This window comes from Heterocephalus glaber, unplaced genomic scaffold (genome assembly GCF_053883595.1).
Source record: "Heterocephalus glaber isolate CG9 unplaced genomic scaffold, H.glaber_assembly_v1.0 deba00001572, whole genome shotgun sequence".
NCBI lineage: Eukaryota > Metazoa > Chordata > Mammalia > Rodentia > Bathyergidae > Heterocephalus > Heterocephalus glaber.
The window spans coordinates 9,233,973-9,306,061 of NW_028258357.1; the positions used below are offsets into that span (position 1 = coordinate 9,233,973).

General features: G+C 34.7%; 2 long non-coding RNA genes across 2 annotated transcripts; one reads left to right on the plus strand and one right to left on the minus strand.

Annotated features, from left to right (window-relative positions):
* Nucleotides 1-15,518: 15,518 nt before the first annotated feature.
* Nucleotides 15,519-48,252, minus strand: LOC110349135 (uncharacterized). Its single transcript, XR_002394888.2, has 4 exons — nt 47,935-48,252; nt 23,394-23,583; nt 21,473-21,647; nt 15,519-20,091 (listed from the first exon to the last, which is right to left on the minus strand). It is a non-coding gene; the product is annotated as an uncharacterized LOC110349135 (long non-coding RNA).
* On the plus strand, nt 23,552-35,883 carry LOC147823566 (uncharacterized). The gene is made up of 3 exons (XR_015443522.1): nt 23,552-29,031; nt 30,489-30,593; nt 35,798-35,883. It is a non-coding gene; the product is annotated as an uncharacterized LOC147823566 (long non-coding RNA).
* Nucleotides 48,253-72,089: the final 23,837 nt, after the last annotated feature.

Below are 72,089 nucleotides of genomic sequence, written 5' to 3' on the forward strand. Positions count from 1 at the left end.
TAAAAATTCAAAAACAATGTTTCTATAAGAACAATAATAGTCTCTAAGAGCCATGGAACATATGAAGCAGAAGTTTATCAAACATAAGGAGCTAACCCAATGAATAGGTAATAATTTTCTTAAACTATAGGTTATTGAAATTCAATTCAGTAGGGACACAAAAAAAGCAAGAACATTTATGAGTAATAAATTTTATAGGGCCAGGGATTTAGCTCAGTGGTTCCGGTGCCTGCCTCACAAGTGCAAGGTCCGGAAGTTTGATCACTGGTACCAAAAAAAAATTATAATTCTATGGTAAGCAATTATGATTTATTACTTTACCAATTTTTAAAATGATTTATAAACAATGACACCATATTCTATTATCAATCTGTACTTATTGTATGTGAGTATAAATATCAGTGGGATATTTTAATACATGCATACTGCTTGCATGGAACAAAACCAGTATCCCTTTATCCACTCTTCCCCTCCCTCCCAACCTCTAAAAATCACTGTTCTATATTCAGATTGACTTCTTTCTTAAGCTTCTGCATATTAAAAAATATTGTCTTTCTCTTTCTGGCTTATTTCATTTAACATAATGTCTTCCAGTTCCATTCATTTTGCTGCAAATTACAAGGTTTTGTTCTTTATGGCTGAGCGGGATTCAATTGTGTACACATACTGGACTTTATCTACTCACACACCAATGGCCACCTAAATTAATTTCATTTCATAGCTATTGTGAAGAGTCTCACACAAAAATGGGCAGGCATCATGGTGCCTTCAATCCCTTTGGTTACATACCTAGAAGTGGGATAACTGGATCGTGTAGTAGGCTTATTTTTAGTTTTTTGAGAGACTTCCATATTGTTCTCCATAATGATTATACTAATATATATTTCCCTCAAAAGTGTATCAGAATTCCTTTTTTTCCCCTTATCCTCATCAGTGTTTTTGTAGTTCTTGTTATTATTTTTGTTTTTTATAGTGGTAAGTCTCATCAGAGTAAGATGATATCTTACTGTAATTTTGATTCTTGTTTCCTCTATGGTTAAAGCGTTTGAGCTTTTCCCCCTATATTTGTGGGTAACTTACATTTTTTTCTTTTGAGAAGTGCCTCTTCAGATCATTTGCCCATTTTTGATAGGATTGTGTTTTGGTTGTTGTTTGCTTTGAGTTCCTTATATATTCTAGATATTAATCTTTTTGCTTGATTGATGTTTCCTTTGCTATGCAGAAACTTTTCATTTTGATGTAATCCTATTTGTTGTTTGTTTGTTCGCACACAGGACCTTGCTCTGTAGTCCAGACTGGCCTTGAACACACTATGCAGTCCAGAGTAGGTTGGAACTTGAGATGCTCTTCTTTTAGCCTTCCAGACTATTTGTCCTTTTTTGCTTTTGTTTCCTGGGCTTTGGGGGTCATAAGCAAAAAATCACTGCCTATCCCAATGTCTTGAAGTATTTCCCTTATGAAATGTCTTTCAGGAGTTTCATAGTTTCAGGGCTTACCTTCAGATATGACACTGTTCTATTAAGTTGTATATGTCAGTTCCTCCAATAGGCATAGGCATTTCGAGGATGAAAGACCTCATCTTTTGCTCTTTTCTTCCCAGTGCCTTGCCTAGTGCCTGCCACATTTCACAGATGTTTGTGGTATGAATATTTATTAGACTCATTCGACATTTGTTACATAAATAACTTCAGATTGGAAATAGTAGTGTGAACAAAGGAGATTTTTCTGATTTATCACTGGTTGATTACTTATCCAGGAGATATTAATACTCATATATGATATCATATACATTGGTAGATATGTGCTTTAGTCTTTTCTTTCAATACTATGTCTTCAACCCCACCAGAGTCCTAGGTTCATGATACATCAGGCTTGATACCTCAGAGAAGTGCATTCAGTTTTTTTTCATTAATTTTCAAGATAGCCCTCTGGCTTTTACTCAAATTCAGGTAATTTGGAGGAGGAGAGTTCTGAAAAGCCTGCCAAACATAATTATAGAGTGCAGCAGTCCTCCCAGCAATGGGATTGATTCAGTGGCTATTTTTGAAACATGCTTGCACTAATATACAGTGCTTGATTTCTTCAAGTACTTCAAGATATTTGCCTTTCATGAACATGGATGAAATTTTTCCACTTATGCTTTATATCAGAAAAGTACAAAGTTATTGACTAAAAGTAAGAAAAATGTGAGATTCTAATTGCAATCTAAGACACTCTACATGCATTTAAATTGGTGATATGACTCTTTTGGTAATGCTGACTGCAATTGTTTTCCCAAGCTCCCCCTGAAAAATAGTGGTGCTATCAGAGCTGAGTTTTACCAATTCCTTTGCTTAAATGGGAGAATACTTCAGCTAAAAATTAGGATCATTTCATTATATATCCATGAATATTTTAGTGCTGTATGATGGGGTTTCATGATGTTATATCACTGTTTCCAGTTCCAATGGATTTATTATCTGAAACTTAAATTCCAGGACATTCCATAACATTAATTGCTTTTGTAATAACAACATGGTATACAAAATAATCCATATTGGAAGAGTTTATATACTTGGAATATGGCTTTCCATTTTTTCCCTTTCTAAAATTTCTAACTTTCTACTTTCTTTGTCTGTGTGTTGTGCCTGTTTGCAGAAACTACAGTCATAAAGTTCAAAGGCAGCTCACTCATTGGACCACACCTAAATCACTGAAGAAGACACTGATGCTATGTTTAAATACCTTTAAGATCATCAGGATAGTGTCCATTATTATTTTCTTCAATTATGGAAGCTATTTTACTTTTGCAATATTATGTTTACATGGCTTTCATTTTACACTTCCACACAGACTGGACTACTTTTCATAACCCAAGACCTTTTAGCTAGGCTCAACATGCAGTGCTATTAGAATGCTGCTTTCTGAAAAGCTTTGGATTTAAAATTTCAACCATAACTTTATTTGTACAAATAGCATGTCATTATAATTCAGAAAGCATTAGGAGGAAGCCTTAAATGACTCTTAAAAACAAATGAGTTACTCTATCTTATTTTATATTTAATGTTCTTGTTGAGTTACTAAACATACAGACAGAAGGAAAAAGTTGGAGAATTCTAAAATCAACATTTGTAAGAAAGTTTGGTGATTTGTTTCAAAGATTGGCTGCAGATGCAGTGGGCTGTAGCATAATGAAGTATATGTTTGAAGAGTGGCAAAACATCTGATTGAGAATTGCTTGGAATTCATACTGATACTAGAGTTTCTAACAAGATTCGGTCCTTGTGATTAAGACACTGATGATTTCTGATAAAGCCTACATGAGTCAGGGAAGGGATACATATCAAATAATTACCTATCATTACTATAATTTTCTTTTATTCATCAGATTAAGTAATTCATCTGCAGAGAAAGAACAAAGCAAACAAGCAAGTTTACTTGAAGTGAGAAGACATTTATAACTTAGCTGAGTTCAATTCTTAATCTCTATCCATTGTGACACATTTGATGGATAATGTCCAGAAACAAACCCCTTCTGTGTGTACATCTGTGGTTGTGTGCAGTTCCTTGCACTTTAGAAGAAATTCCTCCTCTTACTTGAAAAAGTAGATAAATGTAGGGTTTCTGATTCAGGCTCTGTGATTAAATTGCTTGGCCTTAAATCCTAGCTATGCCATTTACTAGTTTTGAATCCTTGGGTAAATCAATTAACCTTCCTAAAGTGCAGATTTCTTTTGATAAAATAGATATAGTGATTGCACTTCCCTCATACAAAGTTGGGGAAACAAAATGAGTTAATCCATGCGACACATATAACAAAATCCAGTAAACTCTCTACCACGAGTTTCTGTTATTATTATTATCATCACTTCCATGGAAAAATATAAATTTGAATATAGGTCAGAAGATTAATATTATGTTCATACCGTAGCATTCTAATATAGTGTCAGCTATAAAATGCAACTGCTTTATAAGTAGTAAATGTGATGCCAGCATTTAGCGGAAGGAAAGACTGGTGTAAAAGCATTTTCATCACCCTAAGCATCTCTGGGTTTTGTGTTGGAATTTCTCAATGAGTATATTTTACTCTTAAAATTCTCTTGTTTATTAAATTCTGCTGCTGGATATTATATTTCATTCATGTTATTATATGCATGACATAAAGTCTCTTAAAAAAAGATAAAGTAAAAGGTTTATCTTTCCCTTTCCCAGCCCTCCCCTGACAAGTGTTGCCTCTTTAGCTCAGGGGATAAAGTTCAAAGGAAGAAGAAGTATGATTTATTTTTTGCTTTTCCCTGTTTGATGAGGCCCCTATGTGAATGAGTGGTAGAACTTCAGCTTTTATCACTGCTAATCCCTTAACCTTCGCATCTATAAGGACTCACTCTGAAAATTTCCAAAATAATAACAACATAAAAAAGGAAATCTGTTCACACATTGAATTATCTGTGAGACTCAGCCAAGTTACACCAGCTGCACTGGCTTGGTTCCTACATCTGGGCTCCATGATGGGTAGAAAAAAACCTCCATGAACAGTATTTTAAGAATTTTGGCAACATACAGGACAGGGGAATTAAAAAGAATTCTTTGCTGAAAACAGAACTGATGGAAAACAATTCTGTTTGTTTGCTATAGTTCACCTAGCAGTCTGATGGGCCAGGCCTCAGGATACAGGCCCAGAGTTCAGTCCAGAGCCACCATGGCTGAGTCCTAGGAATAAGGAACTGCAGTGGTCTTAGTAATGACAGGAAGTATAGAATGGTTTCCTCATATTTACTATTTCCTAACCTAAGGAGTAACATTTCCCTAAAGCCAGTGGTAGGTATATGAGTTTTGGGTTCTTTAACTCAATGTTTCCATTTCTTCTTTTAAATCATTAAGTAACACTGAATAGTTTCTTTCTTTGGTTCTCCATGGGGTTTATTTATTCCAAGATTGATACATTCATTTTGTAGAAAGAGGCCAGGTCAGTTTAACAGAACTGTAATCTTATGAAGAAGAGATTTTCTTCAGAAACAGACTGAGACTTATAGTACTCAAAATGGTGAGATTTAAATATTGAAGAGGAAGAAGACTGTGGGCAGAGTGAAGAAGGACTCAGTATTGTACTTAAATTTTTAAGTAAAAAAGACAGATAAGCATACACTTTCTAAAAAAATTGCTATTAAATTCTGATTTTAATAAGAGATTAATCACTTATCTTTCATTACCTATTTGATAGTCCTTGGCCTTGCCATCATCAAGAAGTTTGTAACTCAAAAGATATCAAATACATAAAATGGACAACCAAAGAGACACATTAGATCAATGTTTTGTATACTTGAGACATTTAAAAATATGGAAGAATTAAATTTAGATGCTGAGTGCAGGTCATCTGCAGAGAAAAATAATCATTTGGAATCCATGTAGCTGGATAAGTCCTATAGAGAACATGAGAGAGGAGAGGTCTTTCTGACTCTGGAGGACACATGTGATACAAGGCCTGAAAGTAGAGGCAGAATTAGTTTCCAGTTGAAAAATGTGCTGGAGCCTGGTCTAGGATGAGCATGGTGACTATCAGAAGAGGATGTGACAGCCTGTAGACAGGATGGCTTCCTTAAAGACACTCTGTAGTCAGCCCAATGGTGCAACAGGGAAATTTATAGCTTTTTTACATAAGATGATTTACAAGTCTTATATAATCAAATTATGTATCTGTGGCAAAATCATAAATCATAAATCTGGAATCCAGTGTTTGTTCCAGGTGACATAGCTCAGGTCGAAGTTTGTTAGGATGAGAACGAAGATGCAGGATTGTTAACATTTCTTCACCTACTGCTTTTCAGATGTGAGGGGAATGATGTGGGCAGCAAACCCACAATTCTGGGATCCCGTGAACTGGTGCATTCCTTACTTTCTAAAGGTGGCTTGAAGTAATGAACATGAAGTGTGGGAAGAGGAAGGGAAGTCAGAGAAACTACATCTTCTACACCACTGTGTTTCATGGACCACCAGATAACTTTTGTGCTATGTGTCTGCTGTATCAGCAAAATGAGATGGAAGAACTATTCCTATGGTATGTGGTGGCTGCTTATGCCAGCCTTCCAACAAGGAATTGGCCTTTGAAATCTGGCCTGTCTCAAAATATTACAGTGTCTTCTAGTTAGGTCAGAATTTTCTTTTGTTTTGTTTATTTATCATAAAAAGTAATGGGCCATTTAAGCAACTATTCTTTTTATTATAATTTTGTTATTTTAATGTAAAACTAGTAGATATTACTAAAGAAAATATAAAAACACTCATTCTATAAAAAATAAAATTTCATACATAGCAAAATAATTAGAGAGTAACAATGGTCAGTATATTGTCCATCATGATCTTAAAAGAATGGCCAAAGAGAGTACAAATCAAAGAAAAAAAAGAAGATTTCATCTTACAAAGAAGAAACAAGAGAACAAAGCTTTATTTTCAACAAACAAACAAAAAAAATAGTAACACTTCTAATCCTATCTATTCCATAAACATATTTTAGACCACTTACAAAGTGACTTCCACTGTTTGATCCAGTTTCTTTCCTGACAGGATAAATGCACTGTTGTCTGTTTCATTATTTGTTGCTGTGTAATAAACCAACCGCAATGGCATTATATTCATTGATAGTTTCAGGATTTGACTAGATTCTGCCAGGTAGTTCTCCCCAGAACCTCTCATAAGGTTATGGTCAGGTAGTAGCTGGGACTAGACTCGTTCTGAAGGCTTTGTCTCTCATCTGTCTGGTACACGGACTGGGAAGAGTTGGGGCTGCTTGGTCTCTTTTTCTCTCCTAGGTGCTATCTATGTGGTCTTGCCATCACAACAGCTGTTGGGCAGCCATGAGTGTCATGATCTTATTCCCTCCCACAGATTTTAATGCTACTTATAAGCAAATAACTCCTAAGTCTGTCTTTCTATCTGCCTTGGTCATTTATCCAACCTCCTACTGGATATATAGGCCTGTCTACCTAATAGACTGAATTGAACAGGTATAAAATAGAAATTTTGATTTCCCCAAAGATCAAAATTACTCCTTTCTGGTATTCTACATCTGAATTAAAGATACTGCTATCTACCCTCATGCAAAATGCCTACAAGTCATTTTTGATAATGCTCTGGTTTGAAAGTATCCCTCCAAGGCCTATATGTTGAAGGCTTTGTCACCAAATGTCCAAAGGGAGGTCATGGAACCTTTAGGAGGTGGAGCCTGGTAAGAGGAAGTTAGGTTACTGGGGATGTATTCTTGAAGAAGATATGAGGACTCCATTCCCTTCTAAACTTTGCTTTCTGGCCCCAGTAGGGTAAACAGTCCTCTTTGCCACAGGCCCAAAGCAATAGGTCTAAGTGTTGCTGGATGGAAACCTCTGAAACTCTGAGCCAAAATAGATCTTTCTTCTTTTAAGTCAATTATCCCAGGCATTTTTTAAAAGAGTGATGGAAACCTGATAAAATTATATTTTTTCCTCTTAATCACCATATAAAATTCATTAGCAAATTCTTCTGGTATTAAAAAATTCTTCAGGACATTTTTTTTAACATTTCAGTAGCTACAATCAACATCTACTTACTACATATATCTCCTGGATCACAGAACATGCTTAATAAGACTTTTTCTGTAAATGAATATATTGATGAGGTAGTAGAGTAACATGAGAGTACTGATTGTTCTTATCATTATATGGACATATTTTTAGGAGTAGCAAAAACTATAGGATGAAATCTCTAGGTTAAACAAAATTAGTGAAGGGATCCCATCTACCTGAGACCTTGTAAGGCATTTTGGGAATGGGAATTTACCCAAATACCAGAAGGAAACTCCCTAGATACAAACCTGCACTTTGGAATACTAGAGAAGCAACATTCTGCTATGAAATAAGTCTTTTCAAAAAGGTACAGTAAAGCAGGAAATTTGATGTTAACAGCTGAAGTTCCTTTTTTCCCCTTCTTTGTCTGACAAATTCAAAATGACATGAGGATTTAAACTCTTGCCCCATCTCTTCTCATTGTAAATTTCTTTCTTTCTGTTAAAGTAAAAGTTATTTTCCTTTCTTCTTGAGTGTTTTGGAAGAGCATTATTATTACTTACTTGTCAAAGAAAATATATTTTTTTTTCAAAAACTAAGTGTGGGTTTTTTAAGTTTTAAAGTATCTTTTCAGAAAACTTCGCTGAAAGCACAGTACTCTAATATCAAAAAAGCGAATATCATTTTGTGTCTTGACACTTTCAGAGGAAATAATGAAACTCCTTCATTTCTCAGAAGCATATGACTCAGTGTTCAATATCCAAAATTTTATTTTGAAGGAAATTGTGCATCCTGGTTATTTTTTATTTCCTATATATAGTTCTACATTTAGTTTTCAAGCAGTGCTATAAAGAGTTTGTTTTTTCTCTCTCTTTACTTGTATTTACTTATTAAATTTTTGTCTGAGATATTTTAGCTGTATTTATCTTTGCTTTGATTACCGAGTTGCAGCTTTCAAAAGATGCATCTTTTAATACATCTTTTAGCAAGATGTATTAAAACTAGCTGAAGAGCAAGGTCTGATTTAGACAAAGAGCTCTTTTTAATTTTGCTTCCTCCAATTTATCTACTCAAATTCCTTAAAAAAAAATTCTGGGCAAGCCTGGCAACTATCTGATTGGAAACACTTCTTCCATGGGAGGACCTGTCAGGAAGATTAGTCCTAGGGCAAGTTGCTCAATTTTCTCTGTGCCAAATAGTTGCTTTGCTTCTTACCTGAAGAATCCAAATTCGGGAGGGTGAATTGAGGTAAAGATGGGGGTTTGAGATACCTGAAAGAACATCTTAGAAGCTTCACACAAAACTTTATTCTTTTTTCTCCCCCATATATGGTATAAAAAAGTATTGATAATAACAGTAACAAAAGCTAGCAGCTATTGCTTCTTGATTGGAAAGTACTCTTGGAAGTAGCTACCTCTAAACACACATTCTGCAACTCAAGAACTTGTGGTGATTGGAAATGTGATTAATTTAGTATAAGTACTAGACAGGAGTGCTAGAGTTTCAACACTGGATTATTTGATTCTGAAAGTGGCAGACATAGATAGGATCTCTCTTCCTTCCCCCATCTTCCCTCTTTTGTTTCCTCTCTCCTCATGCTGGGTTCCATACCAACACTTTGCCCCACATGGCTTTTCTTTCAGAAGTCTGTAGGGCATAAGGTAGAGTCCCACTGCTGCCTAACGGCTTAGACAAGTCATCTAAATGCAGAACACGCTAAGCTCAGGCCTGGCCCGTCAATTACAGTCTCTTTTTAGCTTCAGCTACAGAGAAATCCCTAGAGCAAGTGTTAAACTTGGTCATCCACACTACTTCCTTTCTTGGCTGAAGGTCAGAGAGAGTGAATTTCGGATGCAGCATTAAGTCTTATGCAGGAAATAATAACTATCTCAGCCAACATGCTCAGAATCTCAGCTTTGAATCTAAGTTCAGGTCACTGGCCAACTTTACTGGCTTTGATAAGGTGTGGGCCTGGCTTCCACATAAACAAAAATTTTTCCCCTTCACAGTACTTTATGGCAATGTGCCTTTTATGCCTTTTACATTTATAATAGCAAATCTATAAATAAGTAGCTCTTCAATCAAAATATCTTCCAATAACCCCCTTTCTCAAATAGCATAATGAATATGTATTAAATAAGTACATCATTCATAGAATGAGAATTGTGTCATCATTTATATCTAGTATGATCATTTTTTAAAGAGTGGTATTCTTTCCTGGAAAACTTTTAAAGCAGTCAGTTTAAAAGCAATTTGGCTTGATTAATTATGGTAATTCCGACAGAGGGGAGGCTTCTGGGTCAACATGCCACCAGTCCCAGCTCAGAGGAAGAGGCTTCTACAGAGGAGGAGGCTTCTGGGTTGATGTGCCACTGCTCCCAGCACAGAGGAGGAGGCTTCCACACTAACATACCACCACTCCCAGCACAGAGGAGATGAGCTGCGCAGGCTCCAACAGCATCCCCCCCACCCAGGTCAAAATGAGAAGACACATAAACAGCCTCAAAACCAGACTTCCAAATCACCAATAGCAACCCCAAAGGGAAATGACATGGAACACTCTGAAACACAACCTTCTGGACTCCTTGAACTGGCAACAAAAGAAGATCTGGAAAAAATAAAATCAGAAATAATTTCTCAGATAACAGCAGAGATTGTGCCCAGAGTGCAAGATATGATTAATAAATTTAGAGGGAAGCTGAGGGACATGATGGAATCGCAACATAGGAAACAAATGGAATCCATAAAACAGATGCAAACAGATTTCTAGGAGATTAAAAACTCCAGTGAAAGTCTATGCAGCAGAATGAGCCAATGTGAGGACAGAATTTCAGATATAGAAGATAAAATGAAATTATTGACCAGAAAAGAAAAATTCCCTTAAAAATGTAGGGGACCACGAGAAATCAATCTAGCAGCTGCTAGACGATGCAGAGAATAACATAACAATGATCAGAGTCAATGAAGAAATACGAGAGAATGCAACATGACATAAAAAAACTGTTCACAGAAGTGATGGCAGAAAACTTCCCAAGCAGGAGAAAAGAACTTGATATACAGATAAGTAAAGAATATAGGACTACAACTAGCCATGATCAAAAAATATCTACAAATAGACATATAACTGTTCAGATTCCAGAAACCCAACAGAAGAACAACGTTCTACAAGCAGTTACAGAAAAGAAACAAATCACATACAAAGGAAACCCATCAGAATCACAGCAGACTTCTCAACTCAAACCCTCAAGGCAAGAAGAACTTGAAGTGATGTATTCCAAGCCCTAAAGGAAAATGGCCTCCAACCCAGATTGATGTACCCTGCAAAACTCTTTCAAAATTGATGGAGAAATAAGATTCTTTCATGACAAACAGCACCTTAGCAACTTCATGAATACCAAACTAGCACTCCAAAAAATTTTAGACAATATCCTAGGAACAGACATTGAGGATCACAACCCCAGGAAGCAAAGCAGAATGAACCCATCTGGCATGACAAGAAATTAAATGGAAAGGGGGAGAACCCAACAAAAAGAAAAAGTCATGGCAATGACAAGTCAATACATTTCAGTTATAACCATCAACTTTAATGGTCTCAATTCACCAATCAAAAGAAATAGACTGGCAGAATGGGTCAAGAAGCAAGATCCAACAATATGCTGCATACAAGAAACACAATTAATTCAAAAAAACCTCACAGATTGAAAGTTAAAGGGAGGAAAAAATACTCCATGTGACAGGAACCCCCAAAAAGGCAGTAGTAGCTATCCTCTTCACAAATCAAATGGATTTCAAACCAACACTGGTTAAGAGAGACAAAGAAGGACACTACATCCTTGTAAAGGGAACAATCCAAGAGGAAGAGACAACATTCATAAATATATATGCACCAAACACTAGTGCACCCAACTATATAAAACAAATACTAACAGACATGAAAAATCATATTAGGACTAATGCAGTAGTAGTGGGGGACCTCAATACCCCACTGTCACAAATAGATAGACCAACCAGACAAAAACTAACCCACGAAATACTAGAACTCAATCAAACTCTTGAACAAATGAACTTAACAGATGTTTACAGAGTGTTCCACCTCACAAAATCAAAATACACATTCATTTCAGCTGCATGAGTCATTATCCAAAATGGACCACATACTCACCTATAGAACATGTTTAAGTAAGTGCAAAGGATTTGAATTTATCCCCTGTATATTACCAGACCATAATGCAATGAAAGTGGAGATCAACAGCAAAAAGAACTGCAAAAATTTCATAAAGACATGGAAATTGAACAACACACTTCTGAATAACTAGTGGATCACAGGGGAAGTTAAAGAAGAAATCAGACAGTTCCTACAATTAAATGACAATGACAATACAATATATCAGAATCTATGGGACATAATGAAAGCAGTCTTATGAGGGAAATTCATAGCCATGAATACTCATATTAGGAACACAGAGCAAACCCAATTAAACAACCTGATGCTGAACCTCAAGCTTCTAGAAAAAGAAGAGCAGGATAAACCCAAAGCTCATACAAGGGAGAATATTATAAAGATCAGAGGAGAAATCAATGAAATGGGACTATGAGGATGATAAAAAATCAATGAAGCCATGAGTTGGTTCTTTGAAAGAATAAACAAAATTCACAAACTCTTAGCCAACTTTATCAGAAAAAGGAAAGTAAAGGCCCAAATCCATGCAATGAGGAATGAAAAGGGTGAAATTACAACAGACATAGCTGAAATCCAAAGGATCATCAATACCTACTTCCAGAATCTATATGCCAATAAGATGGAAAACACAGAAGAAATAGCCAGATTCCTAGATACATATGAATTACCAAATTTTAATGGAGAAGACATAAAAATTCTAAACAACCCAATATAAATCAATGAAATTGAAGACATAATTAAAAACTTACCAACTAAGAGTAGCCCGGGTCCTAATGGCTTCACCACTGAATTCTGCAAGACATTTATTGAGGGACTACTGCTACTACTGTTTAAACTCTTCAATGAAATTGAATGGGAAGCAATACTCCCGAATTGATTCCTGGAAGCAAGTATCACCTTGATCCCCAAAGCAGAGAAAGACCCAACTGAAAAAGAGAACTATAGGCCAATCTCACTAATGAACATAGATGCAAAAATCCTTAATAAGATACTGGCACATAGAAAACAGAAGATCATCAAGAAGATCATACACCCTGACCAAGTGGGATTCATCCCAGGGAACATATGCAAATCAATCAATGTAATACACTCTATCAATAGAGCCAAAGACAAAAATCATATGATCATCTCCTTAGATGCAGAAAAATCATTTGACAAAATCCAATACACATTTATGATAAAAATCCTACAAAAAATTGGAAGATGGTCTCTAGCTCAATCTGATAAAAGCCATCTATGAAAAACCAACAGCCAATATCATACTAAATGGTCAAAAACTAAAATCCTTCACATTAAAATCAGGAACAAGACAAGGATGTCCACTATCACCACTCTTGTTCAATATAGTTTTGGACACATTAGCTAGAGAAATTAGACAAGAGAAAGAAATGAAAGGGATAGAGATAGGAAATGAAGAAGTCAAATTGTCATTATGTGCAGATGACATGATACTCTTTATAGAAGACCCCAAGAACTCCACCAAAAGTCTTCTAGACTTAATAACCAAATTAAGTAGAGTAGCTGGATACAAGGTCAACACACAAAAATCAATAGCTTTCCTCTACATGAACCACAGACTCACTGAGAGAGAAATAGGGTGAACAAGTTCTTTCACAACAACATCCAAAAAACTGAAATACCTAGGAATCAACCTAATGAAAGAAATCAAAGATCTCTTTTCTGAAAACTTTATCACTCTTAAAAGAGAGATTAAATGTGATATCAGAAAATGGAAAGACACTCCTTGCTTGTGGGTAGAAGAACCAATACAGTGAAGTTGGCCACACTTCCAAAACTGCTATATAGATTCAATGCAATCCCTATTGAAATCCCAGAAGCATACTTAATGGACTTTGAGAAAGCAATCCAAAAATTCATTTGGACCAAGAAGAGACCCAGAAGAGCAAAAGCAATTCTAGGTAACTGAGACATAGCACGGGGTATTGCAACCCCCAACTTGAAACTATACTACAAAACTACTGTGATAAAAACAGCATGGTACTGGCAAAGAAACAGACCTGAGGACCAGTGGAACAGATGAGAAGATGCAGAAACAATGCCAGACACACTCAGCCATCTCATCTTCGACAAAGGAGCCAAACACCCTCGCTGGAGGAAAGATAGCCTCTTTAATAAATGGTGCCGGAAAAATTGGATTTCAACTTGCCAAAGATTAAAACTAGATTCCTATCTTTTACCATGCACTAAACTAAAATTGAAATGGATTAAGGATCTAAATATTAAAATAAAAGCATGGAATCGCCTGGAACAGAGGTTAGGTAGAACTCTTGAAGATATTGGTGTAGGAAAAGATTTTATGAACAAAACCTCAGTTGCCCATGAACTAGCACAAACAATTAGCAAGTAAGATCTCTTCTTATTAAAAAGCTTCTGCACAGCAAGAGACACCACCAGCAGTGTGAAGAGACAACCTACAATGTGGGAAAAAATTTTTCATCTGCTTTGCCTCAGACAAAGGCCTACTCTCTAGAATCTATAAAGAACTTTAAAAAATCAGACCTCTCAAATTTAAAGACCCAATCTGAAAATGGGCATCTGAAATGAACAGACATTTCTTAGACAAAGAAGTAGAAATAGCAAATAAACATATGAAAAAATGTTCAACACCACCACTAGTCATTCCAGAGATGCAAATGATAACAATGCTGAGATTCCACCTCACCCCCAAAAGAATGGCTGCTATCATGAAATCAACCAATAACAAATGTTGGCAGGGCTGTGGGGAGACTGGAACCCTTCTCCACTATTGGTGGGAGTGTAGACTGGTGCAACCACTGTGAAATCAGTGTGGAGATACCTCAAAGAACTAGGGGGCTAAGAGGTCCCATTTGACCCAGCTATTCCCCTGCTGGGTATCTTCCCCAAGGAACTAAAATAATCATACCACAGTGAAATATGTGCGCCCATGTGCATAGCAGCACAATTTGTAATAGCTAAAACTTGGGAGCAGCACAATTGCCCATCAACTGGAGACTGGATAAAGAAAATGTGTTTTTTTTTTAATAAAATGAAGTACTACTCAGCCATAAAAAATGAAAAAACTAGAGACATTTATAGCTAAATGGATGCACATTGAGGTGATACTCTTAAGTGAAATAAATAGGACACACATGTGTAAATACTGAATAGTTTCTCCAGTGTGAGAAACTGAAAGTGTAAATAAGGACTAAAAGGTATAATAGATAATGTGAAATAGGAAGAACAGGGGCAAAGAGGAAGGGGAAGTGGGAGGGGTAGGGGAAAGGAAAGAAGGGGATGGAATTAATATGAGAAAAGGAAAAAATGAAACAAAGTCTTTGTAAATAGGGAGGGATTGAGGGGTTGAACGGAGGGCAGGGGAAAGGGGAAAAATAAGAACTGAGAGAGTGTATAAAGGTGCAAATTTCCAATGATGAATGTCATTATATTGTATACCTAAATGTACCAATAAAATATGAAAATGTTAAAAAATTTATGGTCATTCCTATGTATTTTGTTATTGTTTTTACTAATGACATTTTCTTAAGAAATGTGAAATTAATTTCTTTAAGAAAAAATTTTGATTCTTGATGCTTCTTAACTAACTGAAGTATAATCCTTTGTGATTTATTGACTAACTGGAAAAGGAAAGTGGCACCATGTGATATATTTAATTCAAAAAGCAACACATGAGTAAAATTAAAAATTTTAATAATTTGTAAGGAAATATCTTGAGAAATACAATATTCATATGTAGTTTCCTTATTAATTGCAAGCACCATTAGATGCCTCTATGAAAATATATGAACCTTTAAGGAAAAGAAGAATTAACACACAGCACTGGCTCTATTTTCCTATAAGAATTCCAGGAAGCATGTTTTATTTTCTGCCAGATGACATTAATCACCTCTTTGTTTCTAAACATGAAAATTTTTCTATGATATATAGGCATGCATTCCTTTAGCATTCTGTAATACATAAGGGGAAGTCAAATCTCTATTATTACTCTTACTCTTTAATATTATTGCATTTTTCAATTTTCTGTGTACATATAACAAATATTTTTATAGTGTGTTTAACTAAAAATGGTCTCCTCCACTGTGAAATCTGTGCAGTCTGTAATTATGAGCATTTTTTATTGATATATCTGTACCTCCAAGGACAATGTTGACATAGTATGTGCTCAGTAAACACCACTGAACATATAAACAAATCAGTGAAGGAAAGAAACTATGATCTGATTATTTTTCATTATATCCCATTAGGCTAGGAATATGTTATATTTAAAAAATTAATTCAATGAGCATTTGGTAAACACTCACTGTATTTCTGACACTGCTTAGGCACTAAGGATGAGGCAATGATAATTAATTATAACAACCCATCTCCATGGAGCATTTGGGGTTGGGACAGAGATGCAGATATTGAGGTACCCTAGAAATAATACTATGTAGTCAGTAATTGAAGTTATTGAGAATAATAAGTATAGGCATTATGTGAGAAAATGGTGGAGATCTACTCTAGACTGCAGAGTTATGGTGTATTTTCATAGGCATATTTTACATAATTTGGTATTTTTATCATATTTTATGCATAGACTTTATATTTCATTTATCTAATGAGAGAGGAAAAAGAAGGATCAGATCTATTTGTCTCTTCCAAAACTATAGATTAATGCTGGACTTACAGTGGTAAATTATTACATTCATAGTAACTAGTGGAAAATAAATGTTCCAATCAAATTTATAAAAATTTAAAGCATAATATAAGGCCAGAGGAATTTCTGTTCTCAGGTATTGCTTATGAGAAAGGCTGGTCAATAATCCCTCTCATGAATGGGCACTTTCAAATTTGATTCTCTTGGGACCTAAGGACAGCTCTACTAGATGTATTGCAGATCTGCACATTATAGTTTGTCTAAATGCACTATTATTTTCTGCTACTGATGCTCAAAAACTCTTCCAAGAAGTAACCTTCCTCTCTTAAATTACTCTTTTAAGAAACAGTTTTTGGGAGAACTATATTCAGGTCAGAACCAATATAAAGAACTGAACTTAGCCATTCATCCCATTTTCTTTCCTTCTCTCCTGTTTTTTCCACCCATTTGAAATTCACTGCTGGATTAATACTGACCTGATCAACACTACACTGAGAGATGTGAGAACAGGATAAGAGGAGTAGGATGGAGGGTGGGCCATAAGGAGTAAGAAAATCATGTTTTCTACAGCAGAAATTGAATTAAAACTTTCTCTTGCTCCTCTTTTAGGGGAATGAAAATATTTTTACCACTGTTCAACCACCAGAAGACCTCAGTCATATCTTAGATTCTGTTACCACAGGGCTGACCACATTTTGAGTAGTTAAACAAGAATGAAAGGTCTTAAGGTCTTTCTTGTTCCTTTCTAGTCTGAGTGCCTGGAAATAAAAACATTTCATTAACTGGTGAATAAAGACCATATAGATTTTGCATATTCTTCTTGAAATTAATTTATTATATATTTTTCCCCTATAGAAGGATTCAGTTGGATAACAATTAGTAATATTATTGCTCACAAATACTATCGGGACTACAAATTCCTTTATTCATTGTTAACACGTAGATTGTTATCAGCATATTATCAATTAACTGTGCTTTCTTTGCTAGAAGAATTAGAGTGAAACAATTTCCCTGGGTAATATAAATGATGTTAACTTAGGGGAAAGATTTCCACCCTGGAGGCTGGGAATAGATGTCAACAATTCCAGCAAGGCTTCCAAATCCAGATGACCTAGTTAATTTTATTTCAGGGCAATGAACAGATGGTGAGTGTTCTCAGACTATCTGGCATTGACGTGCACTCTGTCACCATAGGACTTAACAGTGGCAGATGGCAGTCGCATTAGCAAACATTCAGTTCTTGCTCCTCTGTTCTTTCCTTAGGACAGTTGAAGGCCTGGTCATGGCTCGCAGCTGAGTCACACTGCAGCCACCTCTCCAGTAAAGCCTGAGGAATGGCAAACCCCCGGAAGACCTCAGTCATCAGGGATTTCTGGTTCACTCCTAGCAACAGGTACAGCTGGGGCTTCTTCAAAGGTTTGTGGATCTTACAGCTTCAGTACTAAATCTGCCTGGGGTCCAGTGCCAACCCCAAGCCAAGTGCAACATGTCTAAGGGATGGGTGGGGTTTTCTGGCCCTCTCATGAAAGAGTGCCCAGATATAAGCAGCCTTTCTTGTCTCTGTGGACTTTTCTGAACAGAAAAACAACCAGTCATATTTAACTAAGTGTTTTCCAGCAACATGAATCATTAAACTCTCTTGGTGGACTGCTGACAGTATCAAGAAAGCACTGTGGGTTTCTTTTTTTTTTTTTTCCAAGAAAGTATCTATTTTCCAAAATCTAGGTGAGACTATGTTATAGATTTTGCACTTGAATTCTACAAATTCAAGAGTGACAGCTTAATTGCCACACAACTAGGATAAAATGACAGTGGTTAATTTTTGAACTAACTCTAAATCACCATATCAGAGTTAGTTGAGACAGGAAAGATTCTATCCTGAGAGATATTTGAAGTTTCAGATAATCAATAATATAGTCTTTGTGTTAAAAGACTTTACAGAATAAAAAAAAATCATGCATGCAAAAGAATGTGAGAGACTTATATAATCATTTTCTTCTGTTCTAGGGGCACATGTTTTTCAGCATGTAAGATTTTAAATTCTTAAAAGTTTTTTCCACATCCTCTTTCAATTTTGTTAGCTCTTATTTCTAAGCAGTTGAGAGGTGTGCAAGATCCAATCAAGAAAAATGTGATTGATAATTTAAATTGCACATGTTCCACAATGAAAATTGACTATCATTAGCGAGGTGAGGCATGGTAGAAAACATTCTGTATCAATTATCTCTGAGTAAGGAACTGGAGATAACAAGCAATGCTGGGGGATTATTACTTATTGTCGCCTGAAATGTGTGTAAGGATAAAATTCTTTTGACCCTGGTCAGAGTGACAATTTACCAGTTGATATGAAATGCCTAGCAGTAAGCTGTTATCTGTTTCTGGACTGAGGCTGTGTTACTGAAGAGTGATATTCAACCACTTTAGCAGTTCAAATAACACTAGCCTTATTGGTTGCAAAGCTCAGAGTACATTATAGCTTGCATATTAGCTTTCAGGAACTAACAAATAGCTGCCTTAAATGTGTTGGCAATGCAGCAAGATGTTTTAGAACACAGCAGTGCCAATCTTTGAGTTAAAAATTGGGGTACCTTATATGCATATTTTAGGGAAGGTACTCTTCTGAGATTTTGGACCTATCAATATATTGACTAAAGTATAATGGATTTAAAGGAATGACAGAATACAGTCATCCAGTCTAATGGATGACTTCATTTCCAGTATTCTTAAACACCTTTTAAAATTTGATTAGGATTGATACTCACTTGGTGAGTACCAAGTGCGTGTGGGTTACTTTTATACACATTTGAGTGACTATTTGCTTGACTATTTCTTTAAGCAAGATTTTGATATGGAATCTTTTCAAAAATTCTGAAATTAAAGGAAAATGCAACTTTTCTGTTTTCTTAAGCAGAAATACAGAACACAATGTTTTTCCAGTGATTTTTGGTAAGACTATAAATTAGTGAATTCTGGTATTTTCAAAAACTACAGGTTCTTGTTTTGCTTTATTTCACTTTACTTTCTTTCTGAATTATTCATACAGTTGACTTAATTCTCTGCTTTGACTCGCTAGAGAGGACTACGTAAATTTATTTGTCTTAATCTCACAAGAATAGTGCCAAATGTATTTTTTCTGTTGGCTTTAGAGGTGGTTTATAAATATTTTATGACACGGAACCATTGAATTTTAGATAAGTTATAGACTGAATTCTTCCTAATGTGGTAAATCTCAGAGCGTTTGAGCTCAAACAAGGTCATAAAGTAGAGTAAATCTGTCACTAAAAGCTGCATGTTTAATACATATCAATGCATCTGCTTTTGATGTTGATCTAACTAAATATTAATATGAGGTATGTATAGGATTCTAGTAAATAAAGATAGAGACAGGAGGAGGTTAAGACTTATCACCTACCTCAAGTGGCAATCTGTAAAGAAAGATTTATCAAATTTCCAATATTAAGACAAAATGCAATGGCAGGAAAAGTCTACTACCAGAATCTTGAAGATGTTGCTTTTATCAGGCAGCTCTATTATAAAATAAATGCTAATATTTTAGCTGCTATTTGCTTTTATATATGGAACATATCTCACACAATGTGGCAATTCCTTTCCTATATAGAAGAAAAAGACTGTTACTTGTATGAGTCCTGGAAGGCAAATAAGAGGTAGAGAAAGGCAAACAGGGTACTACCTCTCACAAGTCAGGCTATACAAAGGTAATCTTCACAAATTTCATAGCTTTCACCGGCTCCTAAACAGGCCTGTGAAGGAAAGAAGATGAGTAAAAAGGTTCTTAGGAAGTATATAATATTATATTACAAGTATTCTGTTGAATGTTTTAGATTGTCATTTTTCATTTCATTCATGCAGCAAGATCCTGAGGCAGGGGATAGGAACACTTCCTTGTAAAGAATGCATTAACCATGGTTTAGAAATTAAAGACTTTTCCTAAGATCACATGACTGATTGACAAAGCTACTATTTGAATCCAATTTTATCTGAAACTCAATGTCCTTTTCTTAATTAGAGCTGTAGAATGATTAAGTTTTATAGACAAAGAGAATGGGGTATAGAAAGTCATGCCAGGCAAGGGCTTGGTAAGTTTCAGCAGCAGGCCAAGATGTTAGAGTTAAAGCCTTCAGAACCCAGTTCTTAATAACTGACTAGTTTTTAGGAACTGGTTGTTAAATAACTGTTGTCCAACTGTTAAGTAGCTTATAGTTGGCTAGGTGGATGTATTTACACCACAGAAATTGGCAACTGCTATAAATCAGGGCTTTGCTTCCACAGAGTTGGTTTCCTAGGATAATACTAGGTCCTAAGATGCTGAAGTTAGAGCACAAAAGGTATGAAGAATAAATATTGGAGGAGGAAACTAGAAACATGGATTGAGGTCGGTTATACAGAGCCCAGGTAAATGTGACATAACTCTTTTTGGAATGCCAATTAGATTACGGCATTTTTCAATTTATAACCATTCATTGGGTCCCAAATAAAAATAAAATCTAAACTTCTATACAATCCTACTGGATGAGGCCTATAGCTTCTCCTTTCAGCATCATATTTGTATTTCCCTTTTTCATCAAAGTACAACCACGCTGGTCACCTTATCTCAGCCAAGCTCACTCCAGTTTCAGTCCTTTACATTAGATGTTCTTTGCCTACTAGGCTCTCACTGCTTTCTGTTTTAGTGTAGTTGTGTACTTTAGATCTCAGCTTAATTGATGCCTCCTGAGAAAGACTTTTATGGGCCTCTAAATCTAAAATAGCTTTGTAGTCCCTCTCTTTCATATCAGTCCTTTGTAGCACTCTGCTTAGTATTTATGGCATGGCACAGGAGTTAGATGCCTTCCCACTGATGCCAGACTTTGAGGACCCACTGTTACTACACCACTTCTTAGCTGTGACTTTATCCAAGTGGCTTATCTCCATGCGTTAATTTCTTATTTGTAAAATAGGATCTAATTATTTCCTTCCAATGGAGTCTCTGTAGGAATTTGTATGTGCAAAAGTGCATAAACCACCTAAAAAAGAACAGTGATTGGTTAATAGTTCCATTCAAAATATATTATTTTTCACTGGTACCTGATAACCATTCTCCAATTTTCCCAACTAGAATATAATTGCAGTGCAAGCAGTTACCTCATATTTTCTCTTTGCTTTAGATTCTTCCCATTACTTATTCAGAGGAAGAAGCTTGGCCTGGGTAGGTGGTGGGTTCAGGGGAAGCACCGTGAAAAGAGGCTGAGCACTCAGGGTTTTGTGTTTGTCTTCTTGAGTCCTTTCAGCTCTCTGTGCCACTGCGGCATCTGTGAATCTAGAACATGTATAGTAATATTGTGAGGACTCAGTGACAACGACAGGCTCTGCCTCCTCTCCATAAGGAACCTAACTGTCTACAGCCCACGGTGGCTTCAGGAATGCAGGCCCAGTGTTTTCAGATCTTTTATTTATTAAGAGAAGCCCCAAATGTGGACCTTTTTCAGTATTAAATTATACATATATTGAATGTTTAGAAAAAATTCAAAAAATTTTAAAATATATATGGCCAAATGCACCACCTCTGCAGATTGGATCTGGCTGAGGAGCTACTGGTGACCCTGTGATCTTGAACTTGACCTTCGGTTTTCAGTCCTTTGCATTAGGAGGTCAGTCTTCCATGCACACTGTCTGACGCCTTCTAAGCAAACTACCTGAACCATACTACACAACTGCATTTTCCTGAATAAGATGCAATCTTATGAATCATGCAGTTTTCATTTTCCTGAGCATGCTTGGTATCTTCAAGTTATTTATTATGCACACCTTCCTTCACGGGGTACCTTTGGTCTGGATGCTGTCCCTTGGGTTCAACAGATGATTAGCTGAGAGCAACCATCTTCATACCAAAGTAGGTAGAGCATGCCATGGAGGTGAGGATGAGAAAGGTGGGCAGTCTAGGTCTTTTGTTCAAGTGTTTGTTAGTGAAAAATATCACGTAAGGACAACAATTTCCATGTATTGTTTCTCCCTTCCTCTTCTTCCTTTCTTCTGCCCCACTGTTAATATAGTCTGATCTCTATCTTTGGTTAAGAAATTTCCTTGGAGTGACTCTTAGAAGGTAATTATGGCAATAAGGTCTTTTCAATTCACTTTGCCTTCTTGGGAACATTTGGCTGGGGCTGTGGATAGTCTAGAATGGGGGTTTCCAACATTTTTAGAATCTTTTTTATTGTATATCCTTCTACCAATTAAAAAACCAACCAAATATGCCCTCATATATCAATATTTATTCATTATTTTATTTGCAATCTAGTGTTTTAATGTATTGTGAACATTTTAAAGACACTTAAAAAGGATTTTAAAATAGAAAGAAGAAATGTAAATAAACTCTATGGCTTTTTAACAATCCATGGGGTATTATAAAGTATACTTCATCGGATAGATATCTCTGCACCTAGAAACAAATCAGCTTCCAGAGAGGATAATCTATTGGAGAAGGTGAATGAATGACCTGCAATTCTGGCTATCTATCTATCTATCTATTTATCTATCTATCTATCTACCTACCTACCTACCTATTTTTGGTACTATCTACCTATATTTGATACTAGATTTAATCCAGGGCCTTTACACTGAGTTGCATCCTCAGCCTTTTTTAAAATTTTTATTTTAAGACAGAGTCTTGCTAAGCGACGAAGTTCCCAGTCTCGACTTGGAGTTGAAATCTTCCTGCTTCATCCACCCAGAGTGCTAGGATTATAGGTATGGGTTACCATGCTGACCTTGAGCTGGTCTTTGGGTCGGTTTTCCATTGGAATGCTGAGGTGGTGGAAGTGCCTCAGTAGAGAAGCAAGCCTGGGGTTTACCCTGCAGTAGAGCTGCTGAGAATCTCAGCTGGTCTTAGGGTCTAACAGCTTTCTATTGAGTTTTTTTCCTGAAAACTATGGGTTTATATCTCTCTAAACTCTTTTCTTTCCCCCAGTGTAAGGGTTATACAGATGAACAAAAGCAGACTAAAATGATAGGAGCTGCATGCAGATCTCACTTGGAACCAAAATGTTGAGAATCAATCCCGACCTACCGAGGTTGCTTGTCCCAGATAATATGAAGCCTCTGTGTGCTCACTGAGCTGTCCGACTGCAGAGCTCTGGTCTCAGCTCTCCTACTCCATGTGGAAAGAGAACTGCTGAACCTTTTTCAGCATTATGATGGTGTGATTATTGTATTCTCTGGATTACTGATTTTATAATCTCCGATCTGAACCACAGTGCCTGGAATGAAGTCAGAAATGAATGTAGCATACAAGGCCTCCTTTTCCTTCCCAAGACTCAAGGGTAGATTTCTTCTTAACAGCTGTTCACTACCTGATTGGAATTACAGGACTTGTAAAGATGTCAGAGAAAGAGCTACCAACACATCTGCTCAAACCACAGAACCGTATTTCTAGAAAGCTGGAAAAACCAAACATTAGATTGTAGGAAATCCCAATACACATGTTAAGCATAATTGTACTTTAATTTTAAAAGGTTTTATCTCCCTCCTTGCTTCTTAGCATTCCTTTCTCTAGGAATACAGTTGAATAGTGAAGCTATTGTTTGTCAGATTTTTTTTTGAATCCCAGTAAAAAGCTGATGTACTTTTGTATTTCACTAAGTATTATTTTTTCTACCATTAATCCTATGTTAATCACTGATAACTTTATTTCAGTTATGTGCATTTTGATTGAAAACAGTGATTTATGATCTTGAATGTTTTCCTGTCTTCTTGTCATTTTAGGATGTCTTTTGCATTTCTTTACCTTCAGCTCTTCATAAATTAAATTTCATGAATGGAAATGATCCTCTTTTTAAAATAAGAAGTCATTCTGACTTGGACAAAGCTAAATTGTACATTCTTCTCACTGAACTGTCAAGACCAGTATCCCTGCTATTACAATCTTAATTCCCTATGAGCAACTGTCCATGTGTGCACTGCAAAAACAGATGAAATATCAGATTTTGACAAATATTATCAATGGTTCAGTATTAACCTGGGGTGACATAACAAATGATATTCAGTTGAAGTTATTTCTTAGGTTGTTGACAATTTAATCAGTAACTGGCACATGCAAATAGAAAATAAGCTCACAGTACTTCTGGTGGGCCTAGAAGGTCACAGTGGGAGGAAATCCAGTACCTGACCTGCTTTCTCCACCTTGTAATCTCATCATGGCTGGGAGAAGCTATGGATAATGTTATATGAGAATGGAAATCCCATTAACAATGGCCTTTGCCAACCAATTTGAGTTGGTCATGTTAATGCAGGCAAAGTCCACTTACTGGGGTCCAGTTCCACTCTAGACTACCCCTTTACCTTCTCTTTGCTTCCATGGGCCTAAGGAATCTTAATGTTTACTGTCATTTCTGTTTATGACTGCTAGCAACTGAGCCTGGTTTTTTATCACTACCACAACTGTATTTTCTGGAATAAAAAGCCCCATTTGGAGCTGTCAAGAATTTAACTACAAACATACAAAGAAATAGAAAAATTTTAAAAATCCAAACAGTGATGATTAAAATCCAGAAAGCTTTTGGAAGTAATAGTAATACTAGATTTTTTATATTGCAATACAAATAGAGCTAAGACTAAGAATCATATCCTGACTTACTTACTTTGTCTCAGCCTGAAAGGCAGATGCACCAAATCTATGCAAATTCTGCTAAAAGAAAACTCTTCAGTTTCAAAACTGGTAGATTCCAATGGGGTTCTAGTCCTTTTCAGATCAGGCTTCTGATCTCTCTGTATCTTCTATATCTTTGAACCGTAACCTTGTTATTTTCATACTGGAATTGGTCCTGACGCCATGTCTTTCCCTTCTTAAAAAGTTGAAAGAGAATGGCCACCTAAGATTCTTTCTGTGGGCCTCAAAATAGTCCTAAAAGAATTAAAATTAGAAATTCCATTGGCCCAACTACTCCCTAAGTATCTTCCTGAAAGTGTTGAAGACACCATTTCTCAGTGATACATGCATATCCATGTTTTTTTTTTTTTTTTTGGTACCAGGGATCGAACTCAGGTCCTTGGGCTTGCTCAGCAGGAGGTGAAAACACTGAGCTAAATCCCTGGCCCATGTTTACAGCAGCATACCTCATAGGAGCTACATCTTGGAAGTGACCTATATGTCGTCCATCAACAGATGTGTGGGTAAAGAAAATGCGGTATTTACACACAATGGAGTCTGCCATAAAGAGAGATAAACTTGAATTATTTTTAGGAAATGATGAGCCTTGAGAACATAATATTAAGGGAAATAAATCAGATACACAAGCTTAAATATCACATAGTTTCTGTTATATGAGAAACCCAAAGTATAAATAAAGAGCAAAATAAAAGACAGATAACAGGAAGTCAGGAGATAGATCTTTCTCAAATGAGAAGGGGACCAAGAGATAGGGGATGGAGAGTGAGGGAAAGAGAGTGAGAAAAGGAATTAAGTTGTTTCATGTGCATGTACCAACTCCAAACAAGGAATGTAAACATTATGTAAGGAAACATGTATTAAAAAGTAAAACAAGTTCTTTACTCACTTAAAAATTGTACATTTTTGTCCTTTGAACTTTCTGAGTTTTCCTTTCTCATTTGTTTTGTTTGTCTTTTTCATTAGCTTGTCATAAAATCTCGTTCCTGTGGTTGCTCATGCTTTGAACTTAGACTGAGGCTTAATGCTCTATGGGGATAGGACCTCGACAGTGTGCCCCACCTAAATGCTAATTTCACTGTTATTTCTTTTCTCCCTAGTTTCTAGAAGGCAGAATTCTGTATTACCCTGTTTAAAAACTATATTAACTTTGACGTACCTAATCGCTAAATATTCTTTATTCATTTTGTGTTTGAAGGAAATCTCAAATGTGCAATAACTGTACATCATGGAGCAACTAAAATGCCTAATTTTAAATTGCTCTTAAGAAATTTCTGGTTGGCTGGGTATTTAGCTCAGTGATTTTGACACCTGCTGTGCAAGCACAAGGACCCAAGTTCTATCCCTGGTACCAATAAAAAAAAAGAAAGAAAGAAAATAAATTTCTGGTCTTCTTTCTTATGTACATGTCATCAAACACTTTTGTTGCCTCCTTTCTCTTTTTCCTTATGTTTCTTTTCTCTAGAAGATGTTTTGCCAAGAATCTTCCTTTATTATTTTAAATTATCACACATGGTAGAAATCATCAGTATTCACAAATTACAGTTCTCCTTTCTATCCTTGTTATGAGAGTTTATATTCTAAATCCCCACGGCATATAGCAGGACCAGGAGATGGTTCTGACTAATGAACTGTGTGTGGATGTGCTTTGCATGCTTCATGCAGAGATGATGAAAAGCCTCTCTGTTCCTCTTAGCAGGTTTTTCTGACTACCAGCTATGCTCCAGGTAGAGGATCACATTAGCTTTCCTTACCTGATTACAAGAAACAGAACAGCTGTACTACTGAATCACGTTGAACATGTATTGTAAGCAAGAAATTTACCCTTGTTGTTTTAAGCAACTGATGCATCATGGTTCATCTATTACCAAGGTAAAAGCTACTCTATCTTGATTAATAAAATCACTACATCTGGGACAGCCTTTAACAATAACAGACATAATTTTTACTGGCAGAGGTGCATAAAACCTCAGATTTTAACAACATGATAAATCCATTTTGATATCCATAAACTGTGCAAGGAATTAGTTTTTTTTGAGGCAAGATACCATTTTGATTTATTAAACTTGGAGTAATTCGGTTACTTAATTTATTTTTAGCACCCAACAATGCAAATTGCTCTTTGGTTTGCAAATTGGATTTATTTTCATTGCACTCTTTTCTGCAAAACTATTGTTTTATTCCTCATTTGTTTTCTACAGCTTTTAGAGAGAAGGAGACAATTGAATACTTATAACTGTAAGAACAGCTCAGCTTCATGATTCTACTTCACTCACAGGCTCAACTGTGACCCAGTACACAGGACTCCAGCAGTGTAGATCCCCATATGTCTGGAAATCTGTACACATTTTATCTCCCATGCCTGCCTTGGGTACCTTGATTGTTCTTCATTCCCCACTCTCATTTAAGCCTAAGGTTTTTGACTCTATTTGCCTCCCACACCCTCATCTGCGACATGTGTGTCCATCCCTCTTTGTTCCTCAGCTAAAGCTTATTTTCTCTTCCCTTCTCTCCCACTTGGTCTCAGCTCCTGGAACTTTAGCCTTGACTGAGCCCAGTCTTACCACATTCTTAGAAGAGAGATCAGCAACAAGAAGCAGACAAAAAAAGTGAATAGTAGTAGAAATTACTTTTGTATGTGATTTCAGGAAATCAATCTTGTTTTTCCATACTTTTCCATGATGATAATTTTTTATGTGCTTCCTAGGTAGTAGTTTATTTTTTAAGGGGACTGTAATCCATTCAGGTGTAACATCTGTTGCTATTCCAGTGGTGAGATGTGAAAAGATATAGGAAGAAAATTACTTTATAAAAGACAGTTTTCTTGTCATTCATATAGGTCAGGGAAACACAGGTGGAAAGAGAATCTCAGCTGTTATCTGAACCTTTGCCTTCATGCGTCTTGGCATGATCTTGAGGTATTGAATGTGGTTCTCAATATTGTCTCTGAAATAAGCTTCCATGCATGGCGTGAGAGCCAGGATTGTCTTATAGACACCTTACACCACTATCTAGCTTATCTAAATCTCTCCATAGTTCTTACAAACAAAAAGGGACACCTCTGAAAAATTTTTCAATATTTGTTACAGATCTATTTAAATCTGTGCAATTTGGCTGAACTGGATTATTTTTCTTGCATTTTCCCATCTCAGATGACAAAAGATGCCAATATTACCATAAGAAGAAATAATAAATTTAAAAATAAATAATAAGCAATTTCTCATTTTTAAAGTTCCTTTGAAAGAAAAACCTTTTTAAAAATTATTCATTTATTATTATCAAAAATCCTTGATTCTTTATGCTCTTCTTTCTAGCTAATCATATAAAATTGATGACCTCTAGCAAAATCTCATGATAATTTCAAAAACATTAATTCATATTTAACAAAATTCATATATTTACATTAAAGAACTTATTTAATTATGGAATAATTATTATACAAAGTCTAAAAGGTTTAATATTATTAAGTTTAAAAAGCAGTGTATTACATCTCAAGCGTGCTACAAATAGGAAGGTTGTTAAGGTTGGAAAGAGGGAGATCCCTTCTTGACTTCTGCCTGGCTCTTTTAAGCTCTTCTGTTCCTGTCTCTGTCATTGCCTGTTCCTTTTCCCCTTCTCTGTGCTGCTTGATTGGCAATAATCTATTGACTCTGGAAAGGCAGTGTTATTATCTCTAATTATTACTTTGTATTAGTTGACAACTGTAATGCATGCCATTTCTATGTAACACCTAAATTTGGGATGATAATATTATAAAATTATTTGCTGCCCAGGCCAAAGATATTAAAGTTGAAGGGAAAAATTTAAAGTCATCTTTTAGTAGTACTATCATAACTTAGCTTTTTTCAAGTACTCTCTTCCTCTTTTACATTCAAACGGGTGTTACAAGGAATAATTGTATCTATTTCTGTTTCAGTTCTTCAGATGATTTTGTTTATAATGACTGGGGCACTTCAGGAACAAAATGAACTTCTGGAAAATGAGAAGCTGAGTTGTGTCATCGAAGTTGTTGGCATATCTCAATTGGAAGAAATAGTCTTAGGTACTACCATGAACAACTTTTCCCACTTAGGGTATTCACCTTTTTCACATTTCTCCCTACCCTCTCTGCCCCCAATGCACACATATAAAATTTAATTGAGAATGACTCTCTCACTACGAGTTAAATTATATTTAATTTGTTAAATAATTCAGATATTTAACAAATTCAAGAAAAATGTAAATCGAGGGAACAAGTAACCTTGCTTTTTTGTGTCTTCAACACCCAGCACATTGAATAGAACATGTAAAAAACATTGACCTGATATTTATGAACTTAAAAATTGATTGGTAACAGGTAATTGATACATGAAATGACACTGGTTTAAATATCTAGTTCTCCTCGCTGTGTTTCTTTGTTCCAGACTTGTCCCAGAATGGTCAGGGAAACAATGGTGTGCTCACTTCTGCACCATGTCTCTTTCTGCCGTGCTGGTTCTGCATTATTATAGTGGTTCTTTGTTTTCCACTCATCTATTTCTGCATTCATTTCTGGTCCTTGGCCCAGAATGGGTCAGGGTACATCTTTCTAGATGCAGGGTACATCTTTCTAGATGTTCTCATGTATCACCCCTGCTCTACTAATTGCAGAAAAGAAGCTCTGCATTTGGATTCTACAGTAGGTCAGTCTCTGTGCCTGCTTTCAATTCATCCCTATCGATCGTCTTCTCATGTATCTTTCTACTTTCTCTCCACTGGCTCTTCTCCCACCAGTGAATATTTTATATTTAGAACAACCCTAGACATGCTCACTTTAAGAGTGAGCAAGCAAAAGTAAGTATACTTCCTTGATACTTACATCTTTTCTTGGCTAGGTCATTTGAAATAGAAGTCTAGATGGGAAGTTTCTAATTCCTGTCCTCCCACTCTCTTTAACCCATAGTAATTTCTCTTTCCCTCTCAACACTTTATAGAAACATAGTCCTTAAGGTTATAATTCTCAAATAAATTAACACTGATATGGGAAGAAAATATCATAATTTCCAATTGTATTTTTACTAATATTCATGTTCCCAATGATGCTGGAACTTCATTTGGTTCATATTTCAAAAGATTTCATGTTAAGTCAAATGACAGATCCTGTGAGAAGAGTGAGATCCACAATATGATGATGTTTCTATATTGCTGTTTGACTTAAGGATGTGCATTGAAGTTTTTAGTTACAAATATTCCTTGTATGAGCTCTAAATGAGGCATACTGTGAATTAAAACACAATGACAGCATAAAAGCATCTAGCAAGAAGTAGACTGAAAAAGAAATTGGACTCATCAAGGTCTACGTACATATGTATTTACATGAAAATGAATTTTATTTTAAGTGTGCACTGTGCTTTGAAATAATGACAAATAATATTAACAAAATATTAATAGCTATTAATCATAGAAAAGGTTTTAAGATATAGTACGTATCTTCTACTCATCATTTTTTGTTCCTTTTCCTTTTGTCATTCTCTTTTACAGTTTTATGGAGGTATAATTTATATCCAAAACACTCCATGGAATTAATGTACAATTTTATGTGTTTGGAGATATCCACACACCCTTGGAGTTATCACCACAATCAAGGTAGTAATATCCATTATCTTCAAGAATCTCTTGGGTCTTCCTCCATTGTTTCTTTTTTTTCATGTGGTAAGAACACTAAACCTAAAATATACACTTTTAACTAATTTTTAAAGTGTATAATATGGCATTATTAACTGTGGGCACTATGGTGTAAAGCAGATCTCTAGCACTTATTCTTCTTGAATAATTGAATCTTCATATTCATTGAACAGCAATTCATTTTCCCTTTGGATTTCTGGTTTTGATTACTATTAAAATCTCATATACGTGGAATATGTGACATTTGTCCTTCTGTGACTAGCTTATTTCATTTTGCATAATATTTTCCAGGTTCGTCCATATTATGGGATTTTTTTCATTATGGCTGATATTGTATGATTGTGTGTATATACCACATTTTCTCTATCTGTTCATTTGCTGATGGGCATTTAGAGTATTTCCATACTTTTGCTATTTTGAATAATGTTGCAATGAACATAATAATACAGATAATTCCTCTAAGATGCTGGTTCTAACTTTTTTGTATATATCACAAAAAGTGAGATTATAGGTTCAATGCCATTTTCTATGTAAATAGAGAAAAATCCTGAGACACATTTATATGGAAACCCAAAAAATCTAAAATGGCCAATATAATCTCAAGAAAGAACAAAGCTAGAGGCATTACATTTTCTGATCTTAAAATATATTACAAAACTTCATAATTGAAATAGTATGGTAGAGGAATGAAAATGGATGTACAAATCAAAGGAGCAGAATAAAAATGCCAGAAATAAATACAAGTATGCCAACAACAAGTGTGCCAAGTACACAAAGAGAAATGGATACTCTTTTCAACAAATAGCGTTGGGAAAACTGGGTATCCAGGTAAAAATGAATGAAATTGGATCTTTATCTTACATTATACACAAATATCATTTGGAAGTGAATTAAAGATGTAAACATAAGATCTAAAACTGTAAATCTTTTAGATTAAAATATAAGAGAAAATTTTTTTGACATTGCTGCAGCAAATATTTCATAAAAATAACCTCCAAACACAATAAAAGCCAAAAATAGACAAGTGGAACTGTATCACATAAAAATGCTTCTGCCCAGCAAAAGAAATAATCTGCAGAATGAAAAGGCAACCTAAGAAAAGTGAGAAAATATTTGCAACCCAGACATTTGATAACTGGCTAATATCTAAAATATGTATGGCAAGAAAAGAAAAATCCTTACTAGCAAAATTAATCAGCAGGCAAAAGGCTTGAAAAGACATTTCTCTAAAGAAACAAACAAATGGGGCCAGTGATTTAGCTCAGTGGTGTGGCCTCCTGCCTTGCAAGAGCAAGGTCCTGAGTTCGATTCCCAATACCAAAACAAACAAACAAGCAAACAAATGAAAACATACAAATGGCTGAAGGCATATGAAAACATGTTTAGCATTTCCAATCACAAGGGAAATGCAATTCAAAATCATAATGAGATATCACTTCTACCCTGTTAGGAGGGCTATTATAAAAAAAGACAAAACATTACAAATGGTTTTTAAAGATATGAAGACACTGGAAATTCTTTACAATTTTGGTGGGATTATAAAGTGGTGCAGTTGTTATGGATGATCCTCAATAAGTTACATTTTTAATAATTTTATTATAAAAATATACAATCTATGAGTATGATAAAATGTACACATAACATATAAATAAATAATTACACATATATGGTTAATGTGTGCTTGAATGGTTTGCTGTCAGGAATATGCAATAAAAAGTCCAGAAATAATATCTTTACACTGCTTCACTTTTATGATAGAAAAGTCTCTTATAATTGAAAAAGTATTTCACACCAATTAATTTTGAGAAATTCAGAGATCTGCTTTTCTCTTTGGATCATCACTGAGTACATTAGTCTTCTAAGTAATCTAAACTATTTTGCAGTAAATAAAGTTAAATGAAGTTCACACTGCATTTGACAATTTTATTTGTTTAAGAAATTAGGCCTTTTGTTTTTGGTTTCTCATTGGATTAGGCTTTAGTAGCAGCACTTTTAACATCTATGGAAAAGTGTTCAGCAGAGTACTAGCCAGATACCAGAACAGAAAATGATTGCTGATTTGGAACAATGTTTATAAAGCATTGCTAAATGAGAAAAGAAGATGACAAACAAAGTGAATAGTATGGCTTTTATTTAATAAAAATTTTCTGTCTGGGCTGAGATACATATTAAGCTGTCAAAAAATACTGGGTGATGGATTTATTGGTGATTTTTCTATTTTTATTAACACATTTTATTAATGTTGACTTTTCCACTCATCATCTTTGGGCCTCTTGGCAAATTAAATAAACTCCGTCTTTAGTTTCCTCAATTATAATGTTAGTTTATGTTTTATTTGGAGCAGACTAACTGTATTACTATTTTTATACTGTAATATTTAGCATGCACCTATGATGAGCTATGAAAAATAATCTCAGTTCATTCATATAGCTTAAAATTGTAACAGAAACTTTCACAATTCACATGTGTTAAAGTTGAGATAAAACCACATTAGTCAGACTCACAATCTTCTCAATCCAGTGATTTCTTTTAGTTGGCATCATAAAAGGTCAGATGACAACATAAAAGTGCTCTCCTTGAGTATTTATTAGTTAGCTTTCCCTTCACTGGGACAACGTACCTGACACTCACAATTTAAAGGAGTAGAAGTTTATTTTGACTCACAGTATTGGTGGGTTTAGTCTGTGGTTTGCTGGCATCAAAGGAGAAACAGAATGGTGAAAGTACCTGATAGAGGAAGGCTACTCACATCAAGAGAGCTTACAAGCAGAGCAATAAGTGAAGAGCCGGGTATAAAAATACATCTTTCCAGTGATGTCTCCAGTTCTACCTTCAAGCAGGCTCATTGCCTATTAGTACTTTAGCTACTCAGTTGTTTAATAGATGAATCCACTGATGAGTATAGCACCTCCAAGATCCTGTCATCTTCTAAATATGCAATTCAAGGTAGGGGGCATTTTGGATCGAAATCATAACAGTTTGCTTCTTGTTAACTTTGAAGGTCCAGAATATATTTAGCCTGGATAGCTAGTTTCCATTAATAAAGCATAATGCTAATCATAATCTACTTTTTGTCCTTTCTCTTCATTTTATCTATTTTACTGTTTGATTTTGGCAAACATCTTATTTTTATTTTGTACTGCCTCTTAGGGGATAAGAATTTCCATGAATTTTCTTGCATAATAAATTGGAAAATAATAATTTTTGTTTATCTCAACTATTACTTAAGCTTTATGGTTTGAACTCTCAATAGGACTAGTAGTTGAGGATTTTATAGCTGTATTTATAAAGTGACATATGAGGTAAAGGACCTTAAAGTGTCCTTTGGGTGCAATTCAAGGAAGAGTCTTTCTCAGGAGAAATTTTTAGTGTAATTATAAATCACATTTATCTATGGTTTGCTTCTGAAGTGATCTGTACTCTCAAGTAATTTGAAAGATTAGTTTGCCCTCTAAGCATTTACACTGAGAATGATTTACCTACTGCCATGGAGGAAAAGAATATAAACTCCAATGTAAGCTTTAATTTGCTTTATAAGATTAATATATATTTATTTTTACTATTATGAGTACTGAATTCAAAAAGTGTTTCTCATAAAAAAATTAAGCAAGATATTGTTTATTTGGGAACATACTTTCTAGTCTGGTTCTTACTCTGAATGTAACAGCATTAAGAGATGTTGGGCTCACTTAAGAACTCATTTGGGGTTCATCCTTTGAAACAGGGTTATTTAACTTTAATATTATTGACACTGGGACTGAGTAGGTTTTTTTTGTTTTGAGGAGATGTCTGGTGGATTGTATTGCATTTAACAACCATCTACTCACTAGATGTCAAAAGTATCTTCCCCTTTCCCAGGGTAATAAACAAAAATGTAGCTAAATTGTGTAATGTCTCTAGGGGCAGAACCATTTCCAGTTGAGAAGCATTACTTTAAATATTGATAGTTATCTTTCTTTTGATACATTTGGAGGTAAGACAGATTGAAACACTTGATATCTAATAAGGGACTCTGGAAGATATTTTTTCTGAGTTTGAAATATTTTAGAAATAATTTTTTAACAATCTTAGTGTAACTGCAAATTCAATCATGGAAACCTGAAGAAAGTATCCAGATTTGGTGTAGGTAAAGTGTTTATTTAACCAAGACTTTGAACCAGATGTGAATACAGATGTCACAAGAGAGATCTTTTTTGTTGCTCCCTTACTTATATAATGATTGGCCCCAATCATTCTGTACATATAGAATTTTTAATCTTGATCATATTGGGCCTCGGATCCAGGACTTCACTGAACTACCTACATATGTGCTACATCTCCATGTTTTCTTCGGACATTTCCAATTTTAGTATATGTGCTGCCGAGGTGAGCACATCTAGGGACATTACATGAAAAAGTTCAAAGGCTGAGAAGGAAAAAATAAAAATTAAAGTAGGTAAAAAGAGTAAACATGTTAATAGTAAAGAAAATCTCAAGTATAACTGGGAACCTTAAATATGTGAATTTAAACTCAATAATTAAGCTTCACCAAAGCCTCTCTTTACCTTAAAAGAGTCAAATTATACATAAATATTTAGCTTTCTCAGTGTAGGGGATGAAAAGATATATGTTTTCTTGACTTATTGCTAGGCTCATGGCTTTGGCCCCTGTAACAAAAGATACATTAGTAAAAGAAGCATTCGAATTTATTCAGTGTAGCTTTTATATGACATGGAGAGCCTTTACAGAGACCCAAAGAAAAGTAAACATGTAGTTTTATGCTTAGGTGTGGTGAAGAGTATAAAGAAATAGAGAGGTATGATCAGAGGAAAGCTAGAATGACCTGATGGCAATAAACTAGGTAAGGTGAGCTTAGCAAATCACATTTTTAGATTCTTCTTGGATTTTCTGTGTCTTGATGAAAAGGAAGTTCCTTTCCTTTGGTTATCAGAAGGGAACCTCTTGAATGACTGTCTTACGATCTACATCAGGGGAGAAGGGCAAGGGGATTGTGAGAATGACCTTCCTGCTTCTGCTGTTTTTACAAATGCCAAGGGGCCAAATTTGGGGGCAATGTGTCCGGCACTCCATTCTCAGCAATATTTGAAGAAGCAACAAAATTATTATATCCTTCTTGCCAGATAAATGTAACTACAAAGAATTTTACTGCTATTTTTCGATTGCAGGCAAATCTCTTCAATTGGATACATCAGGAATAGATGAGGGGAACACAAAATAGAAAATTGATATCAGATTTTAAGGTAAATTACAAATCTATTAACTTTCTCAGTCTCAACCATACAGACATTTGGGGTAGATACAGCTTTGTAGTAGGGGCTGTCATTTGCAATGTATGATGTGTGGCAGTATCTCTGGCCTTTGTCCTTTACCTTTCACCTTCACACAGTTGTGGAAACCAAAAATGCCTCTAAAGATTGTCAAATGTCTTCTAGGAAACAAAGTCTCAAACCTTCATAAAAAGAAGGAAAAGAGAGGGAAAAGAAGAATGAAAGAAAAAGAAAGAAATAATCATTTTTAGCTCCCTGGTGTTCTGACACTTTTCCCTGTTGAAGGGAAACACATTTAGAGATAATAGGGCTCTAAGACATCAGACAAAAGTGCATCATTTCAGTGGAATTTGGAAGAAACTGAGCTCTTATAACAGGCTCAGTAGAAGAAGTAACAGCTAACAAGTGTATCTTTATCAGCTTATGTGCTTTTGAATGAATGACAAAAAATAGCCTTATCATTTTGTCTGCTATTTTTGTGACTTCTGCACTGTTGGAGAATCTATTTTGGTCAAATATAAATTTGATTTAAATGCAATCTATGGTATATTATGAGCCAGTATACTCCATAGGGCTTGAAGCAATCTATTTCTATTTAATGCTCTGGAAAGAATAGCTAGGACATGTACTAAAATAACTCATCTCCCCAGTACAATAGAAACCAAATGAGTCAACCTGTTTCCTTTGTTGTTTGACATAGCAACTCCAATTAAAGTTGCAACTTATGTGCTCTGCTGTTTTCTATCTCCACCTTTTTATCTTTTTCTGAGTTACTGTGATGTCAAGCTTCCCATTTGGGCCACTGTGAATATCTACAGAGATCATTTTTTCTCAGCTCAATAGTATCAGGTCAGTGGCACTGAGATAAAAGTCAAGAACAAAGGAAGTGTCACTGACAACAAGCCCGTGGTGGGACTTGGCTAACAATGAGAGTCCTAGGAAAGGCAGCCACTAAAGGCCTAGACTTCTGATTTCTTTCTGAGGGCTAACCTAAATAGGACATTATCCCTGTGTCTGATTCTAGGAATCCTCCACAGGAAAAATGATACCAGACTCATTTTATTTCTGAGCATCTTTCCTCTATATCCAAATGCTCTAACAGTAGGAATCTTTATCTAGCTAGGGTATGAATTGAGTAATTATGAATTTACAAGGAGGATATTTTGCTTAAAAGGTTAAGAAGTCCCAGGACACCTACCCTCATTCCTGTAGATCCAATTAAGAAGATATTGGCTGGGTTCTTTCCAGATGACAAAGGCCTCTCAGTACACCTGAGCCTGGGTTTACTTTTGAAGGAGACTCAGCACATTCAGAGTTAGACCAGTGTGCAACAACTGATCTCTATTGGAGGCAATAGCATTATTCACCAGAGCCCAGACTGTGCATTTTGTCACTTCTGCTGGTACCATTTAAGAGGATGTTTTGGAGCCTGCTACAGTATGGAATTTTGTTGAATTCATGTTCATGAATACAGATATTGTTAATCAATATACTACAACTAAAGCACACTTATTAGATTGCTTGTTTTGTTCCAATGCACGTTGTCATTCTTAGAGTCCACGTGGAAGAAAGTGCTACAATTGCAAGCTAAAAATGTACCATATTATTAAAGCAAGTGGAAGAAAAAGCATCAATCCATGTGCCCACAGATAAAAGGAAACAAGGCACATCTAGTGTAAAGCAGGAAGTGACCTTGAATGAAATACAAGAGAAAACTAAATAGCCAAAAACTGTTCACTAATAAAAGTAATTTAATTACTAGTATATAAAAACTTGAATTAATATAGTTCCTATATGTTAACAAAAAGTACATTAGTAAATAAGTGTCAACACAACTATTACCTCTAAAAAATGTGTGTTTATAGAAACAAAACAAAATATAGCCAATCAAACGTTATTATTAATAAACATACAAAAAATACATAAATGTAGATATACCATATTCTAGAGGAAGAACAAAAACTAATGGACACATCTAACTTGAGCCTAAAGTATCATTCAAGTTTTCTCTTTAAATCTTGACAAGGTGATTTTAAAATTTATCTATATAGAAAGAAAGTATAAAATAATTAAGCACAGGTAAAAGGACAATATTGAGAGAGTTTAGAGCTCCCAGGTACTAAAATATATTCTGAAGTTGTAATTATTAAATCAGTACAGAACCGTGCATAGTCTGACTACAAATAAAATCTTATATACTTTAGTATATAGTAAAGTAAAACATTAATCAGTGAAATATGGGTCAATTATCCATTAGAAAGAACTGGAACAATTGATGAGGTGTTTAGGAGGGAAAATTCCTCAATTGGCATAGGACTTCTCAAAGAGATTATTAACCACTATTTAAAGATTTTTAAAAAAGATTCTAATGAAAAAAATTCAGACTAGAGAGAGACAGAAGAAAATACTCTGCCAAGAGACAGAACTGTAGGCAGAAGTATGAAAAGAAAAAGTGACAAATGCTTCAATGTCCCACTCATGAATTTCATCTTTATCTGAAGCCCAGCCAAATCCGTCCTTGGGTTTCATGACACATCTTTGTGATTGTATTGTAATGACCTCCCTGCCTCTACAATAAACTAGTACAAATATATTTCTCTTGCTCATAATCTAAAATGTCTTAGTACAGTAATTCCATTTCTGGGAATCTGTTTGAAGAAAATATGGGGGAATGTAGGGGGATTAAAGATATAATGCACCAAATTCTTTATTTCAGTTCATTGGTATACTTGGTTCATGGAGGAGTTTCAGCTTTTGGATATATCATCCTGAAAAAATTCCTGCTTCAATTTTCAAAATCTGATTCAAAGCCCACCGTTCTCTCCTCCCCCACCCAACACAATCTAGATTCAAGCCCACCAGATATGAGAATTAGGTTCAGAGCTGAGGCAGAGGCAAGCACACATAGCTCTGAGCTGGGTCACTCTTCACATGCACCCCAGTGGTGTCAGAGCAGGACAGGAGTGAACTAGGAGATGACAGAAACTTTATATAAATGGCCTGTGTCTCAGTTGTGAGGTGTCCTCGCTTTTGCTCGAATTTGATCTGATTCTGCTCTCTCTCCTCTGTTGTGCTGGACTCTGAATTGATGGTAGCACAATTTTCCTGGGAACAGTGTTCAGTGTATCCTACCTCAACCATGGGTAAGGAGTCCCTCAGAAGTCTGCAACCTCATTTCCCTTCAACCCTTGCAGCAGGCAGGTCTCTTACTTGGCCAGATGCTCTGAGGTAACTTTCCCTTTCTCCACTCATAACATTCCCATTTCTTCCTTTGGACCAACAGGCAGTACTGGGGCATCTTCTAGACCAGTGATGGTGAACCTATGGCACACAGGTTGCAGTAGGCTGTATCTCTGAAATCTCTAAAAGGTTCACCATCAATTTTAGACACTTTGAGACATTTTTTACCAATATCATTAAAAGTCTTGTTGACACAGGCTTCTCCAGTAGTGTTCTCTCTTCAGAAATCTGTATAATGGTTTTTCTTATCACCACACACCCTCAAACTATAGGGATGAATGTCAGGTGTTCTTCTTGCTGCCTCATGGCTTCCAGTGTAGACTGCTTCAACCCACCTGGAGGACTGAAGAGACCTACAAGGGTATGTGAGGAGTGAGCTCTCACTCTCAACTGGGTGGGCAGCTTTACTTGGCTTAGAATGTGAAAGAAACCTCCCTCCCAAGCTCTATATGCAGAAGAGAATGACTAACTTCTTTCCTCAAACACTTCACTGCAGGCAAGGGCTCTTTTGTCTGCTGCTTTAAACCCTCATTGTGCTCCATGTTTGAGGAATTTTATATGTGAATAAGAGGATTAAGTAGCAAAAACTCTGTCACCTTGAATTAGTCAGGGCTCTGCTCTCTAATTCATGTGTATATATGCAAAATAAAGAAATAAGGAGTTGGCTTTCATAATTAGAGACATAAGTAAGTCCAAAAATCTACAGTCAGCAGGCTAGAGAGCAAGGAGAACTAATGGTTTAGTCTTAGTTCAAAAGGCAGCAGGCTCCAGACCCATGAAACCTGATGTTTGAGTTGGAATCTGAAGGCTGGAAGAAAACTGACGTTCAAAAGCAAAGACAATTAGCCAAGAGAGCTTCTTCCTTTTATGTGGAAGTCTCCCTCTTTGCTCTATTCCAATCTTCAACTGATTGTAGGACCCCCATTCACATTCAAGAGGGCAGTCTATTTGATTCTGGCTATCAATCTGTTAATCTTATCCAAAAAAATCTCATAGAAATAACTAGAATAATATTTGACCAAATACATGGGCATCCTATGCCCAATCAAATTGACACCCACAATGAACCAGAACATACCTCTTGGAAACTTTGAAGGGTAATGGCTTCATTTTTTGGGTGCTCACCAATAGTTGTTTTTCAAATATAGAATAATTAGTAATTTAACTCATCCTTAGCTGTTGACACTAATCTCAATTCCAGGACAGCAGGAGATTTCCTGCTTATTATCTGATATTTTTATAATAAAAAAGAGAAAATACAAATATCTAGTAATAACAGAATTATTTTTGAACTATAATTTACAGAGGAGAGAATATTCTGAAGTTATTAAAATAGATGTTTACAAGTAGTTTTCTAAAATGAAAAATTTCAAAAATGGAAAATTGTATTTTTTAACATCAAGAAGAGAGGGTAGAACTTTACCTTACAGTAAATGTAATGTCACTGCATGCAATTTCAATGTAGCACTCCATCTAAAACAAATATGTCACTAATTTTTCTACAACAGTCTTGTCATGATCCTGGGACTCTATTTGTGAGATTTTTGACAGAGAAGTTATAAAGTTTCTAACTGAAGCTAATTTAGTTTGTTAAGGTTCAAAAGAGCTTCTTTAATTCACTATAGGTTCTCATTCTTCATTAAGCCTTTCCTTTTTCCTCATCTGTCAGGCTCTCTTTTCTGTATCCTTTCTTAAGTGGAGCCTGAATATAGGGATGGTTAAATATGTTCTGGCCTTAGAGAGATAGATCTTTTATCAACCCTGTAAGTCTTTATTTCTCTTCTGATCTCAGCTGCATTCTGGCAGATTTGTATTGATCCATTAATCTGCATGCACTCAGGGCATCTGGAAATTTTGAGTTGTTTTAATGATAAATATTCTCAATTATTCTGACCGTGGTCTCTCAGCTCAAGATCTTTACACTTAGAGAATTTCCCAAGTTCAGGGCTCTCCTATAGCTCTAGTTGCTCAGCTGCTTTGTACCAGGCACAGAGAAAATTTCTAGATTTCCTTTTTGTTCCTCACTGACAGTGAAGAACTAGGAGGTCCTAGTAAGACCCATGTGCCAGACATCTGAGCAAATTTTAATTTAATAGTAAGGGTATCTTCTCATTGCCACAATGACATATGAATCATGGGGCCCACTAAAGAGTTGGCATTTTCCTCAGATATGTCCTAGAAAGTAAGGAATAGCTACAAAGATAAAAAGAAAAAATAAGAACCAAGATACACCATGTAAAGGTACAAGATCCCAATGATGAATGTAACTGTACTGTATACCTAAAATATACCAATAAACTTAATGAAAAAAAAAAAAGACTACGTACGCTGGTGTTTCCATCACCTGTCACAACTTCCCTCTGTAACTGTGGATTACTGGATATCTAGGACCTGCATTTTCTTTCCCTTTAATTCTAAGTATATAGATGCTCTGTACCTATCATGAAGGGAGGATTCCTTCTGATGCAGTATCTTCTGTTCTCTATTAGGTACAGTTCAACAGAAATAACTATCAGCAGGTTCCACCACACCCAGCCCAGAGGAAGGGGCTTCCGGGCCACCATTCCACTACTGCCTTCACAGAGGAGGTGAGCCCTGAGGGTGCCAACAGCACTTCACCTCATCAAAATGAGAAAACATGTAAACAAGTCTCAAAACCAGACTTCCAGATCACCTACAGCAACACCAAAGGGAAAGGAGATGGAACACTGATACTCAACCACCTAGACTCCCTGAACTGGCAACAAAAGAGAATCTGTAAAAATGAAATCAGAAATAATTTCTCAGATAACAGGAGAGATTGTGCCCATAGTGCAAGACATGATTAATAAATCTAGAGAGGACACAGATAAAAAAAATAGAGGAGCTGAGGAACATGATGGAATCCCAACATGGGAAACAAATAGAATCTATAAAACAGATACAAACAGATTTCCAGGAGATTAAAAACTTCACTGAAAGTCTGCACAGCAGAAGGAGCCAATGTGAGGACAGAATTTCAGATATAGAAGATAAGATTGCAATTTGTGACTAGGAAAAGAAAAATTACTTCAAAATTGTAAGGGAACACTAGAAATCAATCCAGCAGCTGCTAGATGGTACAAAGAAAAATAACATAAGACTGATCGGAGTCACGAAGAAACAGGAGAGAGTGCAGATGACATAAAAAACTGTTCACAGAAGTAATGGCAGAAAATTTCACAAGCAGGGGGAAAGAACTTGACATACAGACAAGTGAGGCATATAGGATTCCAAATAACCTTGATTAAAAAAAAATCTACACATAGGCATATAATTGTTAAGATTCCAGAAACCCAACAGAAGAACAATGTTCTACAAGCAGTTAAAAAAAAGAAACAAATCACATACAAAGGAAAGCCCATCAGAATCACACCACACTTCTCAATGCAAAGCCTCAAAGCAAGAAGAGCTTGGAGTGACACATTTTAAGCCCTGAAGGAAAACAGCCTCCAACCCAGATTGATGTACCCTGCAAAACTATCCTTCAAAATTAATAGAGCAATAAGATACTTTCATGACAAAGAACACCTTAGGAACTTCATGAATATCAAACCAGCACTCCAAAAAATTTTAGACAATATCCTAGGAACAGACAATGAGGATCACAACCCAGGAAGCCCAGCAGAATGAACCCATCTGGCATGACAAGAAATTAAATGTAAAGGGGGAGAATCCAATAAAAAGAAAAAATCATGACAAGGATAAGTCAATACATATCAGTTATAACCACCAATGTTAATGGTCTCAATTCACCAATCAAAAGAAATAGACTGGCAGAATAGGTCAAGAAGCAAAATCCAACAATGTACTGCATACAAGAAACCCACTTAATTGAAAAAGAAACACACTGACTGAAAGTTAAAGGGTAAAAAACAATACTCCATGTGACAGGAACCCTAAAACAGGACTAGCTGTCTTCTTTGAAGATCAAGTGGATTTCAAACCAACACTGATTAAGAGAGACAAAGAAGGACACTACATCCTTGTAAAGGGAACAATCCAAGAGGAAGAGATGACAATCATAAATATCTATGCACCAAACACTAGTGCACCCAACTATATAAAACAAATACTAATGGACATGAAAAGTCATATATGCACTAATACAATTGTAGTGGGGGACCTCAACACCCCACTGTCACCAATAGATAGATCAACTAGGCAAAAAATAAGTAATGAAATACTAGAACTCAACTAAACTCTTGAAGAAATGAACTTAACAGATGTTTACAGAGTCTTCCACCCCACAAAATCAGAATACACATTCTTCTCAGCTGCACATGGGTCATTCTCAAAAATAGACCACATACTCATACAGAGAACATGTTTAAGTAAGTGCAAAGGAATTGAAGTTATCCCCTGTATATTATCAGACCATAGTGTGATGAAATTGGAGATCTATACATAGCAAAAGAAACCCCAAGAATTTTATAAACACATGGAAATTGAACAACACACTTCTGAATAACCAATGGGTCACAGAGGAAATTAAAGAAGAAATCACACAGTTCCTTCAATTAAATGACAATGACAATACAACATATCAGAATCTATGGGACACAATGAAATCAGTCTTACAAGGGAAATTCATAACAATTAATACTCATATTAGGAAAACAGAGTGATCCCAATTAAACAACCTGATGCCAAACCTCAAGCTTCTAGAAAAAGAAGAGCAGGACAAACCCAGAACTCATACAAGGGAGGAAATTATAAAGATCAGAGGAGAAATCAATGCAATGGAGACTAAGAGAATGATACAAAAAATCAATGAAGCCAAGAGTTGGTTCTTCCAAAGAATCAAGAAAATTGACAAACCCTTAGCCAACCTTATCAGAAAAAGGAAAGAAAAGGCCCAAACCCATACAATTAGGAATGAAAAGGGTGAAATTGTAATGGAACCACCAGAAATCCAGAGGAACATCAATACCTAACTTCCAGAATGTATATGCCAATAAGATGGAAACCACAGAAGAAATAGACAGATTCCTAGATATGTATGAATTGCTAAAGATGAACAAAGAAGACCTAAAAATTCTAAACAACCCAATATCGATCAATGAAATTGAAAATGTAATTAAAAACATACTAAGAAAAGCGCAGGTCCTGATGGCTTCACCACTGAATTCTGCAAGACATTTATAGAGGAACAACTGCCACTACTGTTTACATTCTTCAATGAAACTGAAAGGGAAGCAATTCTCCCAAATTCATTCCTGGAAGCAAGCATCACCTTGAACCTCAAAGCAGAGGAAGACCCAACCGAAAAAGAGAACTATAGGTCAATCTCATTAATGAACATAGATGCAAAAATCCATAATAAGATACTGGCAAACAGAATGCAGAAGATCATCAAGAAGATCATACACCCTGATCAAGTGGGATTCATCCCATGGATGCAGGGATGGTTCAACATATGCAAATCAATCAATGTAATACACTATATCAATAGAACCAAGGACAAAAACCATAGGATTATCTCCATAGATGCAGAAAAAGCATTTGACAAAATCCAACATGCATTTATGATAAAAACCCTACAAAAAATTGGAATAGATGGTCTCTACCTCAAACTGATAGAAGCCATCTATGAAAAACCAACAGCCAATATCATACTAAATGGTCAAAACCTGAAATCCTTCACACTAAAATCAGGAACAAGACAAGGATGTCCACTATCACCACTCTTGTTCAATATAGTTTTGGAAACATTAGCCACAGCACTTAGACAAGAGAAAGAAATCAAAGGAATAAAGATAGAAAATGAAGAAGTTAAATTGTCATTGTTTGCAGATGACATGGTACTCTATATAGAAGACCCCAAGAACTCCACCAAAAGTCTTCTAGAATTAATAACCAAATTCAGTAGAGTAGCTGGATACAAGGTCAAAACACAAAAATCAATAGCTTTCCTCTACATGAACTATTGTGAACTCACAGAGAGAGAAATAGGGTGAACAACTCCTTTGACAACAATATCCAAAAACTGAAATACCTAGGAATCAACCTACTGAAAGAAATCAAAGACCTCTTCTCTGAAAACTATAGCACTCTGAAGAGAGAGATTGAAGATGATATCAGAAAACGGAAAGACATTCCATGCTCCTGGGCAGGAAGAACCAATATACTGAAAATGTCCATACTTCCAAAATTGCTATATATATTCAATGCAATCCCTATTGAAATCCCAGCAGCACACTTCATGGGCTTTGAGAAAGAAATCCAAAAATTCATTTGGAACAAGAAGAGACTGAGAGCAATTCTAGGTAACAGAGACATGGCAGGGGGTATCACAATCCCCAACTTGAAACTATACTACAAAGCTACTGTGATAAAAAAAAACAGCATGATACTGGCAAAGGAACAGACCTGAGGACCAGTGGAACAGATTAGAAGATGCAGAAACAACTCCAAACACAGTCATCTCATCTTCAGTAAAGGAGCTAAACACCCACAATGGAGGAAAGATAGCCTCTCTAATTAATGGTGCTGGAAAAATTGGGTTTCAACTTGCCAAAGATTAAAACTAGACCTATATCTATCACCATGTACTAAACTAAAATAGAAATGGATTAAGGATCTAAATATTCAAATAAAAGCACAGAATCCCTTGGAACAGAGGTTAGGTAGAACTCTTGAAGACATCGGTGTAGGAAAAGATTTTATGAACAAAACCTCAGTTGCACGTGAACTAGCACAAAGGATCAACAGCTGGTATCTCTTCTTATTAAAAAGCTTCTGCACAGCAATAGAAACCACCAACAGTGTGAAGAGACAACCCACAATGTGGGAAAAATCTTCACCTGCTGTTCCTCAGACAAAGGGCTACTATTTAGAATCTATAAAGAACTTAAAAAAAATCATACCCCCCAAATTTAAAGACCCAATCCAAAAATGGACATCTGAAATGAACAGACATTTTTCAGAAAGAGAAGAAATAGAAGTAGAAATAGCAAATAAACATATGAAATAATATTCAACATCACTGGTCATTCAAAACATGCAAATGTAAACAATGGTGAGATTCCACCTCACCCCAAAAAGAATGGCTGCTATCATGATATCAACCAATAACAAATGCTGGTGGGGGTGTGGTGAAAGAGGAACCCTGCTCCACTGCTGGTGGGAGTGTAGACTGGTGCAACCAGTGTGGAAATCAGTATGGAGATGCCTCAAAGAACTAGGACTGGAAGTCCCATTTGACCCAGCTATTCCCCTGCTGGGTATCTTCCCCAAAGAATTAAAAGTTTCATACCACAGTGATATATGTGTACCCATGTTCATAGTAGCACAATTTATGATAGCTAAAACTTGGAAGCAGCCCAAATGCCCATCAACTGGGGACTGGATAAAGAAAATGTGTTTTTTTTTAATGAAATGAAGTACTACTCAGCCATAAAAAATGAGAAATTATAGACATTTATAGCTAAATGGATGCACATTGAGGTGATACTCTTAAGTGAAATAAATAGGACACACATATATAAATACCAAATAGTTTCTCTAGTGTGAGAAACTGAAAGTGTAAATAAGGACTAATTCGTATAATAGATAATGTGAAATAGGAAGAAAAGGGGCAAAGGGTAAAGGGAAGTTGGAGTAGTAGGGGAAAGGAAAGAAAGGAATGAAATTAATATGAGTAAATGAAAAAAATGGAAACAAAGTCTTTGTAAATAGGTAGGGATGGAGGGGTTGAAGGGAGGGCAGGGGAAAGGGGAAAATAAAAACCAAGAGAGATTATGTAAAGTTGCAAATTTCCAATGATGAATGTCATTATAGTGTATACCTAAATTGTACCTATAAAGTAAAATTATTTTTAAAAAATTTCAGAAATAACTATCATCAGAGGTCCAAATTTTCTTTGCCATAACTTAGAGAAATTTTATTTATTTTGTATTATTTAAACTTTTTCTGCAGTACTTCGGATTGAACCCAGAGTCCTGAACTGAATTATATCCCCATATGTTTTTAATTTTTTTTTTTTTAATTTTGAGACAGAGCCTAAGTTGCTCAGGCTGGGTGTGGAGTTCTGAAACTCCTGTCTCAGCTTTCCAGAGTACTGGGATTACAGGTGCCACTATGCCCAACTAGATTTTGTTATTTAATAGCTTATTTTATATTACAACAAAGCATAACTACTAAGTCTTTTATCTTAAAAAGCCTGATTATATTCAACAACCTAAGTAATACTTTTCAAATATGCTAGTTGGTATTTTGTTGCTCCCTGAATAAATATTATTGATTCAATGTGTAGAGAGAACCAGATAATGTATGATTAAGATAAAGAAAGATAAATACTTTGTCTAAGTTTCTAAAATCTTACCTTCAATGTATTATCTATAAAATATAAATTTTTTAGACTGAAAACAAAAGGCAAAATAGCAAAGGGATCAAGAGATGAGTGGATGGGGAAGGATGGAAGGGAAAGAGGATGAAAAAGAACTGAGATGTGCATGTACATGTTCCATCTTCCCATTATATACTATACACATGTACTGACAAAATAAAATTAAAATTAAATGAGTAAATAATGAGATAAAAATCCTTGGATTTACCTCTTTCTCTTCTAGGAAACAATTAAGAAAAATAGACAGAGCACATTCTCTGTCTTTGATAAAATTAAAAGTCACATTACTATGAAAAAGTGGATTCCCAAATGCTACAGCAATTAAATAGAAGTTTAAATAGAAATTAATCGGACTCCAGGGAAGTTTTGCAGAACACTGTAGAACAAATAGGACAACATACCCTAGAAGTAAAGAACAACTACTCACCCTGAATCATGGAAACAGGGTGTGCCCATTGGCCAGAGCTCCCCTGGATTTAGTTGCAGTTCCAGAAGGAATAAAGGATCTGCCAAAGGCAAAAGAATAAGACATGGCGATGTTCGGGAAACAAATGAAGGCAAGTGTAACAGGGAGCTAAGCAGTGCTGCAGTTGTCAATCACTAGCTCAGGAAGAAATCAACTCACTCCCTCACATCAGCTTGTGCTAAAATGAACTTCACCCAAACCGTGGAAAGTTCTTTTTTACTTGGAACATGACTCAACTTTTCTCTAACTCCACTTTCAAAGATGTATAATGATAATAAGATAAGTTCTATAGAACCATATTATAAAGAGGAGAAAAGAAAATAACCTTCTTTGGAGAAAATCACCAGAAAAATCCAGAGAGTGGGCAGATAAAATTTGTTACCAGCCATCTCACCATAAATTAAAGGAAATTATTGGAGTAATAATTGTGTCAATAAAACCTCAAAGCAAAAAAAATGGCTCTGAGGTTTATGAAGCAAAACCTCTTGGGGAACAAAATGGTGCAAAACAATAAAAAGAGATAAAATGGGAGTATAGGGGGAGGAAAATAAATCACTGAAGAAATGGAATGTGCATGAATTTTACATTGCATCTTTCCCTAGCACTAACAATATTAAAATCACAGTTTTCCAGACTGCATGCCCACTACATGTGATTTCTTGCACCATATCCTGGACCTCCTATGAAGTTCTTTTGTCTTAAAAGTCCCACTTAAAGTTGTCAGTATTTTTTTCACCCAGTCCATGAGCCAGAAGAGCACTGCCACATGTGTGACATGTTTTTAGAGCCCTAAAAGATCTACCTTTTTGCAATAGAAGATTTGAGACGTAGCAATTTGTTTTTATTTAGGAGGATATATCTTGGAGCACATCTGACCTCTGCACTTCTAAATGCTTTGCTTAAATTCCACAATCTCCACAGGTTTTGTCTCTTGCTGTTTAGAGTGTGTCTTTGCAAATTGTTCGGCATGGTGTTGGCACTTGCTTATATTGCCCAGTCAATACTAGCTCCTGGGTCAAAGTGATGTTCTATAAAATGATTAAATCTCTATGATTTGATATTTTTTGATGACAAAGACTAGAAGAGTTCATATAGTCCTGGAATAAAATTATGAGTGATTATTACTGGCCATTGCATTTAAATGCAAACTCTTTATGCTCCTCCTTTTCCAATGGGATGCATTAGAGCAAAATAACCATTGATTTCATGGGCACATACAGTGGATTAGGTAGTAAGGGCCACTGATACTATACAGGCTAGAAGTCAAAGATAAGGTACTTACAAATTTAGTTTCTTCAGTGGCCTCTCTCCTTAGTCAGTGGATAGCTACCTTCTTCCTATACCTTCACAGATTTTTCCTCTGTTTGCAACTCTGAATCCAAATCTCCTCTCCTTATGAGGACCCCAGTGATCCTAAATTAATGCTCTCCCATATGGCCTCATTTTATCTTAATTACTTGTAAAATCCCTAAATTTATTCACATTCTGAGATACTAGGAGTTGGGACTTCAACATAAGAAGGGGGGGGCATAATTCAGCCTATACTACCATGTATCAGGATTTATGTTATTCTCTGGTAATAAAAATACCAAGTCTGGCATGCACTGTGATCATAAGTACTATGTAGCTCAGGTTGCTCTGGTCTAAAATCATCCGCAAGAGTTCGTCTAGTCTTTATAAGGGATGTAATGGAGTCAGGGTCCACCATCATATTATCTTGGCTGGAGCAGGAATATAATTTCAGAAGTTCCAATTTCCTCTTTCCCCCCTCTTACCTTTCATCCCACAAGCCAAGGACTTTATGTGCTAATCCATCTTCCAATACATTACTCCAGATTCAGCCACTGCAGAAATGAAAACTGGATGTGTCAGTGGACCCAGTGGGATCACTGTAAGCCAAACTTTGACCAGGACTCCATTTATTACTGCAACTTCTGTGCCCTCCTCTGATAGTGGGGCCCTGATGATGCTCCACGTCTCCAGATATTAATGTCAACTTCTATCCTAGGACCAGTAGTCATTGAATTGTCCCTTTTTCCCACTATACAGTATTCTAAGTAAATGGTTATGGTGGCTAAGTTGAACTAAAATAGATAAATATTCAGGGAGAATTATGTATACTAAGTAATATGAAACATCTAGCTCCACCACAGTGAAAACAGAGTAATAAAAAATTATTAGTGAATAAAGAATAGAAGATTATTTACAAAGAAACAGAGATTAAGTTGATAATAGAGCTCTTGACAGGAACAGTGACGTAGGTACAATTCAGTCTTGTAATAAAAGAACTATCAATTTATTTTTAATCTACTCTGACTCTAGATTTAAAAAGGATAAGTAGTATTATCAATACATCTACAAGAAAGGAAATATTAAATGATATTTCAATAAGAGTAGAAGTAATCCAGGAAACAATGAAGAGTCAGAAAGAAAGACTGAGCAAAGAAATTAGAAAGAATAGGGAAAATGCAAGCAAACTTGTCTACCTTAGGCAAAAGAAATAATTTAATTTAATACAATATGACTAGTGTCCTAAACACTATGTGATTCTAAAAGCAAAGCTAAAATATTAGGTAACATAAAAGTTGAGAGTGTGGTAATTAGAGTTTAAAGAGATTCCAAGTGGATTTTAAATAAAGTCTGTAATCTGTCTTTCCAGGCCATGTAAATATAAGATTTTTAAAAATGGGGTTTAATAATGTAATATAGCTGTTTAACATATTTACTTAATATTATGTATTACAAAGAGGACAAGTCTTCATTCTAAGTAACCAGAAAAGAAAACCATCATAGAGTCAAAAACATACTTCCCATAACGTCTTCCTATCACAATACAAGAAATATTTACAATGTCTAAAACTTCAAATTAATAGCAAGATTTTTTTTTACAGAAAATTTTCTCTGAATAACTATTGGAATAAAAGAGGAATAAAAGATGAAGACACAAGACAGTACAGATGAAGTAAACTGCGGAGTTGCTTGTGACACCCAACAGGTCAAGGTCTGCTCCAGTTAACTTGGGAGACTGGAGACCACTAATTCAGAGGAGCCAGAATGTCTTGAAGACAAGATGTTTTGCCAACTCCTGCAGAGATGGACTGCATGGGAAAAACAAAGACGCTCCCAGGGAACAATCAGATAAAAGTTAATTATTCAGCCAAGCCATCCAGCCATGCCTTGCTTGACTGCCTTTCTACCTAAAACAAACATCTGCACTCAGCAGAACTCTATGCCTTTGTTGTTCCTCAATACATCTGGGGATTTGAGTCTGTTTGGGGCTTCATTCCAGTCTAGTGAAGACCCCTGGCCCCCCAACAAAGATATTCTCTGTCTCTTGACTCTGTGTTTGTTTCTCTAACTGGCCTGAACCTGACAGCAAGCTATTCATATTATACCTGTAGCTTTTCTCCTATTTTTGTACTTTCTGTGAGTTAATTGGTATGCTATATTTTATTTAAAAATATTTGTTGCATCTTTTCCCCATTACCTGTGGGCCCTTCACCCCTCCACCCTTCTTTATTTACATAGACTTCATTTCCATTTTTTTTTTCTTTTCTCATAATTTTTCCTTTCCCTTCTTTCCTTTCCCCATCTCCTCCCATCACCTGTACCCCTTTGGACCTTTTCCTATTTCAAAGTATCAATTATTAGTTATTAATCCTTTTAATCCTTATTTACACTCTCAGTTTCTCTCATGTACAGGTACAAGCACCCAATGATAAATTTAAATGTATGGTATACCTAAATTGTACCAATAAAAGAATTTAAGCAAAAAAAATATTTGTTACAATATAATTGATACATCACAAAACGTAGCAACTTTTACAGTTGAGTAATTATTTTGACCCTTTTAAATTTTTATTTTTATTAGTATATGTGTTTACAGGAGATGATGATTACATTTATCCTGGGGAACTGGTGTATGTATATAACACATATTAATTTGGTTTTCATCCACTGCCCCTCTCCATTCCCTTCCTTCCATCTTTGGTCTCCTTTCCTTTTGTAAAAGAGCTATCTTCCACTTTCAATAGTTTTAGTATATTTACAAACTTGTGAAATTACAACTGCAAGCTAAGTTCAGAATGTTTTAATCATCCAAAAAAGAAACTGCATGCTCATTATCAGTGATTTTCCATTTCCTCTCACCAAACCCTAGCCAGCTAGTAATCACCATTCTACAAATATAGATTTACTTTTCCAGCAATCTCATATGTGGTACATTTCATAAATGGAGTCATACAGCATGTAGTGGAAAGATTTATTCTAATACTTTGACTATTCCAACAGTATTTGATGCCTAGAATTATATATTCTAGGATAATTGATACTTTATTACTATATAATTCTCTTCATTATCCCTAAAGTTTTGCTTTTTTTCTGAAATTAATATAGAGGATGTCTTATGTACTAAGAGCTAAGGTAGGTCGGAAAAAGACAAAAAGTATTAGCATTTCTGTGGGTTGTCTTCGAGTGGGAGTTATGTGAATAGAAGTGTGGATGAAAACCAAAAATGATGTGTCATAATACCACAGGGAAAATGGCCAATTTTTCCCTTCCATCATATATGACATTTGTGTCATTAATTCAACTTAACATTTTATCACTATTAGCAGCTAAAATATTTATTTTTTTGATCAATTAAGATTATGATAAATAAAGTTTTAATATTAGTATTTTACATCTTTTCTCCAATGCTCTTTCTTTAGGTAGATCTGAATCTCTGATCTATATAAAGGGGTGGTTGAAAGATATGGTGAATATTTAAATTAAAGAAAAAAAATTATTATAGTAAAAGACACATTGCCCTGAATAATGTGGATAAGTGTTTTCAAAGTGAGTAGGAGCATTTTGAATATTTTGAAGGGGATTAATGGCAATTTTTTTATTGCAATAAATTTAAAAAATTTAAACTGTCACTTTAGTTTTTGGTATTACTTCACTGAGCAAACATTTACCATAATTTTTGTCAAATACAAACATTACAATGTGTACTCATCCATCTTATTCACTGCATCTGGCCCCGAGAGACTTCTGGGTCTTCTCTAGAGTCAAAGTGTTGAAAGGTAAATGTTTTGAATCAATTCAGGACACTGAAGCAACTATGACAGCAGAACTAAAGACACTCACAAAAGTTAACTTCCAGAAGTGCTTCAGAAAATGACAAGAACAATGGGATAAGTGTGTTTGAAGTGAGAGTTAGTATTGTTATTTTAATGAGTCATTATTAAAAAATTTTATTAGTACATGTTTGCAACACATAATGCAACATTCATCATGGGGGATTTGTACATGTGTATATCATATCTTAATTTTTTTCTTTAGTCCTCTTCTCTTTCCTTCCCTCCAAACCCTGCCCCCTCTCCAATTATGAAAGCTCTATTTCTATTTTTTTTCCTTCAATTCTTTCTTCCTTAAATCCCTTAATGGTTACTTACCACCCTCTATCTCTTGTTCCCCTTTTCATTTGAACAAAGGAGAATATGTATTAGGAAGTAGGAAGAGTTTGTTCAAATGGGAAGGGGAGCACGTGTGGGAGCATTTTGAAAGGGATTAATAGCAATGTGTGTTGTTTTACTGTAATGTTTATTTTAAAAATCAAACATTCACAATATTTCTTAATCACACTGCATAAATGTCTTTTCTTTGAAAAGAAATTTGACTATTTCTTGCAGAACTCATCAGATTATAGTCCAGTAGCTTTTGTTCCAGAGAACAGACCTCTGCCTGTCAAAATATTGAGGTGATGGTTTACCCTATGGACTCATTTCTCTGATGGCCCCAAACAATCTGATTCGTAGTTTGTTCAACTTTTCCATGTTATACAAACAGATGTTATAAATTCCAAGCTGCACATTGGAATTAAAACCAGAAGTTTCTACAATAGCTTTTAAAATAAGAGAAAGAAGGCAAAAAATATGAAATTATATTATCTTTTATGGTTACCTACCAAATTACCTTCCTTGGCAGGCTCTGATTTTTTTAAAATATGAATTCAAAGAATATTATAGTTGATTTCAATCTGAAAAACTTTTTAGTATTTCTTGTAAGTCACTTAGCAACAGATCTTTGGGTGTTTTTCTTGGCTTGGAATGTCTTTATTTCACCTTTACTTTTTAAACAATAGTTTTGTTCAATTTAAAATTCTTGATTGACAGTTTTATACTTCTACAACTTTGAGTATGTCATTCCCATTGTCTTCTGTCTTCCATTATTTCTCATAAGAAGTTAGCTGTTTGTTTTATGGGGATTTCCTTGTATGTGATGAGTCACTTCTCTTTTACTGCTTCAGTACTGTATGTGGCTTATCCTTTTCTATAGTCAGTTTTCATTATGGTATGTTAGGTGTAGATTTATTCTCTTTTATCACAGTGCTGAGCTTCTTAAATGTGTAGACTAATGCTTTTAATCAAATTTGTGGGGTCATCAAGTCATTATTTCCTCAAAAAGTTTAAGCCTTTTCACTTTCCCTTGTCCTTTTGGTAGTTTTATTTTGTGTGAATTGGTGCATTTAATGACGTTTCTCATTTCTCTGAGGCTCTGTTCTTTTTTTTTTCATTCTTTTCTCTTTCAGACTGCACACTTTATATTGATTTATATTCAAGTTTACTGATTATTTTCTTTGCCAGCTCAAAGCTACTATTAAGCATTGTAAAGTTTTTTTCTGTAATTTTCAAATCAAGAATTATCATTTTGTTTATATTTTTATTTAATGAAATATTTTCATTATTTAGACATACTTTGCTTTAGTTCTTTGAACATAGTTGTAATTACTAATCTGAAAATTGTGTCTATTAACACTTGATCTTGCTTGTCAGCATTAATGAGGATGATGTGATAATGTATACTCACTATGATCACCATGGTTACTTATCACCATAGTTACTTGTCACCCCAGAATTGGTGTTATTGGTTTGCTTGCTCATATATTATTTTTTTGTCAATTTTTGTTTTTATTCAATTTTCATGCATTTTATTTCAATTTTCTTAATTTTTATTTTTGTTTTATATATGTTTGCAATACAGAATGTTTGCATTCTTCATCAGGAGTTAATATATGTACATGACACATCTTAATTTTTTTTCATGTCCTTTTCATCCCTTTCTTTCCATTCTCTTCATTTCTTGGTCTCTTTCCCTTTTGCAAGAGATCTACATCCCTATTTCTCATTACCTACATTTTATTTTGCCACTGGAGTTCTGTTCAGAAATTTCTTACATATGCCTATGCCTTCAAGAGTTTTACCTACTTTATCTTCCAGTAGATTAATTGTTTCTGTTTATTGGTTAATAACTTGATGTAACTAATTCTATGAATTTTATTTCCCTCTGTAATGTGCAGCTTGTGATATCCTTGATAACATTTTTTTCTCCTTGCTTTTGTCTTTTAGCAGTTGTCATCTTTATGGTAATGTAAGCCATCTATTAGTCTAAGGCTATGCATTAGTCACTTTTTTCAGTTAGGTTTTAACCCTTTACCAATGAATTTATGCTCTTGGCTTGGATGTTGTCATAGTTCCAAGCATTTACATTTTTTCCCACATGTTTAGACAGTAGCTTGGATATTCCCTCTGTGATCACTGTTGAGGGGGCACATTCTTGTACTTGACCTTGAACATAAAATTTTCAATGTTGTGTTTGAAATAAAATCAGTTCTCTTAAGTTTATGTCTTTCACTAGACTGAAGGGATGTGCCCCATTGTGCAGGAGATGAGGGCTGGGAACTGATGTCCATTTCTCCCATAGTCACCCCTCAATGTCTGCAAAAGAATACTGGATGGAGAAGAAACCAGGCTTCCTGGCTTTTCCTTAAATGTAGACCACAATGCATCCACAAACTCTTATTTTTCTTACTGAGACTTAGATTTTCTTGAGTTAGTGTTCCTTTACTTGACCTAGAAAATTACCTACAGATTTTAAAGCATTTCTTTTTGGTCTATAAAAATAATTTTCTCCAGCTTAGTAGTTGTTAGGAGTCAGGGTCTATCAATCTTCTTATTCTGGTCTTAGAAATTTGGAAGTTTTAAATTCATTTTTTTCCAGTTTATTAACTTTTCTTCCGATGCTTTAAATATTATATTAAAGTATTTATTACCTTATGAGTTTCAGTTATTTTTTTGTTTCTAGAATATTACTCTCCAGTAGAAATTTCTATGATGGAAATGTACTATAATCTGAATTGCTTAATATGATAGCTAGCAATCATGTCCAGTCTTTGGGCACTTAAAATGTGTCTAGTAAGACCAAGAAAGTGACTTAATTTTATTTAAAGAATTAATTTATATTAAAATAGACATAAGTACAAGGCAGGTTCTATATTACAGTGTACTTCTAGAATTGCCTTTTTAAAAAAGTGGTTTTAAATTTTTCTTGAAATGTTTAATCATTTTTTTCTATATTTTTGAACATTTTAATTAACCAAATGCCCGTTGATCTTATTTTTTGTTTATTATAGTCTTGATATTTTATGTTTTGGCCCTTTTTCATGGTAATTTCAATATTTTAATAGATTCTTGAGTTGTGGTTGGAATCTTGTAACAGCTTGAATGATACTGTCTTCCTCCGAAGACAATGAAATTTTCATTTTGGCAGGTAAATTGCCTCCTTTAGTAAAAAATGACATCAGTTTTATTTTTAGCCCAATCATTTGCTGTGTAGCTTTAGACAAAACATGTAACATCTCTGAACTTCAGTTTCTTCATCTATAAATGGTCCTAACATCTATCTTGCCTTCAGCAAAGACTAATAAGAATAACCACTCTGAAAATTCTGTGAAACCTGTAAGGCAATAAATACACAAGTGTAAAATTCATATTAATAAGTTCCTTTTTTGCATATTTTCACCAACATTTTTGCAAGTTACTTGAAAATAAAATGATTTTATTGGATAGAAAAGTTTGTACTATTACAAATAAGTTATTTTGTATTTATATGTATGTTGTGATGATTTTTGATAGAAAAATGTACTTGCTTTCTGAGGACAACAAATGAGTATGGAGTCAACTATTAACGATACTGGAATTGCAAAGTGGGAATGAATTTAGGCCTTATTATAGCTTCCACTTTCTCATGAAGTTTCACAACAGTAGGACAAAGTCTGAATGCCAGCCAGAATCTCAGGTAAGTCAAGTTATTCTTTTGTTGCTTTTTTGCTTTTTGAAATGATGTCTCACCATGTTACCCAGACTGCACTGGTACTCAGGATCCTACTGTCTCAGCTACTAGTGTAGCTGAAGGCAGGCTGGGCTAAGCCCAACTTCAAGTTCTTCTGAATCTGTAATTATCAAGATAAATAAACTTGTGACAACTAGTAGCACAATTTTTATTTGTTCTCAGAAAGTAGAAGCTCCATTCTTTTTAGTACATATTACTTATTTCCTTATTCCAATCATTCCACTGCAGCACAAAAGAATGACTGTTCTCTTATCTTGGATTTTATTAACAGGGAAAAATTTTTTATGCTTAAAATATCATCTTCCTGCAACAGAATGATTAATTTGACATTGTGCCAAGTGATTTCTGAGTATGTAGATAAGATTAAAGGTTTCTAGTTGGCTCATACTCATGAGTTGCTAGTTTCTCCTTTCTCTATTACTGAAGCCAAGAATTTTTTATTACCCACTCACAAACTTGTTTTTCTGCCCTACATTTCAACAATCCTTGGAACACTTTCACAATATATAGTATCTGAATAGAGGACTCTTATCTATAGTATGAAAAAGTTTTCATTGGAAAAATTATTTTTGTTTTTCAAGACCAAAACAGTTTTCGAAATCAAGTACCTGTTATACATACTCTCTTCTCAAATTACATTCTGGTGGATAACCCATACTGACCATCCATTACTCTTCAAAAGTAAAGTGACTCCCTGTTAGATAGACTGCTAAGTTCAAAGTACCTTTTAAAATCTCCTTAAAGGCTCATTTCTTTTCCTATCTCCACATCTTTAACCTGCTTGAATTTGGTAATAATACACAGCAGTCAGTGAAGACAGAAACAGCTACCTGGATTACTCTCTCAGCATAGTTATGCATGAACTGAGTCTTGATGCATGAACAAAACACTTCAAGGTCGTATTCTTGATTTCTCTCCAGTTTATTACTGTCTTTTAAGAGAGGAAGCCATGATGCTTCCTCTCTTAAGAGAAAGAAAATAGGGACATTAATACTTGTTTTCATAAAGCCCCAAACCAATATCTACATAAATAAAGATTTGGAATGGGGGAATAATTCTATAGCATAGGATACATTCCATGTATATCAGGCAGCTTTTCCTAACATCTGCTTAATTACTTTTCTATGTTAATTGAAGCTTCAGAAGATTTAAAAACAAAACCCAGGAAACAGAAAACAACCATGTTTAATGGCATGACTCTGGGGCACACAGCAGAGGAATATACCAATCAAATGTTTGGACATTAATAACATCCTAGGAATTAATTTGATTTAGAACACTCTTCAACTATGGTCACTGCAACTGGAAAGACTCATTTCCTAAGGCCATTATTTCTAGTGCTGCTAAAGAGATCCATTTGGGGAAATGTTTACCAGAAGTACTAAATCGGCATGTCAGACACACACGGAGGGACCAGATGAATCTATAATGGCAACCAGTTTGTTTTTTAGATGAAGTTTATCTTTTTTTCAGAGTTCATAGATAGCTGTGTTTTTAATGATAATATAATCCACGAGAGTGATAGAAATACACTAAAAAACATTAAGTGGTAGTGAGAAGTAGTAAGCATAGATGTACATAGGAAGAAGCGAAGTAACTGATGCTTGACTTTTAAAGAGCTGCCCTGCAGAGTCATATACTGACAAGAAGGCTGCACTTCCAACCTGGAGTCAGGAAAATGGAAATGGCTGTCAGGAGATAGTTATTTTATCAGTGGGGAAATGTCTTGAACTACGGTGTCTCAATCTTGGTGATTCTGACCTTTCGGGATTCTTTGTTTCTCCATATTTAAGATACCTTAGAACATTACTAACCTCTACCCACTAGATGCCAGTAGCATCCTCCCTTATTTGTGACAATAAAGAATATCCTCAGATATTGTCAAATGTTTCTCAGGTCAAGCATCAGTAGTTCAAAATCACTGTTTTAAACACTTGGGGTTTTGGCTTTGTTGGAGATTAGATATGTCCATTCCATCTCCAGTTTTCTCTGATCTGCTCAGTTACACACACTAAATTGATCAGTAATTTTAATCTAGATACAAGAATCGAGCTATTTTGTGTCCTCAACTTTCATACATTATAGTCAGTTTCCTTATACACAGAAGTGAAAATCCAAATGAATTTTATTCCTTGGTTTTGAATAGTAAATTCACTTGGCTCATCTTTATTCTTTAGTTATGTAGCATCTTCCAGATAGAGCAATTAACATTCTCAGATACCTAGCAAGGAAAGTGCTGGGTCCTAAAAAAAAATCTTAAGTCCTGGGAAACATGGGTTCCTTTCTTTTCAGATCTATTTGTGTGTGGTTCTGTTCTGATGATACAGAATAATATGATATATGATACTCATATGTACACATCTATGAGAAAGCAGTACGATCTATGTTATACATATGTACATGCCCATGATCTATGATACAAATATCCCCACATCTATGGGAGAATAATATAGAACTCACTTCTTTTAATCTCCTTTTACACAACATCTTTTCATGTTATTAAGTATTATTCAACCATAGGATTTTAATGTATGTATATTATTCCATTTCATTAATGTACCATCAGTGACTGAATTATTTAATTTTTCATTGAATAATTTCCATATGTAGGCATTTATGTTATTTCTGGTTTCTTTTAAGACAAAAATTAATGCCCCAATGAGTATTTTAATAGTTTTGCCTTTATGCACACCTTGTAAATATTTAAAACTTAAAAATTTTGAAGTCTTTTAAAACAAAAATAAACTGAATTTAACAAATTCAGCTAAACTCTCCCCTCCCTACTTCGTCCTGTGGATTCATCATCCTTAAGGTAGGGTGTACTATTCCTATCCATTTCCCCAAATGTTTGCCACATATTTAATTATCCACAAAAAATAAATATGGTTCATGAGGTACATTGTTCACATCCTTTCATATGTTGATTTTTCTTTACCTGTCATTATCTTTTTAAGATTCACTAAGGTTGATACATGTCTTAGACACTTTCATTATCAATGAGACAATACTTGACACCCGCAATTTAAAGAAGAAGTTTATTGGGGATCACAGTTACAGTCTACATTGGCTATTGCCAAAGCTGGTCAGAGTGGCCAAAGGGCACGGCAAAGGACAGGCTGCTTGTTATGGAGGCCAGGAAGCAGAGACAGAAGGGAGAAACCAGGAAGAGGGGTGCCCCCTTCCAGGTAGCATCCCCAGTGACAATTCTCATCCAACCAGATCCCACCACCAAAAGCAAGTCAGTTACCTTGACCCGACATTCCAGCCCTCTTCCAAAAGCCTTGCTGTGCAGCACATGAGGACTTTGGGGGACATTCTAAATCCAAGCCATAACAATACATTATAAGGTATGATTATCATATTATATCCTGTTTCATGACTGATCTTTCATTTTCCACTCCTATCCAGAGATAATTACATTTTCCCACTATTCTGCTATTACAATGTTGCATTATTTGTACACTTACATTTATGTAGACTCAGCCTCTGTGTAATACAGAAATTCTACAGGATAAATATATAAAAGGAATGGTGGGGATATAAACATCTTCAGGTTCTCTTCAAGTATTTTCTTTTTGGAATGGTTGTACCTATTAACAGTTCCAATAAGCAATGTGTAATAGTTCCTGCTTCTCATAACTTTACTAAAACTTGGGATTATCTGACTCTATATATACATTTTTCACTTCCTTTTAATTTATTACCCAACTTTTGTTCTTCTGCTTTTGGGTTGTACATTTTTGTAACTTCTTAACAGATTCTTAACTCATTGGCTTTTAATCTCTATTATTTTATCATATATTTTTAAGATTATGAATTTCTGAGTAGTGTTTTATTTGCATTGGGCACATTATGATTCACAAATCTGTTGTTGTTTTAATCAATTAGCAAACTTATTGAGATAAAACTGACATACAATAAATGGTCTGTCTCTAAACTTTGCACTTTGTAAGTATTGCTATATGTATAAACAACTGAAATCATCAGCACAACTAAAATAATGAATATATATCACTCCTCAAGGTTTCTTTTGTTTCTTTTTGTCTCTTTATTCCCACCCCTCTTCTCTCTATTCCTCATACTTAGGAAACCAGTAAATCTTCTTGGTATCATCATAGATTAGTTTGTATTTTATAGAATTTTATATAAATAGAATCATATAATTTGCAATTTGGGGTGTTAGTTTCTTTAATTTAGCATAAATATTTTGAGATTTATTCATGTTGTTGCATGTATCAGTATTTTATTATTTTTTATCACTGGGTAGTATTCCAGTATATAAATACATGTACTAAGACTTTTTAATTATTCTTTGGTTGATGTTTGAGTTTCTGGCTTTGGTATACAGAACATTACAATTAAAACTGCTATGAGTAGTCATGTAAAAATTTTTGTGTGGATATCTATTTTTCTTATTCTGAGATATATACCTAAGAGTACAATAGTTGGGTTATTCCTTAAGAATATGATTAATTTTATAGGAAATTGCCAAACTTTTCTCATTGAGTCTACTATTTTTTACTCCACAAAGCATGGTATGAGTGTTTCAGTTGCTCTATATTCTTGCCAAAACATTTAGAGTTAATTTTCAGGTAGTACACATTCTCCAATTTCTTCTTCGTCACTGTAGTTTTAGCTATTTTAGGTCTTTTGAATTTTCATATGAATTTAACATTCAGCTTGTCGATTTTTTTTTAATCAAAAACAAGGCCAAACTGATCATTGGATCAATTTGAGAAATAGTTTGAGGAATATTAAGCTATAAAATCCATGAATATAGTATATCTGCACTTGTTTAGACTTTTAATTTTTGTCAGTGATGTTTTATAATTTTAAACATTCAGAGCTTGGATATCTTTTGCTAGATATGTTCCTACATAGTTTATATTTTTAATGCTGTTAGTAATTTCTTTTGTATATTCTTTTAGGCCCTTTGTATAGATGATTATTTTGTTGCTGAATAAAAAGAAGTTTATTGACTTTATAAAAGGGATTATTTATATCTTTTTTCGTCTCTTATAGTTCTGGATAGAACATCATTATAAGGTTGTACCTTTCAATCTGTTGTATGCATTATTTAGATACTATGTTTGATATCCAATATTTAGATACATTTCTAATTTAATTTGTTATATTTAGAACATGTCTATGAAATATTAACTGGAATTTATTTGTAATTCCTTTGTAATTACATGCTTGAGAAGAATCTATATTTGCCAATATTGGGACTAGGACTTATATGTATTCTATTAGATGCATTTTTTTTTTTTTTTTTTTTGCCTTACCAGGGATCGAACTCAGGATCTTGCATTTGCAAGGCAGGCGCAGTGCCACTGAGCTAAATCTCTGGCCCAGATACTGCTTTTAATTGTCTTATTTTTAGCTTTTTTTATAATCTACATGATCTAATAATAACTTTTAAGGAATATCATTTACTTCTAAACATTCCAATAAGTTTTATTTTATTTTTTCTGTGTTATTCTCTACATATTTACTGTATTGGCAAAGTATATTTTTTTCTGTACATTGAGTAGATGTTGTCAGTTACTCATCTGTTCAGAAATTTTAGTGAATTATTCTATTTAGCATTATTCTTGAAATGTTTTGCCAATTATTTAAATTTAGCTATATTATGTTTATGTTGTTAAAAATTAATATAGTCATCTTAGCTTTCAGTTGTCTTGTTTATAATTTCCTATCTTTGACTTGCAAATTATCTCACTAAAGTTTTTGCCAAACATGAAAGTATATAGCTGGGATTTTTCATCAGAGGTTTTCTGTAATAGTGGTTGCATACATTTATGAGTAATGTATTTGTAGTCACACTTTCAAACATTCTCTCCTTTCACTCTGTTTTGCTCTTATTCTCTGTCTCTCCTCTCTTTTTGGTTTTCCTATTTTGTTGCAAAATATCTAAATATAAATTCTGAACAACTCTCTTAATCGCTTATTTTTTCTCCATGTTTTATCTCCTTCTGGACTTATTACTTAGAATATTGTATATTTTCATTCTATTTAACTCTATTTGATATTTTAATCTTAATTTCTTTGGTATATACTATGTAACATCCTGTACTTATACATCCATTTCAATTGTTCTGGTGCTATGTATCTTTTCAGTGCTCTACATCTGGTCCGCCTTATCACTTCCTGCTGCAATTTTTATTCTAGTTTATTACTGCTTCTTCATTTCTGATGGAGGAAAGATATGAGTGTTTCTGGTGTTTTATGTTCTTAAAGAGAAAAAGCCTTTTTCACAGGGACTCACTGTTTGCTAGCTTTTCAATTTACCTTCCTTCTTCTGGCCTGAGAATTACTTATTGATTTGAGGTTAGAAAATGGAGGTGGTAAGAAGCTAATTATTAAATAATCTACATCTTCCCCATCCATTGTATGGCATATTTCTCCTGGGATTTCCAAAGTCAAGAAAGTACATGTTTCTTTCTCTTTTCTTTTCTTTTTTTATCTTCTTTTTTTTTTCTGCCTTGTAGTCCTTTCCCATGTGGGCAAAGTGATGGAATATCTCCTTGATTTAAGAGTCTCAGAATTTAAAAAGATGGGAACAAAAACACTGTAGCTGATGTAGCATAGTATTATCTTATCCCCTAATGCTATGGATTTCTGCAATGCCAACCATATGGCCACTTCTTCTTCTATAGCAAACCCAAACCTCAAATCTCTAAATAAATACTTTCTTGACTCACAAGAAATACAGGTTTTCATTTCACTTTAGCAACTTCTCTGAGTTATTTGTTACAGGAGTCCTTGGAGAGGCAAACTTCTGACAGGAATAAAGTTAGTTTTTGAGGTTCTAGAGTTCGGTTCCAATGTCTGTTCTTTGGGTCATTTTTGGCCTCTGCTTTCAGCAGCTGTTGCTCATATAATTGCCAATGTTTGCCTTAGAGATCCTCCATTTTTAATGTTTTCTCCTTTGGATCATCAGGGAGAAAATGGTACTGTATTTCTTTTATATGCCTAGACTTTTAAAATGTTCTCTGTACCACGCATGTCCAGCCCTTGGTAGATTTTATTTTTATTCTACTTTATTCTCTTTTTTTGTAGCAAACAGGTAACCCAAGGAACAATGTTAAGGGATAGCAAGTTCCAGTCTCATGTGGTCCCTGAAAATATCACTCCTTCCAAACCCAGGTTTTCCTGCTGTGTTGCACACATTGTATCAGACTTATTTTTTTCTTGAATATTTTCTCATACAGTCCATTGTCCTATACAAATCAAGATCTATAATTAGAAACCTGTTTCTGTGCCCCTGAACATTCCAAAGCAGTTAAGACACTTCTTGATCAAATTATGAAGTTTAGAAGACAGCTCTGCCCAAGAGCTAAGGAAAGGCCTCCATGGACTAATGAAGTTTAACTTCCAATAATATCTAATTTATCTGACATGAATGTCATTGTATTGTATAATTAAAATGTACTAATAAATTTAATGAATAAAAAAGGAATTTGTATTACTTATGCTGCAGATTCCTTATCTGTAAAAATAGAGATTTTAATTTATCTGACATAGTCTCTGATATTTTGCTATGAATTTTTAGTTTATAGCTGATAATCTTGCTAAACATGTTCATTTGAAGTGAAAGTTTTGGTACAGTTTTACAAATATAGCTATTATCCCCACATTAACCTATGAGTTGCACACAGTTTTATAAAAAATTCAATTTTTTCTTGACACATTTAAAAATTTGTGTAGTAGAATGTTTGAATGAAAGGTTAAGGAATACAGAAAGTGCTTATTTTGTATAGTATGGTATTATCTGAAATTTGTCGATACTATCCCTTCACTTTGTGCAGTTTTGTGGTAACTGATGAACTATAAGTTGACAACACAGTTCTGATAGACATGTTTTATGGTTAACATATAGGTGGAAAAATAAAAACTGCTAGTGTTAGATAAGAACAATAAGGGTGGACTTATCTCTTGCATATCAAAACATGATAAAGTATTATTTTTGATAAAGTATTATTAATGAAATATAACAGCCATAAAGTTAATATTAGAAAGCTAGCACTGATGAAAAATAATGAGTAAAAAATGATTCAAATTTATGATAAACACAGAATGTTTTCTTTATCTTTTAGATCTGGCTATGTTATCACTAATTCTGTGTATGACCCTTTTTCATTTTAATTATAATTAATTAATATTTACTTATTCATAATATAATAAAAACAGATGAAATTGTCTGCTAAGTGAAGAATAAAAACAGTACAAAATCTTACATCTATCTAAATTGTTTGTATCTACCCACCTTTCACTGCTCAGATATAACCATGGTGATATATTTTGTGTCATTCTTCTGAATTTTTAGTTAATACTTAGAATGCATACCTTAGTATTGCTTTATTTATTTTTAGCTCTCTTTTGAACTTTATTATGCAGGTATACCATGTGTGCTGGTTATTTTTCATTGGCAAGGTGACTAGATTACAAGACTTCTGAAGAGGTGACTGAATCATAGGAAAGCCCGCTGCTGTTCGGAAAGTGGTAAAGTTGGAGGAGGTGAGTCAGTGGGGCATGGCTTAGGCAGGTCCACCTGCTGCTTGCACTCTTCCCCTGTGCTCTCCTTCTGAGTCATCTTGAAGTGAGCAGCAAAGCTCCATCTTGCCCTTCCTCTTTTATGTTACTGTCTAGCTGATGGTGGACTAAATCCCCTGAATCTGTATTCCAAACAAATCCTTCATCTTTTAACTTGTGGGTATCAAGTAATTAGTCCCAGCAATGGAGAAGGTGACAAACACATTGTTTATAGTTTCTGAACAAGCTTTTTCACATCATATTATCAATAATGTATGTCACTATTAGTATATTTGCTTTCATTGTTATATAGATTTTACTGTAAGAAAAAGAGTATAGTCATTTACTCTTTCATGTCATTGATGGGTACTGGATTACCAATATTTTCCTTGATATTAAGAACAGGACAGACAAAAAGTAATGAATATATATATACATATATAAAATATTGACTATATTGTACATATATATAGTAGATTCATATACATATACATGTATACTCACATATGTATTTCCTTTTTTCCTGGTCTACATACATAATGTAAGTATTTATTATAAATATTACATTCTTTAGCCCTCTAGAGTAGATATTGGAATGTACTATGGCTTAGAAGTTGTTGTCATTTTCTGTACTCATGGGGAACTAATTTTTTCAGCTCCATTACTAATCATTCTTTGTTTGCTCTGTGATATGTCATGCCATCTTTGCATATGTCAATGTTTTATATTTTCATGTGTCATTTCTGAGTTCTGGATTCTTTTTTATTTCTTTTTCTATCCATACTCTAATGCTACACAGATGTAATTATTATAATTTATAATAAGTCTTATTTAGGAAAACTTATTTTTCCTTATTCTTCTTCCTAAAAATCTTGGGTATCCTTGGCTCATTACTATTACATATAAAATTGAGAATTCAATTACATTTATAAAGTATAAATATAGAATCATCAGGGGAAGGCCAGGGTGGTCTGTTGCATGATGGACCTTAAGGCCAATCTCAGTTATAGATCAGAGCACTGGGCGGAGAGAGCCAGAGCATTCATTCCTTAGGGTAGTGTGTTTGATCTTACTTGAACCTGTGGCCCCATAGAGTATCTTTTAATCTCTAACCATGCATTTTCAGAGATTTTGGGCATTTGGCTCTGAAAGACCCTTATCTCGGAATATCCACCTCATACATACCTCTGGCCAATGTCCTCACATTATCCAGTCTCAGTTCTGTTTTAGCAGCAAAGAATGTATTAAGACACCCTCTACTTCCATTCCTAATCAATCTGCTTCTCCTGAGCTGAGGGTTTTGCTGGGCTGTAGAATAGCCAGAACCAAGGAAGTCCCTGACAAATAGAATATCTAATCTAGTATCTTAGCAAAAGCTGTCCCCTGAGTCTGTAAAAAAACTTAAATAGCAGTGTTCAGAGTCCAGAACAGTGTTACAATTCATGGATCCTTGGGAGCAACTTCTACAGCAGACTTAAAGTCAGTGAACACTACCATGATCTTTATGATCTTAGAGCGACAGGCAATGAGAAGGTGAACTGAGATCTTCTGACTCCTAAATATGAGTTAATATGAGGAGGCTGGAAGCAGGGAGCCTTTCTCATGGTGTGTACTCAGGAGACAGAAGCTGACTTCACAACAACATTGCTAGACAATGCATACACAGAACACTTACACTGAAACCAGTAAACCAACACTAAGATTTAGGCTCAGCAATCCAATGATAGCCTCTCATAATAGTTCAATAAAATTAGAAATATATTTCTAAATATAATAAGAAAGTCACACATACAGTACAAATTAGAAAACAGTCTTTGATAACTCTTAGATCAAAGAGGAATTACAAACTCTCAATGAGAAGTACTTAAAACTCATGGGAAAAAGTGACTACCATATTTATGAAACATTTATGCCCTTAGTTATCATAGAACAAAAATGAAAATTAAAGTAATTCAGTAATCATGCTATGAAGTCACAAAAGATAAATAAAATATTTCCAAGGAAATTAAAATGGAGATGTGACCACCCTCTTCTCCATTTACCCTACCTTGTCTACATACTCCCCTTCCTCAGTCATCAAGCTTCTTCAAGGTCTTCCAGGATTGGAGTAGATGAAGGGCCAAGAAAGACCAATTGTGTCTTCTGTTGGCACTGCTAAGAGATATTTAAATACTGGATTTTTCTCTTATGAAATATTTTTGGCTTGCTTAACAACAGGCTATTGTGATTACTGTGCTTTCTCAAATCAAGATTTTCTCACCTCAGACTGTGGCTTCTCGTGGCCTATTCAATGTTCAAGTCCCTTCAGAACAATTCCCCTTTTAAAAGTGCTTCATCTGGCTTTCAGATACTGTAGTCTCATGTAGCTTATAGAAAGTGCTACTTGCTTTTCTTACCCAGTTCCAGAAGGGCAGCCATTTTCACCATGTCTTTTGGCTCTGTCAGTCAGGGAAATAACATTCTTCGTTTTGAGTTTTTTAGGTATGAATTATATCTCCGTTCTCACATTCCTAAAATATCAGGGAAGATGTGTTTAGTCCTCCATGTCTTTATTGAAATTTCCTCATGTGGTTTTAAGGAAAGGGAAATATTTTCTTCTTTCCAAGAATACTATACTTGCAGTTTTTCATTATTAGACTCTTAACACATTGGTAGCCTTGTTGTAGATCATGAATGTGAATGATGGAATAATGTTTATTGAAGTAGTTTTTGATACTTCCTTTTAAAGCACTTGTAGAATAACTGATATTTTAATTTTGAATGTGAGAATTATGTGCACTGTTCTTAATATTATAAGCTCAAACTTTTAAATAGGAAGAGTCCCATGTGAACCTAGATCCTGTTAATAGCAGGAAATATGTCAAGAATTGTGTTTAGGACAACTTGGGGAAAAACATGTCCACAATTCTAGCAAGGTATGAAAAGATGTTCAAAATCATGTGTAATCTAAGTTATTATTTTATACTAGTTAGAATTTTAAATTTTAACAAGTATAAAAACATTTAAAACTGTATTCTTATGCATTGTTGATGGGAATGTGAATTCTACAGCCTTTCTGAAAATAATCTGCAATTTCCATTTAAAAAATGTAAAGCTTTATAAACCTATTGATACAACAATTCCACTTTAAAAATTTATCCTTTCCTACAAAATAGGATATATAGAGGAGAAAATGCTAATAAATAAGTATATATTATCATCAAAAGTGTGCATTTCAGCATTGTTCAGAGTAGCAAGAACATAACAATAGCATTTTTTATTTTTTTATTTTATTTTTTAACAATAGCATTTAAAAAAAAAATCAACACTATAAATGCCTTTTAAAAAGACTGAATGGTTGAATGAATTTTGGAATGTTATGCAAATCTTAAAAATAGGGAATTAAATTATTCTAACCCCAATATTGGTATTTCTACATAGATTTAGCTTTTAAAAATGCAGAAAAATGTACACTTTTTTGATACAGGATTTCACTTTGTATTTCAGGCTAGCCTTGAACTCATCATGTAGCTTGGGCTATCTTGAACTCTTGGTAATTCTCCTGCCTCAGCTTCTGAAGTGTTGGAATGACAGGCATGCTGCAGCCAAGAGCAAAAATATAGATGTTATAATCACATTTTTTGGTGAAAAAAGTATGTTTGTGTTAAATGTGTGTGCTTTTATGTATGTACATCAGAGGTGTATTATTATGGGAGCATAAAACTAAATATAAAGATCCTATCCTAGTTTGCTAATGTGGGATACTCAATATTGCTGCAAACTGGAAGGAGAAAGTTGGAAGAGGAAAATGAAATAGAAATACACAAGAATAAAATCACACTTATGAATTTATGTGGAATTTGTGTGTCTACATAATTAAGATGATAAAATAAAACACAGAACCTTGACTCTCAATAGGAAAACAGACAAAAGTCTCAGGTGAAAGTTGGGAAAAAGGTTGTTAGCTCATATTCTCTGCAAAAATTGGAGGTCCATCAGAATTATCAGTAGAAAAGAATTCATAATTTGACAAATGGAGCCCAGGCACGGTCAACATCAGACTTAATCACTGGGCATACTGATAATTGAAGATGCACAAGTCAAATAATGAAATGTATGGTGAGTCAGCTTCAGTCGTGAATCTTCCCAAGACTGTAAATTTTGTAGAATAAATTTCCCATTGCAAAGGATTTGTTTGGCCTCAATTATCAAGCTGAAGAGGAAAAAAAAGTAAATACTTTAATCAATTCTTAATGCTCTGGTGGTGTTTTCTTCCTCATTAAGTAGGCTACCTGTCAGTTACAATGTTGCTAATGATTAGCTGATCTCTGAACCCTCAGCATCCCAGACCAAAGGGCATAAAGGGTACATGGGGTATTCCTGCTTATTTTTGTAGACAAAAATTCTTTCCTGAACAAAGTGATTCTCAAAGTGAGATCTGGATACCTCTGGGGATTCCCAAGACATTTTGAAGTACACAAGGTCAAAACTTCTTCCGTAATAATACTGAGACTTTATCAACTCTCTTTACTCTCATTTTCTCACAAGAGTGTCACAGAGTTTTCTTGAGGCTACATGATGTTTGGTATCTGAATAGATTAGCTTCAAAAGGAAAAAACAGATTTTAGCTATTTCATTTTTGAAAATTTCACTGTATGTCGCAAAAATCTTTGTGTTAACTTGCAAAGGGTTTATTACACTAAATAATTACTGATAAATGTTTTCTTTTTATGAATAATTTCTTAGTCTTAATGTTCAGAGCAATACCAATAGATGTAACTTACATAAATACAAGTGCTTTGGTGTCTAGTAATTTTCAAAAGTAAAAAAAAAATCTGGAAAGAAAATATTAGACAACTACTAAAGACTAATTGTGTTAAATTCTCTCCATTTGAACATGACTGACCCCATCATCCAAAGTATGTTTTATGGCAGAAAATAATCTGGAAATACAAAGTAAAATGGCATTTATGTGCCATTAAACCAGTACAAAAATAATTATCAGTTTCACTTATAAGATAAGAATGTAATACAGTACCTAAAATGATACAAGCAAAAATCAAAGTCAGTTTTTTCTCTCTTTCTTGCACACCATTCAACACCCTCTGCCATTTGATGTGGGAAAATTTTCCCCACAGACTAACCAAGTAGTTCTGCAGCAGATACCAGCTGGGCATCTTCAAATTCAGTTCAGTTCTGACACTATCTGGAGGTAGCATCAGATTCCACGGCACAAGTTAAGGGCTTAGTTTCACAGTACCACCCCTCATTTCAGAGGTCAGTCACAATCTCCAGGTTGTGGTTTGTTTTTCTGATGCTCAGGTATAAATTGAGGTCTCATGATCCCCTCTTCAGGTTCAGTTACTTTACTTGAGTGGCTCACAGGACTCAAGAGCATTTTCTCTTATGTTTAATATGTTTATATTATAAAGAATGCCAATAAACAGCTAGATGGAAGAGATGTAGAGGACAAGACATGGGAGCAGCTTCCATGTCCTCCAGATGACTGGCATGCAGAGATCTCTGTGTGTTCTGATATCTGGAAGCTTACTGATGCCTGTGCTTCTGAGTTTTTATAAAGGTTTCATTACATGGACACAGTAGATTAAACTATTGAGCACTGGTAATCACCTTCTCCTTTCCCCAGATGTTGGAAGACAGTTGAAAAAATCCCAATTCTTTTAACCATGACTTGGACTTTTTGGTGACCAGGCTCCTATCTTTAAGTATTTCTGGGGCTCACTTCCATCACTCATCTCGTTAGCATTAAAGACGCTCATATCAATGTTGCAATTTCAAGAAATTTAAGAGGGTGCATGCTAGGAAATGAGGGCAAACACTGCATATCTCAAAATATCACAGTACCATTTATTTTCAAACATAAAATTGGCACTCAGTATTGTTGGTAGTGTAAATCAGTCAAACTTTTGGGATCAATGTCTATCAAAATATAAAAGCTTTTGTACTCTAACTGAAACATCCTACATTTTCTATATGCAGCTTATGTATGTGTTAATACTGCTCCAAATTTTCAATGAGAAGAGAATAGCCATAGTCACTAAAGCACTGGTTGTAACCACACAAAAGTGAGAAACAAAATTTGTAAACAGCAAAATTCCACAATAAGTCATGGAGCCCCATTCAGTCTTTTCTATGAAATCAACTAAAATTAATAATGTTAATTCTAGGGGAATTTAAATAGAAACCTGCATGTTATATAAGTATTATGATGATGATTATTATATTCCAGATTTAAACTATATTACAGAAGAGTATGGGTGGTATATACTACGTGTATTAAAATAATAAATGTATGTGCATAAATTCTAGTCCATGTGGGAAGTGTGAGTATATAAGACTATGTATGTGTATATATGCATATATCTGTGTTTGCATATCTATTTTCTGGATATATGAGATTTAATTAA